At 42.3% G+C, this 71,424-nt stretch overlaps 2 protein-coding genes across 7 annotated transcripts; one reads left to right on the forward strand and one right to left on the reverse strand.

The window, feature by feature from the left end:
- The first annotated feature begins 2,202 nt into the window (after window positions 1-2,202).
- On the forward strand, window positions 2,203-18,621 carry PPT1 (palmitoyl-protein thioesterase 1). 2 transcript variants are annotated; one of them, XM_061186737.1, is made up of 9 exons: window positions 2,203-2,332; window positions 5,876-5,985; window positions 6,211-6,338; window positions 6,662-6,732; window positions 8,658-8,760; window positions 12,517-12,607; window positions 13,451-13,549; window positions 15,468-15,539; window positions 17,145-18,621. In XM_061186737.1, exons 1-9 carry the CDS (start codon window positions 2,209-2,211, stop codon window positions 17,265-17,267), a joined length of 921 nt encoding a protein of 306 aa, XP_061042720.1. In that variant the 5' UTR covers window positions 2,203-2,208; the 3' UTR covers window positions 17,268-18,621. The 2 variants fall into 2 exon arrangements, with proteins under 2 accessions (XP_061042720.1, XP_061042721.1); XM_061186738.1 differs by lacking the exons at window positions 5,876-5,985; window positions 6,211-6,338; window positions 6,662-6,732.
- Window positions 18,622-18,688: 67 nt separating this feature from the next.
- Window positions 18,689-43,567, reverse strand: CAP1 (cyclase associated actin cytoskeleton regulatory protein 1). 5 transcript variants are annotated; one of them, XM_061184433.1, is made up of 13 exons: window positions 43,467-43,567; window positions 31,479-31,600; window positions 30,751-30,854; window positions 29,002-29,079; window positions 26,773-26,916; window positions 26,586-26,671; window positions 24,757-24,862; window positions 23,403-23,580; window positions 21,488-21,672; window positions 21,183-21,306; window positions 20,942-21,024; window positions 20,481-20,624; window positions 18,689-19,860 (listed from the first exon to the last, which is right to left on the reverse strand). In XM_061184433.1, exons 2-13 carry the CDS (start codon window positions 31,588-31,590, stop codon window positions 19,777-19,779), a joined length of 1,428 nt encoding a protein of 475 aa, XP_061040416.1. In that variant the 5' UTR covers window positions 31,591-31,600; window positions 43,467-43,567; the 3' UTR covers window positions 18,689-19,776. The 5 variants fall into 5 exon arrangements, with proteins under 5 accessions (XP_061040416.1, XP_061040418.1, XP_061040414.1 ...); XM_061184435.1 differs by having other exon boundaries at window positions 30,751-30,851; window positions 43,449-43,560; XM_061184431.1 differs by having other exon boundaries at window positions 43,449-43,560.
- Window positions 43,568-71,424: the final 27,857 nt, after the last annotated feature.

Below are 71,424 nucleotides of genomic sequence, written 5' to 3' on the forward strand. Positions count from 1 at the left end.
ATATATGCTCATATGTATGTGTTATTTTCCAGGATTTTGTGGACCTAACAGTATGAGTTTTGATGGAATGGAGGCAGGATTGGAAGTCGTGACATGCTTGCTCCAGACCAGAATCTTCTATTTCTTTCCTTGACTGCCACTTATTGACATTTAAGATACTGAGCTGTAACCCTTTGCTTGCTGTGGATGAAATTTTAACTTTTAAAACTTTCTTGGGTATTGGTGGAAACAGAGTCTATGAGAAAGCTTTATTCCATTATCTTAACTGAGAAATACAATAATTTTTAATGTATATATATATCCTTTTTTCTGATTATAAAATTTATGTATCTGTACATATATCATTCATCATGTTGTATACCTTAAACTAATACAATGTTTTAATTATATCTCAATAAAACTGGGGGGAAAACCTGGGAAAAATAAAAGTTATGTATCCTTCCTATAAAAATTCAAACTATACAGAAGCATATAAAGTAAAACATGAAAGTTCCTTATAATTGTCAGCTGAAAATTGTTGCTCATCATGTCACACTACAAGAATGAAGTCACTAGCCACTGCAGTCTTTGACCTTCAACACCCCCTGAAAGGAGTTCAGGGTGGAGATCAGGAATGAGGCACTCTGTGCTTGAACAAACTGGCAGAACAGGCCTCCAGATAGTTAGATATTTTCAGGAGAAGATTTTTGGAGCCCAATTTCTTGCATCTTCTCATATCCAGGAAAGCACTGAAATCATTAACAGAAACATCTGTTCCTCCTGACTAGCAGCTACCTTCTTGTCACTAGCAGCAACCCTCTACCAAAATGTGTGTTTGACTGCATGCATCCCCCTTCACCTAAATCACATATATACTGACCTCCCCCTTACCTCTTCGGAGCAGTTCCTCAGAGCTATCTGAGAGGCTGCATCAGGGGCTATAGGGCTCACTTTGCCCCAAATAAAACTTAACTCACAACTCTCATGTTGTGCATTTTTTTTCAGTCAACATAATACAGCCCCAAGAATATCACTCTTAACAGTTCCCTGATCTTTTCGTATATTTATTTTCTTTCTTTTTGCTTGTCAGTTCTTCGGTCTTTCAGTCAAAATCACTAGAAACACGTGAATATATAGATTAAAAAACAGCTGTTTTAATGTAGGTTTTACATACCATAAAAATTCACCGATTTCACGTATACAACCCAATGATTTTTGGTAACTATAGAGTGGTACAACCATCACCACAACACATGTACTTCTTGCAAAAATACAGTTACTAGCTCTTCCTTTACAATATATCGAAAACATTTTTCGTGTCACTATATACAAATTTACCTTATCCTTTATAAAATCTGCTTCACAATATTCCATTGTATAGTGGATACACTTTAATTCACTTAACGTATTCTCCATTTAAACAATTTCAATGTTTTTCCGAAAAAAAAATTTTTGAGCAGGGAACTAAAATGGTGAAAGTGGATTGAGATCATGAATCTGGAGGCAAATGAAAAAGGGTAAAATGGTGGATGAGAGTTTCCTGCAATAACCCAGCTCTAAGATTAGACCAGGAAGTGGCAGTGGCTTTTTCCATCACTCTTGCATCCATCAGATGCTCTTGTCAGTCTGCAAGCTCTGCCATTTCTAAAAAACAGGTAGCTTTCCTGTCTACCTTAGCTCATAACAGTCCTTCTCCCGCATTTCATCTTTGCCTGTTGAAGTCCTATCTTTCCTTCATGATAGAGAATACCACACTGCCATGATTAGCCCTGGAAATTATCCCTCCTCTTCAAATTCTGATAGAGAGCTGAGTCCTTCCTTCTTTTCCTCCTTCCACAAAGTACTTTTCTTCCAAAGGCAGTGCAATGCAGAGGTTAAGAGCAAAGACTTTGGATCCACCAATTTACTCTCTGTGAACTTGGTTCCTAACCCAAATGCTCAGTGCCTCAGTGTCCTGACCCATAAAATGGGGAGAAGTGTATTCGGCGTTGTTACGAGGATTAAATCAGATACCAGATGTAAAGCGCTTAGAATAGTGTTTGATGCGTAGGAAGCGCTGAATAAACGTTGGCTTGCATTTGATTCCTGCTGGCGGTCTGTTCGCTAGGGTAACACTCCAGGACAGACACCCGTCCGCGCAGCTGCCCACGCGGAGCTGTGGAGGCTGCGACCCAGCCCCTCCCGCGCCAGGTCCAGGAGAGGGGAGGGCGGTCATGTGATTGAGTCAAGATGGCGTCGTCCAGCTTCTTGTGGCTCTTGGCTCTCGCTTTCCTGCCGGCGTCCTGCGCTTCCCTGGCACTGGGGCATCTTGACCCGCCGGCCCCTCTGCCTCTGGTGATCTGGCATGGGATGGGTAAGTGAAGGAAGGAGTGAGAAGAGAGTCAAAAGGTTTTGGCGACTCTTTCCCTCTCCAAACCTGTGTTCGCGTCTGCAAAGTGCAAGTGTGGAGGGCGAGGACCGTGGTCACACAGCACCCGGCTGTCCCCACGGTTTAGGATTTGGGGGTTACTCTGCATTGGAAAAGGAGATGCGGAAGGAGCTGTCTTTTGGTGAGCGCTCACAGAGGGCTGTGCACTGCGGTAGGGTTTTACGTGGTGTCCTGGTTTAATCCCCATGGCAGTGGCGTCAGGGTGCAGCATCAGACACTTGCTCGGGGAAGGCTGGGCTGTGGCTGCATGACCGGGGCATCCATCCTTTTGTTCATTCACACATTGAAGAGATTTGTTAGGCACCAGTAGTTCATTTCTACATTTGACACATAGTTATTGAATACCTACTGGATGGTGAGGATACAGCAGTGAACGAAATAGACTAAATTCTTTGCTCTTTTAGAACTTTTCAGTGGGAGAGACAGACTATAATATAACATAATAATATGATGTAATATAATATGTCAAATGGTGATACGTGCAATGGAGAAAAATAAAACAGAGAGGGGGATAGAGACTGCAAGTGGGGACTTGCAGTTTTATAGAGCAAGGTCAGGAAAGGATTCACTGAGAAAGTGACACCTGAGCAAAGACCTGAAGTCGATGAGGGAAGATGCTATGTGAATACCTAGTGGAAGGAACAGCAAATGCAAAGGCCATGAGGCAGAAGTATGTCAGGTATGCTGGTATGTTCAAGGAACAGCATTCAGGTCATTGTAGCTGGAAGAAAATAGGTGTTTAGTGAGCAAGAAGAAAATAGGTGTTTAGTTCAGGGATGGGAGGGGGATGGGGGTGGCCTGCTGATGTTGTTGGGCCTACTAAGGCTACTGTAGGAACTTTGGCTAGAATGAGATGGGAAGTTCTTGTGGGTTTTGAGCAGATGAGTGACATGATCTGATTTGCACTTTAAAAGCACTCTAGTTGCTATATGGAGAATAGATTGTAGGGGGTCGTGGACCTTTGCAAGGAGAAAAGTTAGGAAGCTTTTGCAGTAATCTAAACAAGAGGTGATGGTGACTTGAAACAGTTTAGTAATAGAGGAGATGTTGAGAAGTGGTCAAAGTTTGGAAATAGTTTGAAGATGGAACCAATGGGATTTGCTAACAGGTTAGATGTGGGATGAGAAAGGAGTCAAGGATGATTCCACGGGTTTTGGCCTGGACAGTGAGAAGGATGACGTTGTCATTTTACCAAAATGGGGAAGCCTGTAGGGTGAGCAAATTTGGGATGAAAACCAAGAGTCTGCTTTTGGGACTCTTGAGATGTTTGTTACACATCCAGGAGATGTAGAGGCATTTGGAGTGTGGAGTCCAAGACAGATACAGGCTGGAGATTAAAGTTGGGAGCCTTTGGCATATGGCTGGTATTTAAAGCCATGGAACTGGGCGAGATCACCTAGGGAGTGAGTGTACACAGAGGAGGGAAGAGGTCTAAAGACCGAGACCTGAGGCAGTCCCAGCATTTGGAGGTTGAGGAGATGAGGAGGAATTAGCAAAGGAGACAGTGATGGAATGACTAGGGAGGCAGTAGAGTCAGGAGAAGGCAGAGTCCTGGAAGCCACATGAAAATGTTTCAAGAGGAAGGGAGTAAAAAACTGTGAGATGTTGATGACAGGTCAAATAAGATGAGGGCTGAGAATTGGTTATTGGATTTAGGAATAGGAAGATCACTAATGACCTTGACAAAAGCACTTTTAGGGGAGTGGTGAGAGTGAGAGCCTTTTTGAAATGGCTTAAGGAAAAATGTTCAGAGAGGAATTAGAGTCAGTAAATAGAGACAGTTCTTTCAAGGCTCTGTGCCAGGGCCTGGGGCTACTACTGTGGAGTTAAAGGAGAACAGGGGAGCTCCGTGCCCTCCCAGAGCACAGTCACTCTGTATGGGAGGCAGTTAAGTAACCCACGATTATAGTTCAGTGCAAGAAATCAAAGATGCTTGAGGCCTTTTCCTTCTTTAAAAACAAATTCTTAAGCTTATTCTCAGGTTGAAAATGGGATGATTAAGTTCAAAATGGAAAATGATCTCAGCCCAGTTCTCCCACTCAGCGGCCACTTTGCTTCCTATTCTTAGTTCTGGTTCCTTGAAACAGGAAAAAAAAAAAGCAAAATGTAAGTTCAAGGCCAGCACTTACATGAACGCAAGAGTTAGCACCTCCTTAAATTTTGTGTCCTAGGCACTTTACTTGTCTTACTGTAGTCCTGGCCCTGAAGAGAAATCAGATTCCAAAGTGCTTTTGAGTCTATTAACCCCAAATGTTCTAGATGATAAGGGAATCTGCACCCCTGCTTATTTTCAGTTGTGAATTTGGTGTCCCCATTATATTGTGTGGGCTTTTGAAGTTTGTTATTACCTGATAAACATGAGCTGAGCAAAAAATGTTGTTCTCTCTTTTTGTTGTTGCTGAGGTGAAATTCATATAACATACAATTAACCATGTTAAAGTATAAAATTCAGTGACATTTAGTGTATTCACGTTGTGCAATCACCACTTCTCTCTAGTTTCAAAACTTTTTCATCATCCCAGAAAATACCTGTACCCATTAAGGAATCACTCTTCAGCCCCCACTTCCCATCACCCCCAGGAAATGTTCAGTCTGCTTTCTGTTTCAATGGGTTTGCCTATTCTGGATGTATCATATAAAAGGAATTATACAATATGTTACCTTTTGTCTCTGGCTTATTTCACTTATAATAATGTTTTCGAGGTTCATCCACATTGTAGCATGTGTCAATACTTTGTTCCTTTTTATGGTGGAATAATATTTTATTGTGTATATGTACCACAATTGTTTATCCAGTCATCCATTGATGGACATTTGGGTGTTTTCCACCTTTTAGCTATTACAAATAATGCTGCTTTAAATATTCTTCTACAAATCTCTGTAGGGACATACGTTTTCACTTCTCTTGGGTATGTATCCAGAAGTGAAATTGATGTGTCATATGGTCATTGTATGTTTAAATTTTTGAGGAACCATCAAATTGTTTTCATGGTGGCTGCACCATATTACATTTTCACCAGCAATGTAAAGGGTTCCTATTTCTCCCTATCTTTGCCAACACTTGTTATTTTCCATGTTTAAATGAATTAATTTTTTTAAAAATTAAAGCCATCCTAGTAGTTGTGCAGTGGTATCTCATTGTCATTTTGATTTGCATTTCCTTAATGACCACTGATGTTGAACATATTTTCATGTGCTTGTTGGCCATTTGTATATCTTCTTTGGAGAGATGTCTGTTCATGTCCTTTTCCCATTTCAAATAGATTGTCTTCTTGTTGTGGAGTTGTAGAGTTCTTTGTATATTCCAGATATTAAACCCTTATCAAGTATATGTTTTGCAAATATTTTCTCCCATTCTGTATGTTGTCTTTTCACATTTTCATTAATGCTTTTAAAGCACAGAAGTTTTTTTAAAAAAAATAATGTTTTTTTTACTCATGAGTTTCCACGATTGCCTTTGTTGTCTAGGAGACAGCTGTTGTAATCCCTTAAGCATGGGCGCTATTAAAAAAATGGTCGAGAAGAAAATACCTGGAATTTACGTCTTGTCTTTAGAGATTGGGAAGACCCTGGTAGAGGTGAGGCCCCTCACGGCTCTGTTCCTTTGAAGGTTTGCTGACTGATTTCATAGAATATACTATTAAGATGCTTAACCTTGTATTTTTAGCAGCAGATCATACACTGATACTTTAGTTCTTGAGTGGCTTCTGTGAGGGTACCAACCTAAACAAGTTTGCTCTTAGAGAAGGTGCCAGTGATAGTTTTCAGCCCCATCCTTTCACTTCTCGTGGCTCTTCTTTTAGGATGTGGAGAACAGCTTCTTTTTGAATGTCAACTCCCAAGTAACAACGGTGTGTCAGATTCTTGCTAAGGATCCTAAATTGCAGCAAGGCTACAATGCTATGGGATTCTCCCAGGGAGGCCAATTTCTGTAAGTCCCTTTTTGTTATATCACTTACATGGAACTGATTTTTTTTCCTTTGATTCAGATAGATCTACCAATTCAGTTCTTTTGGAATCTTCACCTATTTTGGAAGGGAAACTCTTCTAAAATATCCCCATGGAAGAAGTTCTATGGAGCTTAATTTATTTTCTGTGAAGGAGTAAAGATTTGTTTGGCGGTATCAGAGGAAAGTCCTGAAACTTTGTGGCTTTGGGGAGCCACAGAGATTAAGTAGCTTAATCTAGGAAGTTAATTGTTGATGATACATTTCCATCTGACAGTTGGAACTGATAATCCTTTTTTTTCTCCAGGAGGGCAGTGGTTCAGAGATGCCCATCACCTCCTATGATCAATCTCATATCAGTTGGGGGACAACATCAAGGTAACTTTGTCCCCTGTGCCTAAAAAATTCTAGCAGCTCTATTTGTACAAGAAGTCAGCCATCCTTGCAAAAATCCTGTTTTTCTAATTTATAACAAATTAGCCAGGAGAGATGACGAAATAGGATTCCAGAGGCCTGGAACACAGGTGAATCATTAGGTTACCACCTACTTCTCTCTAATTTAATTGACATGATTTCATGGAGGTGAGATGGTTGCAGCCACGTAGCAGGTGGTGGTTTAGGAGTTAGGAAAGTCCAGCAACCTTTCCTTTTTTTTCTTTAAAAAATTTATTTATTTATTTATTTGTTTGTTTTTGGCTGCGTTGGGTCTTCGTTGCTGCGCGCAGGCTTTCTCTAGTTGCGGCGAACAGGGGCTACTCTTCGTTGTGGTGCGCGGGCTCCTCATTGCGGTGGCTTCTCTTGTTGTGGAGCATGGCCTCTAGGTGCGTGGGCTTCAGTAGTTGCGGCACGCAGTCTCAGTACTTGTGGCCTGTGGGCTCAGTAGTTGTGGCTCGCAGGCTCAGTAGTTGTGGCGCACGGGCTTAGTTGCTCCACGGCATGTGGGACCCTCCCGGACCAGGGCTCTAACCCGTGTCCCCTGCGCTGGCAGGCGGATTCTTAACTACCGCGCCACCAGGGAAGTCCCCCAACAACCTTTCCTGTTTTCTGACATGGGTGATGTCCTACTAAATTTAGACTTAGGCAAAGAATAGTGTCTAGGCTTTTTGTTAATTTTATAATTAACAGTAGAGATTAAATCTTGCAAAAAACAACAGGTTTGCTATTTAGACAGAATTATTTACTTTTGGGGGAAGATGTGTCTTTGGGATAGAACGTTATCTCTGTTCTGATGGATATAGCTGTTAGCTGGTAGGGTGTAGGGACAGACGGATTCTCCTTATAATCAGGAAACTGGCTTCACCCAATTAACAGTTACTGATGGGCAAGTAATTTGGTATCGTAGGTCCGTTTCACAGATGAGGGAAACTAAAATAAGACCCTGCCCATCTTGTGGGAATTTTTCAGAGGATGAAATGAAATAATAGGTAGGAAAATACTTTTTTAAAGTACACGTATTATGTAAATGCAAGTTGGTAGGAACAGCTTTATCATTCATTCATTGATTCTACAAATATTTATTAAAAACCTAGAAACAAGACAGACAAGGTTTCTGCCTTCATGAAACTTCCATTCTAGTGGGGGGGAGAATAGACATGAAATAGGTAAACAAATAAATACAAATAGTGGTAACTATGATAAAGAAAAAAAAATAGGATAATAGGAAGAATGGTGGTTGTATTGGTGAAAGGTGTGGGCTCTGGAGCCAAACTGCCTGTGTTCATATCCTGGCTCCATCACTTACTGTCTAACCTTAGACAAGGTATCTGACCTCTCTGTTTGAAAGTTTCCTTAAAAAAAGAAAAAAAGTTTCCTATCTGTAATATGGTGCAAATGATTTCTACTCTACAGGGTGGTTGTGAGGATTAAATTAATTATTGCCAATATATGCTTAGAACTGGTATGTCTGGTACCCCTCAAAATGTTATTAATGAGGATGATGAGGATGCAAGTATAATTGGGCGAGGGGAAGGAACTGGGGTTGGGCACTGCTTGCGTTAGGGCACTCAGATATGACTTCTCTAAACCAAGACCCAAGAGATGAGAATGAGGCCAGCCATTGAAGCAGTAAGAGAAGTACATACTCCAGAGAGAAGCAGATGCAAAGGTCCTGAGGCAGAAAAGAGTGTGGGAACACCAGGAGGAAGCTGGTTATAGTATTAATTCTCAAAACATTATTTTCTTGAGGAATAAATGAACAAGATCAGGGTCTAGTTCTGGTTTTTGTTTCTTGCAATGCCCTTCACATAGTAGGTATTCAGTACATGACTACTGAAGGCATGGATGTTTGTCTTCTACTACTATAGGTGTTTTTGGACTCCCTCGGTGCCCAGGAGAGAGCTCTCACATCTGTGACTTGATCAGAAAAACACTGAATGCTGGAGCTTACAACAAAGCTATACAAGAACGGTATGTATGGTTAGCTGAAAAGGATACAGAACTGTCACTAATGAAAATATCATGCTGACTTTCATGCTAACCGTGATGCTAGGAGTAGTTGCTAGTGATTTTCAAATGAGATATTTATTGTAAATATGTCTATACTACCTGCTTCATTTTATTGTAAACCTAAAACTGCTCTAATATTAATTTAAAGGAAGGGAAGACATTTTTCTATGAAAGAAGAATGTAATTATAACAATATATATATTTTTTTTACTTTTTGGCCATGCCACGAGGCATGTGGGATCTTAGTTCCCCAACCAGGGATTGAACCCTGGTCCCCAGTAGTGGAAGTGCAGAGTCTTAACTGCTGGACCACTAGGGAAGTCCCCACAACAATACATTTTCATCTGTAAAACAAAAAACAAAAAAGCCTTTAGAAAGTAGTAAGCCCAAGGAATTGATGTTAATATTTGGAGGACAGATTCTTTCTGTTGTCAGCAGTGAGGGGTTAGCCTCCTACGTCAGTGTCCTTAGCTACCTGTGTTTGGGTATTTAACAATATACAAAATCGCTTTCAGAGTGTGTTCTCCTTCAGTTGTTTCCAAACTTAAATTATACATCAGACCCCCTGGGAAATTCATTAAAAATGAATTCCAGGGCTCCATCCCTAGAAATTTGAATTCAGTAGGTCTGGAGTATTCTGGGTGATAACTGAGATTTGGAATCAACTAGTATGGTTTTGGTATCTATCCTATGGGTCTTCCAAGTGTATGATTCTTGTTTGATAGCAGCTCTTCAATACAACACTTCCTTGAAGGCCTGTCCAAGGTACAGCCTTGTGAATAACTGGCCTGTAGAAGAGACCTGCAGCTACCTCTCTTTTCCTTTCCTACCCATTGGCTGGCTACACGTGTAGCCACAAAGCTGTCTTGGGTCAACAGTGCCACCTGATGGTCAGTGAAGGAAACTAAGAGACTTTATATCTCCACCTCCTACCCACTCAGGCAACTCAAACCACTGCTAAGCTTTACCCCTTCCCTGGTTTGACTAGTCACAGCTTGGTTATTTATGTCCAAATATTCTCTGTTCTCATGGGTATGTATGATCTGTTTAAACTACATTGTTCTTTATTCTTTACTCTTTATTCTTCTAACTATTGCTCAGATGCCTCAGAAAGAATCCACCCTTTTCTTTCTTTGTGTTTCCTTCTTTGGTGAACCAAACACAATTGGAATTATTATTGACTGTAGAGGAGCAGTCAGCTGGGGGGTGGGGGGACAGTGACACCTAAGTACTGATTAAAAGTGGTACATGGATGTGTTTATCTTCACTTCCTTCTTAACCTTTAATAAACTGGTAGCAAAAGAATAAAAAGTGATAAACCCACAAGGGCAAAGAGAACAGGAGAGGAGAGAAGAGATAATAAAAGACGTCATTTTTTTTGAAAGACAGAAAGCAAATTAATGAGTGATAACTGTTTTAGCAGAGCAGAAAATTCTGAAACCTTTATGTCTGTGGAGGGATACACTGACAAGAAGGAACTAGCTTCACTTTTTACAGTCCCAGAAAGACTCAGGAATTAGATGCCTAAGATACCTTGGAAGGTAGAGTAAGTGCATGGGACTTTTTGTTGAAAATCTATATAAACAATGATCAAACTCCTTAGTTCCCTGAAATGCACGTCCAAGTGACTGCTCCTCCCCCACCCTGACAAGAGAAGCCAAATTTATTTTCTGGAGCAGTTTGACTGAAGAAGTACCAGGGGAATTCCCTGGCGGTCCAGTGGTTAGGACTCCATGCTTCCACTGCAGGGGGCATGGGTTTGATCCCTGGTCGGAGAACTAAGACCCAGCATGCCGTGTCATGTGGCCAAAAAAGAAAAAAAATTAAAAAAAAAAAAAAAAGTAGTACCAGACTTCGAGATAACAAGCACCTGACAGTGGTAAGACACCATATTGAAAACACACCCCGTCCCATTCTGCTCCTAGAATGATAGCAGCCAGGCTTATTACCTGCTAGGCAGAAGTTTGACAGATCCCTCTCTGAAAAAACTGATTGGTCCCAGAGAAAAGACCTACAGGTTCATGTTTTGGAATCCTTCAACAAGTAAGGACTCCTCCTGACTACCACGTAGTCAAGCCACCAGTAGATAAGCTCTGTTCTTGCGTGAAGAACTTTCAGTCAGCTTCTTTAAATATGAACAGTGAGCCAAGGACCCCCAGTCAGACATCTGAGGAAAGCTTCCAAAATGAAAGACCAAAACAAGCAAAAAGTAAAAAGGAACTTGGAAGAAACAGATGGCAATTCAAGGAGCTGAAGAAAACCTTAAAAAAAAAAAAAAAAAAGCCTGTATTATTATCTTCAGAGATAAGAGATCATCCATGACGCTAGAAGAGAATGCAAATAGAACCAATCATCAGAGAGAAAGAGATCCTGGAAGTTAAAAATAAGATAACCAAAACAAAAATGTGTTAGCGGTATGGGAATATAAAGTTGAGGAAATTTCTTGGAAATTAGAACAAAATCTCAATGAGGTAGAAAAAAAGGGGGGGAACAGGTAAAATTAGAGAAGCCATTCAAGAAGTTCAATACCTGCCTGATTGGAGTTTCAAAAAGAGAACAGAGGAAAGAGTGGATTGGAATTATCAAAGAAGTAATATGAGAACACTTCTCAGAACTATGGGACATGAGTTTCCAGATCGAAAGGGCTCACCAAGTAGTCAGGGGTGAAAAAAGACCCACATCCAGGTATATTCCCGTGAAGTGTCAGAACACTGTGGGTAAAGAGCAGACAGACCCCAGTGAGGCCGCCCACTGACTCCCTGACAGCAAAACTACTAGCTAGAAGGCAGTGGTGCAGTACCTTTGTCTTCTGAGAAAAAATGATTTCCAACGTAGAATTCTCTATTGAACCTGGAAGTAGCAATCAGATGTGAAGGGAAAATAAAGACATCTTCAGACATGTAAAAAGAAAAGACATGGCCTTCCATATTCTCTCTCTAGGGGGTTGTTGGAGAGGCTCAGTGCTACACTGTCCAGCTGTGTGGCCTTGGATGTCCTTGAGCCTGCTTCTCCTCACCTCCAGCATGAGGCTAATGGTGCTTTCCCGCAGGGTTGCTGTGAGGATTAGACCAGTGGAGTGTGAAGCTATCAGTGCAGTGCTCAGCTCATAGTGAGGAGGCGGCGTTGGGCTGGTACCACTAGTGGTGCTGTGTTGAAAATATTTATTCAACTTTAGCTTTCTCTTTCCTTTATTTATAAGTATTGCGGTGGTTGTGTTGTCTCTAAGTTTTAGTTGCACTTAAAATATTTTGTTCATAATTTAATCAAGTACTGAACTATTACTGTTTGCCAGGCCCCATTGTAAGTCTTGCAGATACAGTGGAGAATAAGACAATTAGGGTAACATGCTCTTGTAAATAAGACATTTAGGGTAACATACTCTGTTTACTTGGAGAAAGGGGGTCTCCAAGTAAACAGATGCACTAGATAACAGTGCTAAGCCCGTGGCAGAAAGAAACAGGGTGCAGCAATGGACAGTAATGGAGGAGGTGCCTAGTTTGGACAGAACGGTCTTTGAAGAAAAGATATTTAAGCTGGGATCTCAACGACGAGAAGGAGCATAGGGAGATGCTAAGAAAAAAGGGATCAGGCAGAGGGAACAGAAGGCTCTGGTCCTTTGTCCCTTTGAAGTCTCTTGGTGGCCTGTGCACCGGGGCATGCCCCGGGAGTGCTGACCGAAGTGCAGCTTGGTCACCTTTCTTTCTTTTTCTCCCACAGCCTGGTGCAAGCAGAATACTGGCACGACCCCATAAAGGAGGACATATACCGCAACCACAGCATCTTCTTGGCAGATATTAATCAGGAGAGAGTAAGCACCCAACCCAGGCTACCATAGATGTGCATTCATTTTCCTGTTTGGGGCATTATAAACAGATTAGCAGTGACCGTTTATTCATAATATCCTAGGCAGAATCCAGGAAACAGGAAGTTCTGTTTTTTGGGAGGCGGTGCTTATGAGATTCCGTTCCTTTTAGGGAGGCTGAAATTCATGTGGCTTTCTTCCTGTAGGTTCTTCCTCTTTCCTAGTGTTGAAGCAGCAGGGTGAGCTCAGTAGGTGCTGGCTGGCTTACATGGAACTTCAGCTGCTGCCTTACTGAGGGAAGCCTTTCTAGTGGATCCTTTTTGGGTCATATTTTCTCAGAAGAGTAATTTACTTAGAAGAGAGACTGCGGAGGGGACTGAGCGTGTCCCAAAGTTGAGCATGCTTTGGGAGGTTCTGGTAGACTAGATGGCTCCATTTATATTGGGCTTATCTGGAGGTTTAAAGCAAACAAAAACAGAATTTGAAGGGGGGTGGTGGGAATAGAATAGTATAGCAGAACCACTCAGAGTTTGTAGTTTCTTATTTTGCCTTGGTTTTCTCTGGCTAGAAGCCTTTAACCTATGTGATGGAGGCCTTTGGAGTGCAGTGACGGATTCATGGTGGCACCAGTATGCCATGGTTGGTGGGAGCATTGTCAGTCAGATACGATGGTAAGAAAAGGCTGTACCTGGTATATTCTGGGAAGGAAGCTAGAAAAGCAGCCCATACCATGGAGAAGAAACATGGTGGTCCAGGGTCAGGGAGACCAGAGCACTGAAAGGTTTTAATTCCCCAGCTATAACCTGATGGTGGTGTCCCTGAGGTACTTACTGTTCGCCTTTTCTCCAGGGTGTCAATGAGTCCTACAAGAAAAACCTGATGGCCTTGAAGAAGTTTGTGATGGTGAAATTCCTCAATGATTCCATTGTGGACCCCGTGGATTCTGAGGTGAGATGCTGCTTAGGCCACAGCATGCCAGGAGACCATCAGTAAATGGCATTAAAACACAGCTGCATGACTTCCCTGGTGGTCCAGTGGTTAAGAATCCGCCTTGCAATGCAAGGGACGCGGGTTTGATCCCTGGTCGGGGAACTAAGATCCCACATGCCGCGGGGCGACTAAACCCGCACACCGCAACTACTGAGCCCATGCGCCCTGGAGCCCACATGCCACAACTAGAGAAACCTGCACACCGCAACTAGAGAGAAGCCCGCAATGAAGAGCCCACGCGCCACAACAAAGACCGAGTGCAGCTGAACTAAAAAAAGACAAGAAACAAACAAATGAAAAAAAGCCCACAGCTGCCTGCTGGGAAAAACTGTCAGTCCCTTTCACCCACCTTTGTGTAGAGCAGGGGTTCTGAGGTCTATAAATGGGACACTGAGGGTTGTAGCCCCCCAACCACCCAAAATTGTGTGCAAACTTAGTTGACCCTTGAAAAACGTGGGGGTTAGGGACACTGACCCTTCGCACAGTCACAAATCTACATATAACTTATAGTCGGCCCTCAGCATCCACAGTATTGGAAAAAAATCCACGTATAAGTGGACCGGAGCAGTTGAAACCCATGTTGTTCAAGGGTCAACTGTAGTTGCATCCTCTGAGGAAGGGTCTATAATTTTTATCAGATTTTCAGAGATCCGTGATCCAAAAAAGGTTCAGAACTATGAGTCCAAAGTCTATAAATTCCTGAGGTTCACATTCAAGGTCTGCCTTGACCTGGCTTCGATCTGTCTTTCCAACCTAATCTTAACTTCATGACCATTTCATATCCTCTCTGATCAAGCCATACTGTACTACTTGAAACGCCCCGGGCCTGGCATGTGCTTTTTCTTTTGTGTGTCTTTGTTCCTTTGTTCATGCTTTTCAGTCTCTAAAACGCCCTTCTGTGGGCTTCTCCGCCTGACATGCTCCTTATTCAGCTGTCACGGCCAATCTCAAGTGTCACTTCCTCCATCCAGGATGCCACCCCTCTTCCAAGCAGAATTTGCTACCACCCACCTGCTTTTTTTTTTGGTCGCGCCTCACAGCATGCGTGATCTTAGTTCTCAGACTAGGGATCGAACCCACACCCCCTGCAGTGGAAGCGCAGAGTCCTAACCACTGCACCGCCAGGGAATTGCCTTTGCTCCCTCTTTTAAAGAATCATCAGCCTCTGTTCTATCAGCATTCATCACATTGTGTCAGAGCACTAGAGACTAGCAAACTACACCTGTGGGCCAAATCCAGCCTGCCACATGCATTTGTATGGCGCACAAACTAAAAATGGTTTTTATATTTGTAAATGGTAGAAAAAAGTCAAAAGAATATTTGATGATGTGAAAATTACATGAAATTCAAATGTCAATGTCTATAAATAAAGTTTCATTAGAATGCAGCCATATTCATTTCAGAAACATTGCCTGTGGCAGCTTTTGCATTACAATGGCAGCATTTAGTAGCTGCAACCACGTGGCCCTTAAAGCCTAAAATATTTTGTATCTGGTCTTTATGGAAGTTTGCTGACCCCCATGCTGAACAATTAGTTGTTTCTGTGCATTGGACTAAAGCTTCTTGAAAACAGCGACTGTATACATATTCATCTTTGAATGTTTAGACTTCAGCACAAGGATTTTCACAGAGTAGGTGCTCAATAATTGTAGGAAGCAGCAATTCTGGGGAGTTGGAAAGCTCTTTGGAATGATTAACTCATAGCTCAGGACCCACCCTTAAGAAGAGATGACTCGAGACACGCTGTTTTCCCTCCTTGCTGCAGTGTTAGGGTGTTCAGTTTGTTGGTAGTCTTAGCTACTCGCCAGTCTTAAACCAGTTTGGCAGCACGCGCCATGTGTCTGATCTGACCTCATTTCTTCCTTCTCTCCTGCAGTGGTTTGGATTTTACAGAAGCGGCCAAGCCAAGGAAACCATTCCCTTACAGGAGAGCACCCTGTACACACAGGTAACTGGGGAAGAGAGGCGCAGTCCTTTTCAGCTCCTGCTTCCGGAAGCTGCTAGGTGCTTTGGTGACAGACCTTGTCTTTTTTTTTTTTTTTTTAATATTTATTGATTGATTGATTGCTGTGTTGGGTCTTCGTTTCTGTGCGAGGGCTTTCTCCAGTTGCGGCAAGCGGGGGCCACTCTTCATCGCGGTGCGCGGGCCTCTCACTATCACGGCCTCTCTTGTTGCGGAGCACAGGCTCCAGACGCGCAGGCTCAGTAATTGTGGCTCACGGGCCTAGTTGCTCCGTGGCATGTGGGATCTTCCCAGACCAGGGCTCGAACCCGTGTCCCCTGCATTGGCAGGCAGATTCTCAACCACTGCGCTGCCAGGGAAGCCCAGACCTTGTCTTGTACACCCCAGCACAGCAGGTGCTCGAGGCGTCTGACTCGTGTCTGATGTGGGCGAGGCTTGTTAGGCTGTTGATTGTTGCACTAGTTTATCAGGCATTGGTTTACCGAAGCCTACATCCTGAAGGTTGAAGGACCTGTACGTCATATGTTTTCAGGCATGTACAAGGGACACATCATCTCTGACTCCTTCCTTCTGATAACAAGGTTTAGAACCGGCTTCCTTTTCTGAGGCGTAGTCCACTACAAATCCAAGAAGCCCCCACGCGTGACAGAAACACTTCCAAACTAATCCTTACTTTAAAACAATAGATGCGCAAGTCCTGTTTTTAAATCAGGCACTGACACGGGGAACTCCTGCAGGAGACTGAGAGGAACAGAGCTGTGAATTTTGTTCAGCAGTAGGTCCTGTTTCTCAAGCAGAGGTGGCAGCATTTCACCACCTCCAGTTCTGAGGCCTTCCGTACTCTAAGGCTTTTATCTTGGGAGATACTCTCCCCAAAATGCAGAAGTGTTACATCTGAACCACTTGCCTTCTTTCTATTCAGATTCCTCCAAGTAATTTCAGAGGCCAATTGTCATCTCTTGGCTTTTCTCCTGCATCTGGTGCCCCATCTTGGGTGAGGTAAAAGGACAGGGAAGCTAGGATCTGTTAAGAGTTTTGGATATTACAACTAAGAACTTGTCATGAAACTCAAACTGATGGTAGCTACAGCAGAAGCAGCATTCTGGCACCATCATAACTGCTCATCTTCCCACCCATACTTGTTCTTCAGCACCCCAGCCGTGGGTCATGACATGTTCAGCTGCAGGATATGAAAGTGAGTTTTGTTACCTAAGGGTTGGATCTGTTTTAAGTTATCTAGCTAATGTTCTCCTGTCTTTGGCTCAGTCCCACTTAACTTGACATTTTGAGGCAGTTTTGTCCATGGCTTGCTCACTCATAGGTGGTCCTCCAGAAGCTTTGGGAAACTTTTCAGAAAGCAGAATATAAAACTGTATAGAATAACCTCAACTGCACATACATTTTTAATGCTTAGGGGAAAAACTGGAGGCAAGTATCCTTTTTGGCATTTTCAACAATACACCTAAATTTTAATACTCAAAAGAGAAAAGACTGCATTTTGAGAATATATCTCAAGTTAACTTTCTTTACGATTTCACTGTGAAGCTTTTCATTAAGCCTCTTGATTAATTATGGCCTTTCTCTCTGCAGGACCGCCTGGGGCTAAAGGCAATGGACAACGAAGGACAGCTGGTGTTCCTGGCTCTCGAAGGGGACCATCTTCAACTGTCTGAAGCATGGTTTTATGCCCACATCATACCCTTCCTTGAGTGAAACCCTTGTAGTTTGCACCAGAGCTCAGGGAACCCCTCACACTTCCAAACCAGTTCCCTCCATGCCCAAGCCTGAGCTCAGATCCAGCTAGAAACTAATCCTTCTCTTGTCACCGTCTAACATGCCCTGCTTGGAAAGATCCAAGATAGGAATCTTATCCTTTGCCTCATCCTATCAGCATATGGTGTTGAATGCAAGTTTAATTAGCTAATAACCACGGAGATTGTTTTACAACCCTTTGATGTGGTCAGACTGTTTTAGGAATCAGGAGTTTGCTGCAGGTCAGTGGCAGAACTGTGCCCAGGCCCGGAAGAGACTAAACACACTAAACCAATGAGATAGATAGAGTCTAAGGCAGATGCCTTTCTCAGGAAGATCTAGCCACATCTCAAACCAAGAGGCCAGTACCCAGGCCTAAGGTATTCACATAAATGCTTTCTCAGTTGTGCTGGTGGAGATTTGACCGGTGCTTGGAGAAGTATTGCTTGGTTGACGCGTCCACATAATTTCTTGAGGCTGTCCTCCTCTCTTTGAGTGTGTTGCTTTCTGTGGTGTCTTAGCTATTATTAGACAAATTCGGGCAGCCCACCATCTCGCCTTGGTAGCACTTTTTTTTGTCTCCTCAGGTAGTGATGAATTTGTTGCTCTGTCACAAAAGGAGGGAAATAGCACCCAATTGGATTGCTTAAGGGAGGAAGTGTACATATTGCTTAACTTAGATGGGGCGGGGGAGGTTTAAAGAAAAACAGGAGGAGGTAGTTGGTTCTTTCCATTCCATCCTTGATGAACCTGCGCTTTCTAAATATGACTAGTGGTGTGGATTCTAGAGTCACTCTATTGCTGGCATTAGCAAAGAATGGGAGGAAAAATGCGAAGAGATCAGGCTTTCTAACTTCCATCTCAAAAATTTGAGATTACCGCACACTTCAAACTGCTTCTGATGTGTTCTGTGAAAAAAAGAGTGCTCAAAAAGCTTAGGGAGTATTCCATATCCCTTTTCTCCTCTTGAAGATCAACCCACCTTAGAATATTAAGGACTCTGAGAATTCCTGTTACAGTAAAGAAAACTAACCGTAATCTACCGTTTCCCACGCTATTTGAGCATGGACGTCTTAACCCCCAATCCCTCATCCCATGAAAACCGAGCAACACTTTTTGGAAGATTGTTCTGCAGAATGCCAGTTTGCGGAAATGGGTAGCTATACTTGAGGGAAGCACTTTGTTAGTGCTGCAAAGTTTACCCTCTGTGATTTTTCTTTCACCTCTCTCAAGACTTTTCAACTAAGAGGATGAAAGGCAAGAAGTGGGGACGTGTGAAAATTTTATGTTGTTTACAATAAAGAGTAGTTTCTTATCCTTGGTGTCATTTTTCTTTTCAAAGTTCTTACATCTCTGTACAGCAAATATACATAAATACTAAGCAAGTTTGGTATTAATTTTATTCTATTTTCTGTATAACTTTAGGTACATAAAGGTTCATTTCCGCAGGCCTCAGGAAATGGGTAGAAATCACAGGACAATCTCTCTTCCCACCAAAAAAAGTTGCATATTTTGGTAAAGTGTTTGTCCTAGAGGAAGAACTGAAATTTACATTAGCAATGCTGTGCAAGATTTTTACACAAGACCTAAAACCAGCCTGCAGTGGAGATTTTAGTCCTCTGTTCAGGTGCCCAGACAGAAGCCAAAAGCTGTTGAGCATGACAGGGCAAAGGAAGCAATGAAGACGGATGATGGGCACCCAGCATGGAAGGAGAAAGAGAAGCCAGATTCCTGGGAATGGTGTGGTTTCCCTTTTTTTAAGTCATCTCTGTAGGAAGGTGCTGGGCAGGGGCCCCAGAGAGAGGAAGGGTCCAAGACTCCTTTAGCTGGCCTGGGTGCAGGGCACCACCACAGCAGCTAACACAGGACAACCTACTATCTCAGGTTCGGGCAGATGCAGGATGGAATGCAGAAGAAAAGGAATGCTTACAGGAAATCATTTTGCTTGGAATGCTAGATGGCCAAGCTTCAGCCTTTGGTCCTGTGCAAACCCTTGCCTCACTTGTCAATAGTGAAAATTAGTTTAAGTTAGAAGAACCAACTAGGATCACACCAGCTTCTGCTACCTTCACGCTCATTGTTAGAAAAAGATTAACTTGTGTGAACATTGTGATCTGTTAATTCCTGGGGACTACTTTATCCTTCCCCAAAGACTACTTGTTGGTCAAATAACCCCAAAGGCTGAAAGCTAAAACACACCTGTCCCGATGTGCAGTTCCTTAAGAATGGACTGGCTGTATGGTTGAGCTGATACGGAAAAGCTGCGCCTTCCTGCCGAAGATCAGAGACCTGCTATCCCACCCCAAATCTCAGCCTGAGGTATATTTCAGTGAAGGCAGGTAGCTGTGCTTCTCAAAGCAGAGAAGCAGTTTAAGAGCAGAAAGGTAGAGGAAATCTAAAAAAGAACCATCTTGATACAGATTTATCCCACGGTGTGAGGGAGAGGGCAAAGAACCCAGTGGCACTTCGCTTATCCAGCAATTTCTGTCACTGTGGTGACCAACTTCCGCCCATTCCATACGGTCTTGAACTGCTCAGGGACTGGGAACTCATTCTGCAAATAAAGAAACAACAGGTTTAAACCCAAGCTAGGCAATACACTGGGGTTAATTAAATCTTAACTTTCAATGCTTGCTTGCACTAAACTGAGAGCAAGTAGGATGTCATGAGAGAGAAACTGAATCCACCTGAGAGAGCAAGGCTGTGGAACTGGCAGCGCCACATCTGCTAGACCACCTCCCCCACCGCTGACAGTGAAGGAGCAGCGCAGTGTAGGAACGAGAACTAAGGCTCCAAAGCTAGACAGGTGTAGGTTTGAGTCTGTTTCTTACTGTTCACTGATCAGTGACCTTGCAGACTGTTAAACCGCCGAGGCGTAGATGGGAATGCGCATGGCTTCGTGGCACCAGCTCAACAGGGTGCTGTGATTCAATCCCATTCCTTTTTGACTACCCTGAGCATCTGCTCTGCCTAAGAAAGGCAGAAACCACCCTCCTTCGGGGGTCTACTTCGTGGGACTACCTCACGCGTCTGTGTGCCTGAGGTGCGCACCGCTGGGCTGCACCCGCTTGGTGCAGAGTGCCCATCAGCTGCGTTGGAAGACTTCTCCTCCAACGCAAGTCTTCAGTCCCTTCTGATTTCAGATCATACTACTAAAGAGATCAAGGAACTTACGAAGTCATCGCCCTCTGTAGGAATGAGGACATTCATCTCAGAAGATTTGGCACTGACTATCTCACAATCCAGCGAATTCTTGCTCAGGTAAACGTGGCAGCCATCTGTTTTGTTGATGGAAATGGTTGGCACTTTACCCATTACCTGCAGGGGAAACCAAGAGCACTGAGTCCCAGCAGCCAGGAGAACGAGTTAGCTGTGGGAAAAGCTTTCACTGTTTCACGGGATTACATGAAAAACTCACAGGTGTACAACAGATACTGGATACTAGGGGCGGGTGAGAATGGGTACTGGAAAGAGCTCGTGATAAGGGCCAACTTCTTTTCCTGCCACATCCAAAGCAGCTCAGCTTACAGACACTGTAGAGTCAGATTCCCACCACAGCAACATCTGTGAGTCGGCTGTGTCTCTTTCAATTAATTCCTCAGGGACTAAAGGAAGGAGCCAAGATATCAAGTTACCTGAACTTTGACATCCCTACTATTGATTATCTCCACAATGCCCACCACGTCATCGAACACCAGACCGAGTTTCTTACAGTTATCTAGGAGAAGAAAGGGAGCGGGTCAACAGTGTAACTTCAAAGGAAAGTACTCGATTTAAGAATTAAGAATTTAAGAATCTCTAGAAATAGGGTAGGTATGGTTCCAGCCCTCTCAAGCTCTAGGACAGAGCCTGCCTAGGTCAACAACAAGAACTCACCTACTGTAATGGAGTTAATTTTGCCCTTGATTTGCAATGTTGAGTTGACACACTTGAATATGTAAGCCACCTGTTTCAGCTCTGTGTCATCTATCACCAGGTTGGAAACATTCTCCTGATTTTCCTGTTAAAGAGATACCCCTTTTAGGAATCTCATCATTAAGCACATGCCACCCCAAAACACAGACTATGCCAAACTTTCATTCTTGCAATCTAAGCCAGAACCCTGTACTCATTTGGCTGTGCTCCGTTTAACCGCTTTGTCCCCACTCCTTGTTCCCCCAGTCCTGGCATTTTTAACTCACCACTCTCCACTTCTTGCCCTCCAGTTCAAGTAGAGCTGGCTCCTTCTTTGTGACTGGTTTGGGGGAAGGACTGACTACTGGTTTAGATGCTGAGAATGGTTTGGGGCCACTTCGTACTGGAGCACTCTGAGTCTTCAAGGCAGGGTTCTTGTGAGTCTTCAAGTCATCAGATACATGTTTCAGGGCTGTAAGAACAACAGCTGCCTTGTTCCTGTCCTTCATACCAGGGCTTTGGGCTGAGGCAATAACCAACTTCTGCTATCAGAAGTTAAACTGACCCTTAAGAAAAAATTCAAAGCCCAAAACCAGCGCCTTTGAGATGTTCTCTCACACACAGCTTTGGAGAAGCACTTTTATAATTTTTCTTCTACCCCAAGATTAAATTATAAAGTTCCACTAAAAAAAAAAAAAAAAAAGTGGAATGTGTGTGTATGGGGGGATGGGTCTGTAAAAAGATCTAGAAAGACACATACTAAGTATCAGTATATACTCACAAAATACGTATGTAGTTTTTAAAGCAACAGAGGAAGAAAAAGTAGTATGTGATAATAAAGAAAATTTGGTAAAAGGAAAAAAAACCTCACCCACAGCTAACCTACGATCCCCAATCAGTGTTAGCATTTGAAACTCCCCTTCCAATAATTTTTCTATTCATAGTTGTTTTTTATTTAGATATAAGCATGCACACTGCTAAGAAATTTGGTTTAACCAATTAACACAATAAAAATTTTCTCAAGTTAACCTATAGTTTCTAACAATATCTTTTTTGGGGGCTTCTCTGGTGGCTCAGTGGTTAAGATCCGCCTGCCAATGCAGGGGACATGGTTTCGAGCCCTGGTCTGGGAAGATCCCACATGCTGCGGAGCAACTAAGCCCATGCGCCACAACTACTGAGTCTGCACTCTAGAGCCCGTGAGCCACAACTACTGAGCCCACATGCCACAACTACTGAAGCCCACGCGTCTAGATCCCGTGCTCCGCAACAAGAGAAGCCACCGCAATGAGAAGCCTGTGCACCGCAACGAAGAGTAGCCCCCGCTCTCCCCAACTAGAGAAAGCCTGAGTGCAGCAACAAAGACTCAACACAGCCAAAAATAAGTAAATAAATAAATTTAATAAATAAATAAAAATATCTTTTTTTTTTAAGGAAAAACATTCCATAATCACCCTCAACAGGCTGACACATGCCTTGCTTATGGACACGGCCCAATCTATATAACCAATACTGGCGTTTTAGCTCCACCACTCCTAAACACTGCATGGTTCACTGCAGAAAAAGATTTAATGGCTGCATAGTATTGCGTCAAGAGGAACACGCCACAGTTAACCACTTCTCTTACAGTGGGATATACAGGTTGTTACACCATTTTTAGCTACTGTGAATAACAATGTATAAAACTTGTTCTTTCAGTGTTTTTATAGGTAGATTCCTAGGAGAGTGCTGTATAATTTAGACTTCCACCTACTGTGTATAAGGGTGTCTACTTTCTCTACACCAACATCAGGTCATTCTTACGCAAATTTTCCATATGACTAATATACACCCTCTGAGGATGTGAACCACCCCCTCCACGATGACCTCCTAAAGAGACCGCATGGTAACCTGGAAAAAGCTCTGGGGAAAACTGCCGGCACCATGTCTTGGCACAACAGGGTAGCTACTCTGTATATGCCCCTTAATATTAAATCACTTTCCTCTGGGAAGAGAGATTCCCCCAACTATAATGATCCATTTTCAATTTCCATTTGAGCCAGCTCTGCTATCCCTTCAGGCAACCTGAAGGAATGTGACACCCCAAATGAATCTCCCATATACAAACCACGGTTCTGGTTTACAGACTGTCAGGTCTCTAGTTGGTAAGTTCTTGCCAAAACAACTTATTTACCAACTCTTCTTGCCAAAGCATTCACTTACCATGTGTGATGCTCTCCCCCTGATTAATCTGTGCAAACAGTGCTGAGCGTGAAGCAGACTCATCTGAGCCTGAACTGGTGGGGACTTGGGGGGGAGGTGGGCCTGGTGGGGGGGGAGGAGGACCCGATCCAGCAGAGGGTCCCGATGGCAATCCACTCAGTTCTTTTGCCACAGGCCCCTGGAACAGTAAGTGCAGGTAACACAATCAGCCTCTCTTCCCCTCTGTACCATCCCCAATAGGGCCCTGCATGTGTCCAAGATACATGGGGTACCCACTGTGGCCCTTGATGCAATGATTAATGCTCCCTACCCACACCCAACTTGGCTTTATTCCTTCTCACCCTTTCCCAAGGATCCAACTCAACTCCATTTTTCAACCTTCACATTTTTCCATTGGCCTCTACCTAATTCCAGCTCTGAACCTATAGTTCTAAATACATACTTAGCGTGTCACTGGTACCTCAGACTCACAAAGTCCAAGACTGATTTCACCATCACACCCATGTCTCTATTTCAGTGAGAGATATTATCATCCAAGCTTGACCGTTCAACCTTCTTTGAGTCTTCCAACCCCCTCAATCTCATTAAATCAGTTTATTACCTTGGTTATATCTCATTCTTTTTTGTACCAGCCCCTAGCACCATGAGCACTTCCATAGTCTGAGCATAAGCCCTTACCCCTAACCTATATACTAAGACTCTTTTAAGGACAAATAGGATCATTATCACTCTCTTGCTCAAATACCTCTGATAGTTACTTATCACCTATTACAAAGTCTAAAAGTCTCAACTACCTTCCTTTCCAGCCTTTCCTCCTAAATAGGTGACTCTCTCTCCTTATTGAAGCCAGATGACCAATCTCTACATTTACTCTGCATTTACTTTAAGCTTTGCTGTTTACTAGTATTCCCATTTCCCCCACTTCTGTCCTATACCTGAAAAGTCTCAGAGTACACCTCTTCAAAGTACAGTCTCTCCCAGTGAGAATCATTCTTCTCGTCTTCATACTCTGTAGTGTGTACCTTTATTATAGCACTTAGCTTGGTGATTTGTAGTGGGGTTTCGTATCTGTATTTTTAAGCTTCTTGAGGGTTGGCACAGTGTAACTCATTCATCTATCTCTCCTCCAGCCCAATCACTGTCCCTGACCCATGTTTACTGACGCTGAATAGAACTGACTATTCCTTCTCTGACCTTTGCTTTCTTTACTCTTTTTTCCCCTTTCCTTCTCTCCTTTTTCTTTCTACCCTCCACTGAGAAGACTAACATTCCTTCTTAGACCTTGGTAGTGCTAAAGTCTAAGAAACCTGTAGATCCAGTTCTGGAGGGATGAAGGGAGGGGAGGAGCACTCACCGTTTTGCTCCAGGCCAGTCCAGTGCTATGGAACTCCTTAATGTAAGCCTGCAGCTCTGTCCATATACTCAAGTAAGCTCTGACCCAGTCCACATGCTTCTTGTCCCTGGGAGAATTAAAGAAGAACTCATCACAGACAGGCAGGGTACACTACAACAGTGATTCCAGATCCCCTCCTATCTGTGAACTCACATCCTCTTGCCTGTGGCGTTTCTTAGGCTCTGCTCAACGGCAGCTTTTCTATCGTAACTGAGCTTTCCTTCTTTTTTTGAACCTATTCTCTTACCCTAATTAGACCAAAGTCCATACGGATAGGGACTCCAGATTATATCTTTCTATCTCTTAGAGCAGTATTCCTCAAACTTTTTTTAAAAGTAGCAACACCACTATTTCAATGTAGACCTTAGGCAGAACCTAATATACAAAACTGATAAAAGCAAACATTCCGTGCATGAAGCCATGCTACAGAGGTCTCTCGAGCATCACTGTGGATCTCTAGGACTCCAAGAAACTCAACTGCCTTATAGCATAATGCCTTATGTCAAAAATATGCCCTCCTCCTAAGAAATTAAAAATAAAAACTTCCCGTTAGGAGGAAATAATCAGTATTAAATTATAGAAACAGCACTGTACTATAGTTCAAGTATCCTCTCTCTCTCTTTTTTTAATTTAAAAAAAAAAATTAAAAAAAATTTTTTTTGGCTGCGTTTGGGTCTTCGCTGCTGTGCATGGGCTATCTCTAGTAGCAGCGAGTGGGAGGCTACTCTTCGTTGCAGTGCGTGGGCTTCTCATTGCGGTGGCTTCTCTTGTTGCAGAGCACCAGCTCTAGGCGCATGGGCTTCAGTAGTTGTGGCATGCGGGCTCAGTAGTTGTGGCTCGTGGGCTCTAGAGAGCAGGCTCAGTAGTTGTGGCACATGGGCTTAGCTGCTCTGCGGCATGTGGGATCTTCCCCGACCAGGGATCAAACCTGTGTCCCCTGCATTGGCAGGTGGATTCTTAACCACTGCGCCACTACGGAAGTCATCCTCTCTTCTTATACATTATTAGCTGGAAGAGTTTATGATTGTTTAGCATAAAGCCTAATTTCCTCAACTGTAAATTGCAGAGTATATGGTGGAGTATAATGAAAACACTGTGATGCTTAATCCCAGGTTACTGGAAGGATCAAGGAGCGGCCTGGTGTTCTGGGACATTTTTCACCCACATGAAGGCTTAATCCTTCACAGATGTTGGTTAACTGATGATGGACGGAAGAAAGGAAGGGTTTGGAGAGTTATGCAGCTAAGTAACAGCTGCCTGCGGTCACTCCAGCTCAAAACCAGCAATGGAGAAGTAGGCACTGGTGTACATGTGTGGTTGGACGTACAACAATGACTCCCCTTATGCAATACCTGCAGTGGTCAGGCAGCCTTCATCTCACTTTATCTGACCACGTGAATAGTCAGGGTCATTTTCTAGTAAATCTTACTGAATCTTTTGTAACTGGGCCAGTTAGAAGTTTTCAACAAAGGAACAAAATCTTGACCACATAGGCAAATAAAAGGGCATTAGTCCATTTTACCTCCTAAACCTGGAAGGGTAAGGATGAGAAGACTCAAAAGTCCTCTACAAACCCTGGAGAAAAAGCAGAAGAGGAAACAGAAACACTTCCTGCTTGCTTGCAAATACAGCTGCTATGAGCCAATATCTATCAAACTTTCCAAAAAGCAGCCCTGAGATAAGAGAACCAACACAGCAGCCAAAGGCAGTCTTAACTTAACCCAAAGCACTACTCCAGCAAGTAACCAGCTGGGTTTGTCCTTTACCCCTTGAGGACAGGCTGGACTTACACATCTTTGTACTCCTTGAGGACTCGGTTTGTATAAAACATGGCAGCATCATTCATTTCCTTCACATAGGGACCAGGCTTGGGAGACTAGAAAAAGAGAAGCTGTCAGTGACTTGGGGCCTCTCCAGCCATATCTCCTGGCCTCTTTCAATCTGTCCCTTCCCTCCCATGGAAGCTGTGCCGCTCACCATAGCCACCCAGCCCAGGGCCTGGATACTTTCGCTGACACCTGACAGGTGATTGAACAACTTGCTGCCTCGGTTCTTCTCCCGAAAGGTTATCACTTCTTGGATCTGCTCGGAGATGGGTGCCAACAAATCGGAAAGCTTATTCTAGAAAAAGATGCAAGAAAAGACTGAGGTTAGTTTATTTTTATAAAAGCCTTTATGTTGCTCAACTCTGATCCTCAAGGCAAGAATTCTTCACGAACTACAACAAGCATGCAAATAAACTCTGTATTTATCTTGCAAAGATTCAAATGGCTACAATACTGCTCATCATCTCACTCTCCTTAGACAGTTCTAACTCCCCAGGCTGGATTTTGTGGTTCTTCATGATCAGGACCCATACTCCAGCTGTACCACAAAATTCTACCATTTCTGCCACTTGCCTCTTTTCTGTCCCACTGACAGGAGACACTAGTTCATTTCTGGGCTCCTCTTTTTCCATCTATCCATGTGCTCCTCTGCGTCATGAGGGACAGCACTCCACCAACCACACCGGCCTCCTACAGCATCTACCGTCAGCATAACCAATTCTGGCACCTTATCACACACCAGCACAATTTATTAATGGACCCATGTAAACATGCTTTTCTTTGTCATTGATTCTTCAAGGACAAGGGCTTTGTCTTAGCCCTCTTTTATAATCCGTATAGCCCTCAACACGTTGCTAGCCATACAGCAGCTGCTGAGAAGAGATCTGTTGAATCAAATGCAATTAGAGGGCTTGGCACTTGAGCAGACAGCTTAGCAAAATGGATGAATCTTGTGTTCCTGTGTTTTCATCCTTCATCCGAAGCTTGGTTTCCTGAACATCTCATTTCTCAGATCTTAGCATGAGAACAGTCTAAAGCAGGAGTCGGCAAACTTTCTGTAAAGAGCCAGACTGTAAATATTTCAGGCTTTGCAGGCCATACGGTCTCTGTTGCTATTTTTCAACTCTGCCGTTGTAGTGCACAAAGCAGCAACAGACAATATTTAAAAGAATGGACATGGCTGTGTTCCAAAAAAAACTTCATTTAAAATAGGTGGGGCTTCCCTGGTGGCGCAGTGGTTGAGAATCTGCCTGCCAATGCGGGGGACACGGGTTCGAGCCCTGGTCTGGGAAGATCCCACATGCCGCGGAGCAACTAAGCCCGTGAGCCACAATTACTGAGCCTGCGCATCTGGAGCCTGTGCTCCGCAACAAGAGAGGCCGCGATAGTGAGAGGCCCGCGCACCGCGATGAAGAGTGGCCCCCACTTGCCGCAACTGGAGAAAGTCCTCGCACAGAAACGAAGACCCAACACAGCCATAAATAAATAAATAAATAAATAATATTAAAAAAAAAAAAAAAAAAAAAATAGGTGGCAGGCCAGATTTGGCCTGCAGACTACAGTCTGCCAATCCTCGATCTAAAGCAAGGGAAAGATAATAATGTCTCAGCTGCCTGATTTGTTGTGGAAAGTGTGGGCTTGGAAAAAAGGTCTAAACCTTTTTTAGAAACAAATAGTTAAAACAAAATGCTTTAACTATTCGAGACAGATTAAAAATTAGAGTCTAACATATTTAACATTATCTTACGCTATTTTTACATTATTTAGGCATGCCAAGGGTTCACAGGTTTTAATACAGCATTAGTAGGAAGACTTATTTTATTAGCCTTCTGCCTAGGAAAGCCAAATGCAAAAAGAAGAAATGAAACAAAACTAAAATGTTTGGCTCTGAGAAAAATCTAAATTTTCTCTAATTTATTTTCATACTTGTGGCAGCATAAAATCTTGAGGTAGGAATAAAGTTAAAGAGAGATGCCTAACCACTGAAGGGTGAGGGGAGAAGCAGTACTTTAGGAGTTTTAGGATCTCCCCAGCAGCCTTACTAAGCCCACCCATAGTGGAGCAAGAGAACCACTCTCTAGGTCCCAAAGGGCATAAGGGACAATATGATGAATTTGGGCTAAGAATGTCTATTGAGAGAACCAGCAAAGTCCCAGGGATAACTACAGTCTTAAGTAAAATGACAGAAAAAAAGCCATTAGAGCCCAATAAATATATACTCAATGGCACAGTCCCATAGTGGCGCTTAAAATCTGACTCTCCCTCTGGGACTTGGTGTGAACATACATGAGCCTAGTAGGTCTATCTTAGCATGTTGTGATAGCTTAGCAGAAAGCTCTCAACCTGTCCTGTGCATCAAACCAACTAGTAATGAACTTACGCCTGCTGGCTTCTGGCATTGAGAGGCTGTAACCAAGAGCGCTCGTTCCAACTTCAGACCCGTGTGGACCATCTCCGCCTGAAAAGGAGAGGAAAGGAGAAGAACCAGCTATCAATGACACTTTACAACTGGAGAGGTCCTGGTAAGAATAACCTGAAACCTCCACTTCCATGTACTCTGGTAGCAACCCAGGCACTTCACGTTGATTTCTTCAAGTACTCCTGATTCTTGGGACTGATGGCAGACTAATATATCATTGTTCCTGCTGGAACTAATCAGGGATATAATCCAGAGTTGGAAATGAAGATAATTGGGGCTAGCTTTCGATGAAGTCAAGTCAGCAACTGAACATGCAGTGCGATATGAAGTGCACTGAAAATCCCTCTTACTTCCCATCACCTCCCCTGCCCTCCCAAATCTGTTCTCAAGAACTAGAGGTAAGAGTTAAAGCAAAAGCCTAAATTTATGCCTCAAATTCTCAAGGTATTTACTCCTCTGTGTTAAAGCTATTTTTCAAATGCTGGACCATGACCTATCACAGATAATTAAATCAACTTTGTGACCCCATAACCAGCACTTTATTAAGTGAAGGAGAATAGAATGAGTGCAATACATCAACTGGAAATTATTTCCAAAAAAAAAGTGCAACACAAGTAGCATAATGTGAAACTTATATCTTAGTTACAAATATGCATTTCTTTCTTTCTTTCTTTCTTTTTTTGGCTGCGCCATGTGGCATGCGGGATCTTAGTTCCCCAACCAGGGATCGAACTCATGCCCCCTGCAGTGGAAGTGCAGAGTCTTAACCACTGGACCACCAGGGAAGTCCCACAAATATGTATTTCTTACTGAAGGTCATGACCAAGAGTTTAAGAAACATGAGGCTATAAGCACTACAAATACAAAAATTCAAATCGAAGTCATATATTTTTTCTGGATTTGTATTTTTAAAATATAAAAGTAAAAAATATATATATAAAAGTGATACGTTTTAAAACCTTTTCAAATGTGACCTACTGTATAAAGTAAAAATGCAAGCCTCACACTCCTATCTAAGTCCCAGTCCCACTCTCTAGAGTTAACACCATTGCCAACAGATGGTATATAAGAGGCTCCAAATAGCTCTTCCAAAGATCAAGCAACCAGTTTTGCTGACGGGTCAGGAAGATCCTAAACATGGTTCTTGCTGACAAAGGATCACTTAGAAGACTAGCAGGAGGATTCTGGGTCTCAGAGAGAGAGACAGAGTAGGGGCGGGGGTGACAACGTGGGTAGCAGCACATGAAGGGAGGTTGGTGGAGAGGCACCTGTCATTGCCTACTTCACATTCTTACTGTGGGCTAAGTGTGAAAATAACTCACATTAGCATAGCTTTAGCATAAGTACCATGCTTAGTTTTATAAATGCTAAGTCATGATGATGACTCCTTTGAATAAGTCACCCCAGGCTTGGTTATATAACACACTGGGATCAGACTGGTAGCATGTTCTCACTACAAAGATGAACCAAGCCACGTTTTATGCACCAAGCAAACTATCTGTATAAAAGAAGCCCATGCGGAATATGTGATAAAAGCAGGGAGCCTGGAAAAACCTGAGGAAATGTTCCAGTGCGTGGACTGAGTTCCTCAGTGCAGGTAGAAGAGAAGGAGCCAGGAGCCTCTCAAGGGGCTCTTCAACCAAGGATGAGTAGGATCTGAAGAAAGCCACCAGTCCTTAAAAGAGGGAAAAAAGGGCCAAACCTCCTTACATGCTTCTGCACATCTCCCCCAATCTCTTTACTGATCTTGAGGTACTCTGCCACAGGACCGGCCAAGAGTGAGTCAAATGCTTGCACATATGGAGTCGTTCCTGCTGAAGACAGACACACCACGAAGAATTGGTCACACATCAGAAAGAGGATTTGTTAAAGGCACTTCCATATGAAAGCAGAGAGGCAAGGTAACACGTAAACAGAAGGCTGGAGCATGAGTCAGGAGCCTGTGTTCTAGCTCCAGAACCACCATTAACTTCTTGTGCGACCCTGGCTAAGTCCCCTTTTCTTGCTGAGCTTAATTTTCTTTATCAATAGAATGAAAATAAACAAAATGATCCCTCTCAAGGTTCCTTTTAGCTCTAACAATCTGATTCAATTGGGCATGTGCAAAATGGCCAATTTGCCAATCGTCTGGAGAGAGGAAATTTAATATCACTTGTCATTTGACTTATACTAGAGTCATTTTGCTAAAGAAAGAACAGGAAATATCACACAAGCAGGAAGTTCTCGTGTTAAAATAACTTAACCACAGGCCTTCCTGCACAAGTCACTTCCTCCCTTATCTGTTCACAGCAATACGAATTATAGGCAATGAATTTTCTAGATTAAACGTTTTAGGGAGTTAGCTCCAAAGGAAGGAATATACTGTGACAGAAGAATTTCCGGCCAGGACACCAAGTATTCACCACTCAAGGTATTCTGCTGGCTTGTATGCTGCTTACCTTTTGCAGCACCGTCTGCATACCCACAGTGCGTGCCAGAGGCCTGGGAGACTGCCTCCAGGCGGCCCACCGCTCTCTCCAACCTTTCTACCAGATTTTGCATGTCAGCCATAATGTAGCACCTGCTGAAACAGATCAAATGTCATTTGTTGTTTTAATATTACATAGAACCTAGGGAGAAAAGAAAAAAAGAATGCCCTGGGAGTGAAGAGGATGCCAATTCTGAGGAACAGAATCATTTTACAGTAAAATAAGATGGAAGATAGTCTAGCATATTTGCAAAATCATACAGACTTCATTAAGCAAAAGAACTACCCAGGAAACAGTGTTAACTGAAAGCAAATGCTTACTCATTCAAATACTTACTGAATATTTACTATGATATCATCAAATAAATATTTGTGTAAGAATTTAGAATTTACAAAGTACAGTCTCATATATTATCTCAGTTTAAGCCTCTCAACAACTATTTAGGAATGGAAAGATAACTACTATCCTCTCAGAGATAGGAAACAATTTCAGTGAAGTTAAATGACTTGCCTATAGTCTCACAGTTAGCTGGTAGGGAAGCCAGTCCTCAAATTCAAGCCTTCTGGCTCTAAGTTCTGTGTTTTTTCCTACAACATCCCACTGCCTACATATGGAATGCCCAAAACCAAGATGAATAGGGTATTTATCCTGCCCCCAATAACTTACAGTCTAATAGAGGAGACTTTACATGTGCACTAACAAGTAAAACAAATAGAAAAAAAAAATTAAGGTGACATAAGTTGTAGAGAGAATAACACAGGATTTCAGAGAGGGGAAGAATATATCAGCTGGAAGGATCAGATAAGGCTATTATGGCAAAGCTTCCAATTGAGCTGGGCTTCAAATGAGGGTGGGCAGGATCTGGATATGCAGCAGGGAAGGAGAACAGACACACCCAGAGAGCTTGTTACAGATCTTTCACAAGTGCCAACTTATCTGAACTAGCCTCATTCAATGTCTAATATCCTAAAGAAAGTAAGCTCCAAAAGAGAAGGGACATTCTCTGGTTTGTTTCCTAAACAAGTTTACCCTCTACCATCTAGACCACTACCTGGCAGGTAGAAGGTGTTCAATAAATATTTTAGAAGTTAATGAACCTGAAGTATAGTATCCCAGAACGCCTGAGAGACAAGGGTTCTGAAAGTTACCCACAAATATACATAAATGAGTGTTAATGTTATCAATATACATCGACATAAAGTGCTTTAGACTATAGGTGATCTCATAAAAATCAGTCAGTGTAATCACAATCAAAGACTTGACTTGGAGAGATTCCATTTCAAAGCGTTAATTTATTCAGGCAACTGAAGCCGAATGAACTCAACTCCCTTGAAGCCACCTAAAATGACCATAGCAATTAAAATTCCCTCAAAGACAGCGACATGACAGAATATCTCATTTAACACACATTGTCTTCCTTGTGGAAGACAGAAGCAATTCAAAAGATAAACTAAGGAAGACAATATCATCCCTGTCCATTCTTTTCCGTGTACAGGCTCTGATCTCTCAGAGCCCAGTGATTTGCCAGAGAATGTTGTTTAAAAAAGAATCAAGGAAAAAAATAAGAATGCGAACCAAATAAACCTTTCCATTCGCCGGCCTGAAGAGGTAGCAGAAGCCTCCAAATCTGTACTCTACTCAAAATGGAACAGACTATGGAGCAGACTAGAAGCATCCAATATACTCTCCCTTATGTTATGGCACAATCACCCAGATATCCAAACTGCTGCCCTGTTCATTCTGGGTACTATCCAGGGACAGACACATATAATCCACCGCACTCTGTAAATCCCAGGGGAAAAGGCAGTGACTGCAATAAACTCCCAAGCTACCTTGCATTAATAAATACCACCCATTCTGTTATAAAACATGTTCCTTCGGACATAATGGATGCTATAAGCTGCGGCCAATGTGAACATGGTAACACAGTACAAGCATCTCTGAAGGCTGCCAGGGTTCGTGAATACTTACCAATCTGAAAAGCTTAATAATACAGCTTCATGGATTTTGCTTCCTTCTTTTCCATCTTTTACTTGTACTTGTAAGCTTTCAATGCTAAACAAGCTATGGCTCTGCTGTTTAACTTAAGCAGAATGAGAAAAGACAAAACAGCTATCATTATAGCTAATCTCATTCCACCACTAATCAAATATAGGAGAACAGTTCCTAGTTTTTTGTTTTTGATGGGGGTGGAGTGAAATTTGAGATGTTATGGGAAAGAATGTCTAGAATTGAAGGACCAAAAGACACACCTTGTCTTATTCTTTATGTACGCATATTCGTTCTTTAGGTGGTCATGTCCACTCCAAAGCCGTCAACTACCATTATCGCGTTACTATCCAGTCCACTTGCTGAGGGATACCACCACAACCACCTATAGACTAACAACTCCCAGAGCAGTGTATCCAGCTCAGGCTATCCTTCTGGGATTCAGAATTTTAGATCCAGCTTCCACCTAGACATCTCTACCTGGATGTCCCAAAGGACATCTGAAATGTCCGAAACAGAACTCATCATCTTCCCTAGCACTGCTCCCACAGACTCACTGTCTCAGTAATCCAGCACTACCAGCAATCAAGATACTAACCTGGAAACTGTTAAGCAGTACAGTATAGTGGTTAAGAGCGTTGTTCTTTAGAGAAGTCAGAGAGACTGGGAGTTTGAATAGTGGTACTCACTGGCTCTGTGTCTGAGTGTTACCAAACTTTCTCAACCTCAGCTTCCTTATTTGTAAAACAGGAACAACAACAATATAAAATCCAAAGGGCTGTAGTGAGAATAAATGAGGAAATACATGTGGAAGTGACTGGCTCGCTCAGTCCTGAAAAATGATTAGGATTCCATAAACATTAACTAAATGATCTTCTTACTAATCTCATCAGTCATCAAAATCCATAGGCTCTATCTTGCATATCATAAATAGATGCCCCTTGTCTTCATCCTGATTGATAAAAATTCGGTCATCATGACTTTGCCTAGATTACTGCAATAACCTCTTCACTAGTCTCCTCTAATGCCAGTTACAAACCCTCTTTATCCATTCTCCTTATTACCACAGTGATTCAGAGTAAAGTCCAAGCAAGGGTTTCCATAATCTGGCCCTGCTTTATTTCCTACCACTCTGCCAGTTTTATCTCCTGCCACACCTTTCCTCAACATTCTACAGCAACCCAGAACTACTTGCATTTTCCAGAAAGAGTTATGCTTTCTCTCACTTTTGAGCCTTTACAGTGCTATCCACTCTGCTTGGTTGCTTTCCCTTCCCAACCTGTTCCTTTTCTCATAACTCCTACTGCCTTTTTCGGATTCAGCTAAGGTGTCACCTCCTCTAGGAAGCTTTTCCAGTTTGGTATGTTTTCCCTTCTCAATCTGCCCCCTCTCCAGAATTCCTACTGTCCATTCAGTCTCAGCCAAGGTATCACCTCCCCAAGAAGCATTTCCAATATGTGCTCCCACATATCATTGTGTACTTATCTCTACCACACATTTAACACACTGGTTTAAAATCATTTAATAGTCAACAGGCAATTAGTCACCCTACAGAAGAGACCATGTCTTGCCATTGTAATTCCAGTACTATAAACATGGTAGGCACTATAAATACAATAGGTTAATAAAGGTCCTTGGGAAAAATAAATACATAAGTGCCTTTACCCCCTCTCCCCTCAACGCAAGTCTGGCTATCTCCTCTCTGTGTCAAATCTGGGGAGAAGTGCGGGGGGCATTTCCCTTTCTTTAAAAAAACATTTTTTTTTTGCCTGTTTGTAGGCTCTAACAAACATTCCCATCTTTCAAATAAACGCTGCCTTCTTGGGCACAAATTAAATTGATATAGAGATCTTCAAACCAAGTGCCATAAGGCAGATAACCTTGTTTATTAGACGATATAATATTAATTAAAAACAGAACTCCTTTAGAGTTGTAGGTGCTTTATATCATCAAACTGCTGCTTCTTTTGAGACTTAAAATAATTCTGTGACGTATGTTATAAAGACACTGATCCCCATCTTTAGAATGAATAAACTGACAGAAGTTAAAAAGCTTGCTAGATATCAAACAACCGGTGGGGAGAGAACCTAGCCTTGAGCACAAATTTTCTGAGGCTCTTTTAAGCAATTAAGTGACTAACGGGTTCTTCACAGCATCCAGCCCCAGCTGTTTGCTGAGCACAGCACTGTGGGTTCAAGGTCTCTTTATGGTGTCTTTAGGCACATTATTAGCAGCTTTCAATTCCTCTGCTCTCAATTTCCTCTATGGAGGCCAATATTTTTTCACATTCAGTACAGATGACACATGTTTGGAAAGCAAATATTTAAAATAAGGTTTTTCCCAAGAATACAGAATTGCCAGAGCAGAAAACTATAGCTTTGCCTAATCTTGCTCCCTGCCATTTCTGACTGACAGTATCCAAGAACTATATGTAAGCCTCCGTAAATGAAGGTACAGATTCCCAACTATTTAAGCATTCATCATAAAAGCTTCAGAAGGAGAGGCCGTCCTAATTACCCAAGTCTAAATAAAACTTGGATTCAGGAGACCAAGGTTTGAGTCCCAATTCTGCCACATATCAACTGTGTAAGTTTAGGATAGTCATTTAATGGACCCTCACCTAGCACACAGAGATGTAAGGATCAAAGGAGTTGGTTTTACAGATGAGTAGTTACTTTGGGAGCCTTAAAATGCAGTTCAAATGTAAAATGTTATCGCTGCATACCATGTACTAGAATACAGGCTCCAGAAACATGGCAATTTATCCATTCTCCCCACCCCTGCTCCCCCAGCTGCCCCCACCCCCCAAATCTGCAGCACCTAGAACAACCTGGCACACAGAAGACACTCATAACATGAAAGTGCTTAGCATTGTGACAGCTACTGAAGAAACAGAAGACTCGCGGTCTCTGCCCTCTAGAAGCTTTCATTCTTATTGGGAAGGGCAATGCAAATGAAATGCCAATCGACTAAATACTGAAGACTATATTTTTTAAAGTTCTGTTAGAGATTAACTAATTTCATTTGGATTGGGAAAAGTTAAAGTTATCAGCTAATACAGTGGAGCTTTTTCTTTGCAGAATGTTGTATGATCCTGAATTATATAGTATAGATGACTACATGCTTGGAGAAGAAATCAATGAGGACTAAAGGTAGTCTCAGGAGGTTTCAGGAAGGAAGTGGGGCATTTTGAAGACATAGGGAAGACATTCCAGAGCAATCAAAAGCAAAGAGAGACCAAGAAGGCTATGTACAGAAAGTGTGAGAAGGTTAGCCCACATAGTCTCATGGGAAATAAGCAAGCTGGGCTAGGTTATGGAGGGCACTGAAACCTGGGCAATATTTGAATTTGATGTTGTGATAAATGTGAAGCCATTCAAGGGTTTTGAGAAAAGGAATAACGTGATGAAAGCAAAATTTTTACAAGTACTGTCTGATAGAATGGGTTTTCGGGAAAAAAATGGAAGATATTAGGGTCTAGGTTAGGTTGAAAGCTGTTCAACTAGCTGCAAAATAAAAAAGTGGTACTGTAAAAAATATTTTTGGTATTGCAAAGGAAAAAAATAATCACTTTTAGGCCGCTAAGTGACCAGCACCTGAATTAACAGTAAAATAGTTTTTCTACCCTGAGGGAGTCTAGCAGGAGCGACAAGGCTACCTTCCACTGAATCACTGGCTCTCAGGATCAGGAGGGAGTCTAGAAAGCACCATCTGATGACAGAACAGACCTTTCAACATTCTCAGCAATTAGTCAGGTAGCCTCTATTCAAACACCTTCAGTGTGGAGAACCCAAGACTTCTGGAGGCAGCCCATTCCATTCACACAGCTCAAAGTATTTAAAAGTTCTTCCTTATATGGAGGCAAAACCAGTCTCCCTGCAACTTCCACCCACTGATCTTGGTTCTGCCCTTGGAGGTCACACAAAACAACTGAGCATTAAACACAGAACAAGTATTAACTGTGTGGTACTGACTACTGAGTTACAGTAGCATTCAGAGAAGGGAGTCAAAGATGACTCCAGAGTTGCAAATCCAGGGGAGTAAGAGAATGATGACACTATAGGAAAAAACAGGTTTCTGGCACGTTCTAGCTAAGGCAAAAAGATGAGGTCAGTTTTGGATACACAGTTTGAACAGAAGATGAAGCTTCCAAGTGGGAATGTCCAGTAAATAGTTAGAAATGAGCTTGGGGAAGGATCAAGGCTAGAGATCAATGTTTACAAAATCATCAGCAAGGAAACGTCATAAAGTCATGAGACTGCATAGGCTTTTGGAGGGATATCATGCAGAGTGAAAAGAAACTAGGAGCTTGATTCTCCAGCAATTTCTTCTGTGGTCCGAAACCAAGCAAAATCAGAAATGGTCAGTGATTCCTGCCAAAGCTGCTTCATATTCTCATCATTCTAACAATTCAAGCAACCCAGTTCCTTCTGCCTGTCACTCAGAAGCAAATGGAACCAGGTTACTCCTGCAGTTCTTGCCTCTTCTCACCAGGCAATTAAGGCAGTGGAATGAATTTCTACTCATAAGAAGTTGCTATGCTTAAAATGTTTTCTACTTTGTCAGGTAGTTGTTCCTCTAAGTCATACCCTTAAGTAAAATCGAAAAGAAAGCAACTATACAAGTCACCCTGTATGCTACGGTAGCCCAACTGATCTGCTTCAAAATGCTTCTGTTGGCCTTTGCTTTGTAATTCTGTTCGCTAGATGTTATCCTAAGAAAATAATACTAACATGGGAAAACTGATAGGCATGAAGATGTTCAATGCCGTGTTAGCTTAGACTTCTAATTACAGGGGAAGAGCTAAATGCACTGTGGAAAAAGACCTGAAAAAGAACACAAAATTTACAGTATTTGTCATATTCGAGTGATGGAGTTTTAGACAATTTCCCTGTTTTCCAAAATTTTTTTAACATAGTAATATAATTTCTTTATAATAGAAGACAACAAAACAAAACAGCTCCACTTGGATATCTCTCCTAAGCTACCACTAAACTATAAGGCATTAGTTAGTTCTACTCCTAACAATATAGAAATTCTCATCACTAGGCTCTAACATGTTACAGAGCAAAATCTACACATGCTAATAGGATACTTACAAGTTGGCTGATTTAACCCAGAAACCAAAGAACAGACACCACTTTGCCCCAGTAAGATGCCATCTAAATCTAACCCAAATCAGGAGCCACTGTTCTTCCCCAAGCATTTGGTTTCTCTGATGAAACCAATGACATTTAGTGCCTGAGTCACTGCCACCTGAGGTTTAGATTAAAACAGAAAGAAAGGCCTGTATCCTGCGGAGGGAAAGAATTCTACCCAATATCAGCACTTGTCTCCTGACCATTAAACATGGTCCTCTATCTAAAATTCCAGGAGTGAGCAAAGCTAGTAATAGTGTACAAGCTGAAGTCAGACTTGAGAACTAGCTGTTTCAATGCTCTGGGGCAAATAGATAACTTTGTGTGGTCAAGGGTTCCCCTCTCTCTCACATTCAAGGAATATTACGAAAACTAACACCATAAAAGCATTCAGCAGGCATCTTTTATATTGTATAAGGAAAAACTGCATTGGTTGATTTCAACTGGTAGTTGCTGTAAACAGAACAGCATTTCCCATTCTCATGCATAAAGATAGATTCAAGGATGCCATTTGTCCCTAGCCATGATTCAGCTACAGCTAGAGATACGAAAAGATCTGCGACTGTAAGTCTATAATTAACTTAAGTGGAGGAATTTTAATGACCTCTGGAGGGAAAAAAATTAAAAAATAAACAAAAAAGCAAGCTCACTTCTTCCATTAAACATTTCAAATATAACTACTTTCCAGTAGAATAGAAAAATTTGATACAACAGGTCTGGTAATACAAGGCAAACAAAGCTGCACTGTAGCTGAGGAGTATTTTTAGAGTTGATGGTTTTTATTAGGTTTACATGATGGTATATCAAGAATAAATAGTTTCATGGTGAATGCAAGAGCTGCATTAATTTAAGGATGATGAAACTACAGTCGACCCTTGAACAACATGGGGGTACGGGCACTGGCCCTCACTGCAGTGGGAAATCCTCCAATAACTTTACAGCCAGCCCTCCATATCTGCCCGTACAAGTGGACCTGCGCAGTTCAAATCCATGTTGTTCAAGGGTCAACTGTACAACAATTTTATCAGTCAAAATAAATCCTGAGTAGCAACATCATAAAATACATCCAATGTAAAATAAATGATAATCCCTGTCCACTAAACCAAGCTGTCTAAATGCAGGCAAAGAAAACAGGAATTTATATAGCCCCAGTATAGGGGAAATATAAATCTGCTGACTTGCGCTGTCAACTAACACCAACCTCATTTCTAGTGAGGGCCTAAACAATGGCCTTTCTCTATTAAGATCATATCCTCTGAGGGAAAAAAAACACAAAAAGGCAAGTTCTTCAAGGCCCACCCAGAAATTCCTGGAATGAACAATAATTCTTGATGCCTCAGTGAAACCCATGATTTATTCCTTGCAAGGTACCCAGCGTTTATCATGTGCCATACACTGTACTAACCACGGCCATGGAGCCTGCCCTCAGAGAACTGAGTTGGAGAGATAAGACACCGCACAATCAGAGCTATGATACTTTCTCATGCACTGTTCTCAATCAGGGGCAATTTTGTCCTCCAGGAGACATTTGGCAATGTCTGAAGACATTTCTGGTTGTCACAGTTGAGGGAGTGCCCCTGGCATCTAACGGGTAGAGGCCAGGGATACTGCTGAAATCCTACAATGCACAGGACAACCCCACGAAATGAAGAATCACCTGGCCCAAAATGTCAATTATGCTGAGGTTGAGAAACCCTGTTCTAATGTAATAATGAGCAAAAGGTAAGTGCAAGAGGTACAAATAAAATGCTGATGTAATAGTTTAGGACTTTCTAAATTAGAATGTCACTCTGTACCACCCAATGAAAACTAAGATGAGGGTCTGACTGTGGAGAACTCTGTAAACTGGACAATAGAGTTTAGACTTGATGCTTTGGGAAAATGAAGCCAGTGAAGGGTTAACAAGATGAAAATGGTTCTTTTTAAAAGAGTAGTCTGGTTATGGTAGAGAAGCTGAAGTATAGATACAAAAGCCAGTTTAGTAGAAAGTAAAGAAAGAAACTGATGAGGACAAGTCAAAGGAATAATCACTAGGACTGGCTAAGATATAGCTTGAGGATACTCAGATTTCAAATCTCAGGATTAAATTTCAAACCAGAGGGTTCAACTTTCAATGACACTGCATTTGCTTGTTTAAGTAAAATGAATCTTTGACTCACCATACTTCACAGAAAACTGAAAGGAGGAAGTCACTTTTTAAAGGCTCAGTCCCTAGTTAAAAAAATAACTGCAACTAAACAAAGGTATATATAAGCAAGAAAAGGGGTGGAAAAAAAGTTCATCCTTCAGGTTGGAAACAAAACATTTTACAAACTGAACAGCTAACCTCCTCAAAGCAAAAATACACTCACTGAATCTTAACAATACCACCACTTTTGGTTTGCATGACAGGTTGTACTTGAGAAAGTACTTTCACAGTTACCATTTTATTTAAACTCCTCTGAAACATAAATTATGTCCATCTGATTGATGAAGTATTTCTGGGGAAGAAAAAGGGGGGAAATTCCAACAGAAATTTCTATATACTGGACAGCAGCAAGTCAAACAATTAGCAAAATACCAACCACAGAATAAATCCAAACGCATTCATACAAGGCATCAAAAGCCCTTCACAACCTGGCAGCACCTACCTTTTTTTTCTGGTCTTATCTTCTCCTACAAACCCCAGGCTCCAGTACTTCCCTGAACAATATAAACCCTCTCCTGCCTCCACATCTTTCTCTTGCTCTTTCTTCTAGTTGAGATACCTTATTAGACATCTTTGCTTAGATGTGCTGCAAACACCTCAAACTAAATATGTCCAAAATTCATTTTCTTTCCATGTCACCTCTCCAACTTAACCCTCCTCTCACAGTACCTATAACGGTGAATGGTGCTACCCAGTTCCCTAAACCAGAAAACCAGACAATCACCCTAGGCTACTGCTATATTTTCATTTCCATAAACAATCAGCCTTCAACTCTATGGATTCCATCTTTTTAATATTGCTCAAATTTGATCCCTCCTCTCCTTCCCATTCTCATTGTCTTCATGGTTCAAGCCATGTTCAAGCTTCCAAACACTGGTCTACTTCCCCATTATGTTCCTTCCCCCGTGCCAGGCTGAACTAAAACATCAATCTGACCACATCATTTTCCTAAATAAGAGCTGCAAAGCCTCCCCACAGCTTTCAGGGTAAGCTCCAAATTCCTTAGCATGGTTTACAAGGGCCTTCATATGTGATCCACCCCCACCCCACCCACTTCCTCCACTTCTCTGAGCATTACTGGAATTCCAGTCATGGTCTTTCACATGTCCAGATTCCATGTCCTTGCACTGGACCCTTTGGCTGGAAATCCCTTTTCCAGATTCACCATACGGCTAAACAAATCCTGCAGGACTTAGCCTCCCACTTCCTCCCCAAAGCCTGGAAAGCTGGCTCAGGTATTCCTCCTCTCGGAGCCCCGTGCTCACACACTATGACACTGTAAGCCACCCCTGATTTACTTGTCTGCCTCCTCCTCCACTCCATGAGAGCTACTGTATCCTTAGTCACCAGGGCTAGGTGCCTCATAGAACATGTGCCTCACAGGTATCAAGGGCTCAATAAATGGCTGGTGAATGATTAATGTGCTGGGCTGCCCCGGTTTTCACTTGAACAGGGATCCCTATAAAGAGCTTCAACTGACAGTTGTGATACTAACTTCTGCCCTAAGTTTCTCATGCTCTCTTCATTGAGCTCTTCATGCTTCGAAACTCATCTTAAACCCTGCTTCTGCAGAAGGGATTTTCCTGAGCCCCTCGTTACATACTGCCAAAGCACCCTGCTCTTCTTTCCTAACACTAATCACATTTATAATTATTTGTTAAATTCCCTGCAAACACTGTCAGCTCCGTGAGGGCAGGGTCTACCTTGTTTTGTTTCTGCCTTCCCTGGATATGGCAGAGTGCCTAACAAAGAATAAACACAATTTGTTACACTGAATTTAATCCTGTGAGGTGAGCAGAGATCTCCACTTAAAAGATGAGAAAAATCAGGCTCAAACAAGTTAAACAAAGCGCCTATGGCTACCGATGCTTGGCAGTGGGACCAGACCAAAACTGAGCCAACTGGTTTCACGTCCAGAAGTATGCAACACCTTCAACAAAGTTAACTCGGCTTTTCAGGATCAGAGCTATAGACTAGGAGAAAGGGGAGGCTCTCTGATTGCAAACACAAAAACCCGATCCTCTCTTTTTAAAAAAAATGCCCAGGCTTCCAAACAGGCTGCATTTTTAAAAAGTTCCAAGCAGCATGTAGCCTTTAACCTGCAACTGCCCGCGAGACGATACCTACTGGAAGACCACCGCAAGGTAGAGAGAGGTTCCTGGGAAATGAACGGGGGAAGGATCTGGGGCTGGTAATCTAAGGAACTGAGGTCTAGATTCCGATTGTTTCCCTCGCTCGCTATAAGATCTTGGACCAGCCTCCTCTCTCCGGGGATCAATTTACCCATCCAAGCAATGGGGGCGAGACCAGGGATAGAGAAGATTCTAAGGTCTCGGAGGTTCCTTTCAGTTAGAGCACCTTAGGAATCAGGCCTCCGCTGAGGCTGATGGCCAGAACCGCGAAGTCCAGCGGAAGGAGCCTCCCCAGGAGAGCCTGGCTCAGTTGGTCACCGCGGCCCCACCTTAAGAGACCGCGCCCAGGATCCCGGGTCGGCCTGAGGGCCCCGGAGCCGGCCGCCTCAGGGGGGCTCACCGCACGCGCCTAGGCCAGAAGGGTCATTAACAACGCCAGGGGCCAGTGGGCCGCGGAGGGGACCATAGTCCCTACCCCGCCGCGCACACTCACCTCAGAGATCTGCCTCACCTCGGGACTGAGATCAGCCCAACCGCTCTCCACTTCCGGCAAGAACCGCCCAGCAATCTTCGCGCGACCCACTTCCGGGCCCTCACTGGGCGCGGCACCCCCACCGGAAATGAACCGCCGGCCGAAACGCCGGCCCAGAGGAGGGACCGGGGAGGAAGTCTGGCAGCTCCGCTCTTGACTCCGCCCCCTATTCGCCACGCCCGGGAGAGAGTCCCCGCTAGCCTGGGAAAAGAGTCCCGCCCCCAAGGCGGGATCGACGGAGGGCGTGCCTAAGGCTAGGCCACGCCCTTCTATCAACTGCTGCTGCCGGAATCACCCGGACCAATGAAGGGCCGAAGTTACTGGCTAAGCTCCACCCCCGGAGAAGGAGGACAGATGAGTGGTTAATTCTCCTGTCAGTTTGGCCTCATTGGCAAAGGCCGGTTCCTTTTCACAGTAGTCAGGAAGGGGTTCAACCCTTCAGTCCCTATTAGGGTCTAGCCGGAGGATTCTCTGAGGGCGGGTATCACGGGCGGCCGTCTACTCTCCGAGGGGGATCAAGGCTAAGCTCCGCCTCCCTCTGGGCGTTCAAACCTCGGTTTCCCCGTTTGTGACGTGGGGAGGCCATTGCTCTGGACAGTGTTTCGGGAGGACCGGCGGAGGCTTGGTGTGGGGAGGGGTCGGCGGTGGCGCTCGGGCTCAACCCCGCGTTTCTGGGCATGCCCGCCGCCGCCCCGCTCGCTCTGCCCCGGGCCGAGAAGGTGGAAGCTCGCCCCACTTCCTGTTTGTTCGGTGCGCTCTGTGACCATAGATGGTCAGGTCTGGGGCCGCGCGGAAGCCTCCGTCTGGCGGTTTGGCAGTCCTTCCTCTCCGCGCGCAGGGTGTTGTCCCCGAGAATAAGATGAGCGGGGGAAAAAAAGAGAAAAAAGATGAGCGGAATTAGAAGGGATCCGGCTCCACTCGGCTAAAACCCGGCTTCTGAGGCACCTTGCCCGGGCTGGGCGTGGCCAGCCGGCTGCCACTCAGACCGGGGGAGGCTCTGCACGGTGGCCGCGGCGCGCGGGGAAGACTTCTCTTCGGTGCTTCTTGGGCCTGGGGATCAGAGCTTTGTTCCCTCAAGGCTCACACTTTCCAACCAGTGATTATCCTCCTACAAAGATTTTATTTACAGAAAAAAGTGGCAAGTTCCCACCCCTTCAGTTGAACGGCTGTGACGGCTGCAAGCTTCAAGCTGAATGCAAGCGTTATATGCCAGAGTCACTCATTCAACAAATACAATTCTTATAATAACAGCTACCATTTACTGCGCGCTGAGTACACGCCAGGCCTGTGCTGAGTGCTTCAAGCGCATTTTCATTTAATTCTAACGAACTCTCTGCGGTAGGTACCATTACGGCCTACAGTTTTCATATGAGGAGGCTGAATTACTTGCCAAGTTCATAAAGTGTCGGAATTTTGAAGGGGACACATCTATCTAACTAAATCCCAGAACTTAACTCCTATGATAGACCGTACTGGAATCATTTGCTGCAATTTGGAGGCAGTGATGCCCCTGGTGGGGAGACATCCTGGGTTCCAGTCATGGCTTAGGCGCTTACCAGGGGTCAGACTTGGGTCAGGTTACCTGACTTCTCTGAACCTGGGCCTCTTCTCAATTTTATGACTCGCAGAATATTTACAAGTAAATGACCACATGACAAAATATGGAACAAAAACTGCAGTACCTTTTAAATATTTACATTTAACAAAGACACTGTCACACATGCACACCAACTCTATTCAGACATAAAATTAAAAGGTTATATTTGAGTGATTCATGTGTGTGTAACCTAGAGCAAATAGCCTCCCTAGCCCTTATCGTAATCAGCTCTACATTTAGCCCTTCTAAATCTCTTTCCGGATTAGAGACAGGAAATACCAAAACCATACATGCATCCTAGAGGAAGGGGAGAGAAAGTGGGAAACAGGAAGAAAGTTTCCCCATGCATAAATTGGGGTTAATAATTCATGGGGTTGTAATGAGAAACAGAAGCAATGTTCACAATGCCTGCCCTTCAGGAACTTCTAATCTTTTAAGAAGTCTGAACACAGGTACTTGTAACTCCAATGGGAGGCAGTTTAAGAACAGTATCTGTGACTTTTTTTTTAATAAATTTATTTTATTTTATTTTTGGCTGCATTGTGTCTTCATTGCTGCGCGCGGGCTTTCTCTAGTTGCAGCGAGTGGGTGCTACTCTTCGTTGCGATGCGCAGGCTTCTTATTGCGGTGGCTTCTCTTGTTGCGGAGCACGGGTTCTTGGCACGCGGGCTTCAGTAGTTGCGGCACGTGGGCTCAGTAGTTGTGGCTCACGGGCTTAGTTGCTCCGCGGCATGTGGGATCTTCCCAGACCAGGGCTCGAACCCGTGTCCCCTGCATTGGCAGGCAGATTCTTAACCCCTGCGCCACCAGGGAAGTCCATGACTTTTATTTATTCATTTATTTATACACGGAAAAAAAATTACTGAGTTCGTCTGTGCTAAGCACGATGCTACTTTGTACCAGGCACAACTAGGAGTATAGCAGTAGACAAGTCAGACCGTGTCACTGCCCTCGTAGACCTTCCACAGTCTATTGTAGAAACCAGTATCACCATCTGGGGAGGTCATCAGTAGATGTGCTGACTACTGGCTTCCAGTTTTTTTCCTCCGCACTGATCTTGCCCAGTGCCCAGTACTCAGTGCCTCATCCGTGGTGGGCTCTCATCAGGCTCATGTTCGGTGAGCCCCTTGAATTCAGAACAGTCATTTCCTGGACTGAGATGGATGGGTGGAACATTGCAGGGCAAACGTGAGTAAACAGTAGTGGAGATGGGAATCTGTGTCTAGATGAGGTGAGAGGTTCCTGTAGGAGAGGAATAGGAGATAAGGCTGAAAAAACAAAAAGAGGTTGAGCAAGCTGTGCCAGGCAGGAGAGGTGAAACCCTAGTGTGAAAGCGAGAGGGAGCTGGTCAGATCGCATTTTAGAAATACAATTCTAGCTGTGGTGTAGAGCATGGTCTTGAGTGAGTAAGAAAAGAGGCAGGGAGACCCGTCAGAAAACAGATGCAAAGATGTAGTGATGTCTGAATCAAAGCTATGGTATCGGGGATGCAGCAAAGGGGACAATGCAGGAGATAGCATTCTTATAAAGGGGCTAGGGAGGAGGAGGAAGACAGATGGAAAGGGGATGATTTGAATATGAACCAGACTAGATCTAGTTCCCCAGGGATACGCTCCCATTGAATATTACTTTTCCTTCTTGGCAGATATCACAATCTTAATTAAATAATTATTTGTGCAATTATTTTTTAATATCTTCTTTCTCTCTAAGTACCTTGAAGTTAGAGTCCTTGCCTCTCTAGCACAAAAATCTGTCTCAATGGATAGTTATGGAAAGTTGTGACTAAGTGAAAAGGGTGGGAAGGGCCTGGGTGGCTCTGAGACTTGGAGATGGGTGAATGAGAGATGGGTGGAAGACTGGATTTTGGGGTTTTCAGCCTCAGACCTTCAAAATCCAGCCTGGGGAGGGAAAGGGGGAAAAGAGTGCAGTTAATCATTTTTCAAACGAGAATTGTCAGCAGAGAGTTGATTGATTCTCACACATGCCCCCTCTTCATGTATTTTGCCTGGATTTCAGCAACATTCTAAACCTGCAGAATTGCATTGTCTCTGAGGGTGCCACCCAAGATTCTTCCTTATCGCTCAGAGTTTCAGACACAGAAGTCTGGTGGTTCATCTGGAGTGTTTCCCAGCCTGGCTCAGAGGAGCGCCTGCATCTGTGCTGCCTGGCCCAGAGCCTCTCTGCATTTGGGCAGATCCTGTATCCCCCTGCCAGAAGGGGCTGATGACAGACAACGATCTATGTGAGCCCATCTTTCTTTTCCTCCCAGGATAGAGTCCCTGGCTCCAGCCTGAGTTAAGGTCTCAGGTCCAAAAATTACAAGTAGGCAAAAGAGATATTGGCAATATAATAATGTAGTGGTTAAGATCTGGCTTTGGCATCACTCTGACCTGAACCTGAACCCCAGCTCTTCCACTTAATGTGTGATCTTGGTCAAGTCAGTTAACCTTAGAAAAAGATATTAAAATCCATCTTGAGGGACTTCCCTGGTGGCACAGTGGTTAAGAATCCGCCTGCCAATGCAGGGGACATGGGTTCGAGCCCTGGTCCGGGAAGATCCCACATGCTGCAGAGCAACTAAGCCCGTGCGCCACAACTACTGAAGCCCATGCACCTAGAGCCTGTGCTCCGCAGCAAGAGAAGCCACCACAATGAGAAGCCTACGCACTGCAATTAAGAGTAGCCCACAACTACTGAAGCCCATGCACCTAGAGCCTGTGCTCCGCAGCAAGAGAAGCCACCACAATGAGAAGCCTACGCACTGCAATGAAGAGTAGCCCCCGCTCGCCGCAACTAGAGAAAGCCCACGCGCAGCAACGAAGACCGAATACAGCCAAAAAATAAATAAAATAAATAAATAATAAATAAATTTTTTAAAAATCCATCTTGAATGGTTGAGATGACAATTAGGAGAGAAAATTTATAAAACATTTGGCTCACAGTAAATATGCAATGAGTAGTAACAATTATTATTCGATACAGAGAGTCTATTGTCTGTGTCCCTGGTAAAGGCCACCAGGAAGCAAAATAAGGTCTGAAGGGTCAACACACTGGATGGTGCCACCAGAGGCACTGCCACTACTGCCCCATCTCCAAAAATATCTGCTTCTTTATATCTTTAACTTTTTTTTTTTGGCCACTCGGCTTGTGGGATCTTAGTTCCCCAACCAGGGATTGAACCCGGGCCCTCGGCAGTGAAAGCGCCAAGTCCTAACCACTGGACCAGGGAATTCCCTTTATATCACTAACTTTTTTTTTTTTTTGACTGCGTCAGGTCTTCATTGCTGCGCTCAGGCTTTCTCTAGTTGCAGCAAGCAGGGGCTACTCTTTGTTGCAGTGCACAGGCTTCTCATTGCGGTGCTGAGTTGACATGACACGAAACCTTTCTGTAACTGACCACAAGGCTTTAGTTGATAGTTGTGACTTCACATATCCACTACCCATTCCATATTCTCTTTGTCTTCAACCAACACCTAGGTTCATTAGGGTCATAGCGATGGGAAAAGAAAGAGGACATGAAGGAAGCATGCTACTGTCTTAAAGTTCCTGACCCAGAAGTGGCATGTATCACTTCCACTTATACTTCATTAACTAGAACTTAATCACATAACTTAGTTGGGGCTACAACTGATTTTCTATAGGTCACCCAAACCTTTTTTCTTGAGGGATTGAAGACCTTGGTGGTCCTGCCTGTATAATATTTCCATAATTTTTTGCACTAAGCATGGCAGAACTAGGAAGTGCCCTAGGTATCCTCTGGATTATATCATAATCCTCCCTCCCTCTATTGCATAGTGACAATTCTCTTTTGCCTTAATAATGGCTCATTCACCTAACCAACCATCATAATCAGAGGTATGCAGGTAAACTTTAACAATATGCCCTCCATGGGTAAAATACCAGATTTGTAGCATTTGCCGATTTCTGTATTGTAAATACTCCCACCATGGCCAGCTTTAAGCTACCAATGTTATATTACTGAAGAAAAATGCACTGTGGTATGTGGAATAGTGGCCCTCCAAAGATGTCCACGTCCTAATCTTTGGAACCTGTGAATGTGGTACCTTACATGGCAAAAGGGATTTTGAAGATGTGATTAAATTAAGGATCTTCAGATGGGGGGATTATCCTGGATTATCCAGGTAGGCCAAATACAATCACATGGACCCTTATAAGAGAAGGAAGGAAGCAGGAGAGTCAATCAGAAAAAGAGATGTGACAATGAAAGCAGAAGTCCTAGTGATATGACCAAGGAATGTATGTGGCCTCTAGGGGCTGGAAAAAGCAAGAAACAGATTTTCTCTTAGAGCCTCTTGAAGGAACACAGCTGGGCTGACACCTTGATTTCAGCCCTGTAAGCTGCATTTTGGATTTCTGATCTCCAGATATGTAAGATAATAAATTTGTTTCTTTTGGGTTTTTTTTTTTGAATTTTTGAATTTTATTTTATTTATTTTTTATACAGCAGGTTCTTATTAGTTATCTATTTTATACGTATTAGTGTATATATGTCAATCCCAATCTCCCAATTCATCCCACCACCACTCCCCACCTCCCGCTTTCCCCCCTTGGTGTCCATACGTTTGTTCTCTACATCTGGGTCTCTATTTCTGCCCTGCAAACCAGTTCATCTGTACCATTTTTCTAGGTTCCACATATATGTGTTAATATACGATATGTGTTTTTCTCTTTCTGACTTACTTCACTCTGTATGACAGTCTCTAGATCTATCCACATCTCTACAAATGACCCAGTTTCATTCCTTTTTATGGCTGAGTAATATTCCATTGTATATATGTACCACATCTTCTTTATCCATTCGTCTGTCAATGGGCATTTACATTGCTTCCATGACCTGGCTATTGTAAATAGTGCTGCAATGAACATAGGGGTGCATGTGTCTTTTTGAATTATGGTTTTCTCTGGGTATATGCCCAGTAGTGGGATTGCTGAGTAATATGGTAATTCTATTTTTAGTTTTTTAAGGAACCTCCATACTGTTCTCCATAGTGGCTGTATCAATTTACATTCCCACCAACAGTGCAAGAGGGTTCCCTTTTCTCCACACGCTCTCCAGCATTTGTTGTTTGTAGATTTTCTGATGATGCCCATTCTAACTGGTGTGAGGTGATACCTCATTGTAGTTAATTTTTTTAAATTAATTAATTAATTAATTAATTTTTATTTTTGGCTGCGTTGGGTCTTCGTTGCTGTGTGCGGGCTTTCTCTGGTTGTGGCGAGCGGGGGCTACTCTTCGTTGAGGTGTGCGGGCTTCTCATTGCAGTGGCTTCTCTTGTTGTGGAACATGGGCTCTAGGCACGTGGGCTTCAGTAGTTGTGGTACACGGGCTCAGTAGTTGTGGCACGTGAGCTCTAGAGCACAGGCTCAGTAGTTATGGCACACGGGCTTAGTTGCTCCGCGGCATGTGGGATCTTCCCGGGCCAGGGCTTGAACCCGGGTCCCCTGCAATGGCAGGCAAATTCTTAACCACTGCGCCACCAGGGAAGCCCCTCATTGTAGTTTTGATTTGCATTTCCCTAATAATTAGTGATGTTGAACAGCTTTTCATGTGCTTCTTGGCCATCTGTACCTCTTCTTTGGAGAAATGTCTGTTTAGGTCTTCTGCCCATTTTTTGATTGGGTTGTTTGTTCTTTTAATATTGAGCTGCATGAGCTGTTTATATATTTTGGAGATTAATCCTTTGTGCATTGATTCCTTTGCAAATATTTTTTCCCATTCTGAGGGTTGTCTTTTCATCTTGGCTGTAGTTTCCTTTGCTTTGCAAAAGCTTTTAAGTTTCATTAGGTCCCATTTGTTTATTTTTGTTTTTATTTCCCTTACTCTAGGAGACGGATCAAAAAAGATCTTGCCGTGATTTATGTCAAAGAGTGTTCTTCCTATGTTTTCCTCTAAGAGTTTTATAGTGTCCGGTCTTACATTTATGTCTCTAATCCATTTTGAGTTTATTTTTGTGTATGGTGTTAGGAAGTGTTCTAATTTCATTCTTTTACATGCAGCTGTCCAGTTTTCCCAGCACCACTTAATGAAGAGACTGTCTTTTCTCCATTGTATATCTTTGCCTCCTTTGTCATAGATTAGTTGACCATAGGTGCGTGGGTTTATCTCTGGGCTTTCTATCCTGTTCCACTGATCTATATTTCTGTTTTTGTGCCAGTACCATATTGTCTTGATTACTGTAGCTTTCTAGTATAGTCTGAAGTCAGGGAGCCTGATTCCTCCAGCTCCGTTTTCTTCCCTCAAGAATGCTTTGGCTATTTGGAGTCTTTTGTGTCTCCATACAAATTTTAAGATTTTTTGTTCTAGTTCTGTAAAAAAAAAATGCCACTGGTAATTTGATAGGGATTGCATTGAATCTGTAGATTGCTTTGGGTACTATAGTCATTTTCACAATATTGATTCTTCCAATCCAAGAACATGGTATATCTCTTCATCTGTTTGTGTCATCTTTGATTTCTTTCATCAGTGTCTTATAGTTTTCTGAGGACAGGTCTTTTACCTCCTTAGGTAGATTTATTCCTAGGTATTTTATTCTTTTTGTTACAATGGTGAATGGGATTGTTTCCTTAATTTCTCTTTCTGATCTTTTGTTGTTAGAGTATAGGAATGCAAGAGATTTCTGTGCATTAATTTTGTATCCTGCAACTTTACCAAATTCATTGATTATCTCTAATAGTTTCCTGGTGGCATCTTTAGGATTCTCTCTACATAGTATCATGTCATCTGCAAACAGTGACAGTTTTACTTCTTCTTTACCAATTTGTATTTCTTTTATTTCTTTTACTTCTCTGATTGCTGTGGCTAAGACTTCCAAAACTATGTTGAATAATAGTGGCGAGAGTGGACATCCTTGTCTTCTTCCTGATCTTAGAGGAAATGCTTTCAGTTTTCACCATTGAGAATGATGTTTGCTGTGGGTTTGTTGTATATGACCTTTATTATGTTGAGGTAGGTTCCCTCTCTGCCCACTTTCCGGAGAGTTTTATCATAAATTGGTGTTGAATTTTGTCAAAAGCTTTTTCTGCATCTATTGAGATGATCATATGGTTTTTATTCTTCAATTTGTTAATATGGTGTTTCACATTGATTGATTTGCATATATTGAAGAATCCTTGCATCTCTGGGATAAATCCCACTTGACATGGTGTATGATCCTTTTAATGTGTTGTTGGATTCTGTTTGCTAGTATTTTGTTGAGGATTTTTGCATCTATATTCATCCGTGATATTGGTCTGTAATTTTCTTTTTTTGTAGTATCTTTGTCTGGTTTTGGTATCAGGGTGATGGTGGCCTCCTAGAATGAATTTGGGAGTGTTCCTTCCTCTGCAATTTTTTGGAAGAGTTTGAGAAGGATGGGTGTTAGCTCTTCTCTAAATGTTTGATAGAATTCACCTGTGAAGCCATCTGGTCCTGGACTTTTGTTTGTTGGAAGATTTTTAATCACAGTTTCAATTTCAGTGCTTGTGATTGGTCTGTTCATATTTTCTATCTCTTCTGGTTCAGTCTTTGAAGGTTATACCTTTCTAAGAATTCATCCATTTCTTCCAGGTTGTCCATTTTATTGGCATAGAGTTGCTTGTAGTAGTCTCTTATGATGCTTTGTATTTCTGCGGTGTCCGTTGTAACTTCTCCTTTTTTATTTCTAATTTTACTGATTTGAGTCCTCTCCCTCTTTTTCTTGATGAGTCTGGCTAAAGGTTTATCAATTTTGTTTATCTTCTCAAAGAACCAGCTTTTAGTTTTATTGATCTTTGCTATTGTTTTCTTTGTTTCTATTTCATTTATTTCTGCTCTGATCTTTATGATTTCTTTCCTTCTGCTAACTTTGGGTTTTGTTTGTTCTTCTTTCTCTAGTTCCTTTAGGTGTACGGTTAGATGGTTTATTTGAGATTTTTCTTGTTTCTTGAGGTAGGCTTGTATTGCTATAAACTTCCCTCTTAGAACTGCTTTTGCTGCATCCCATAGGCTTTGGATAGTCGTGTTTTCGTTGTAATTTGTCTCTAGGTATTTTTTGATTTCCTCTTTGATTTCTTCAGTGATCTCTTCATTATTTAGTAACGTATTATTTAGCCTCCATGTGTTCGTGTTTTTTACATTTTTTCCCCCTGTAATTGATTTCTAATGTCATAGCATTGTGGTTGGAAAAGATGCTTGACATGATTTCAATTTTCTTAAATTTACCGAGGCTTGATTTGTGACCCAAGATGTGATCTATCCTGGAGAATGTTCTGTGTGCACTTGAGAAGAAAGTGTAATCTGCTGTTTTTGGATAGAATGTCCTATAAATATCAATTAAATCTATCTGGTCTATTGTGTCATTTAAAGCTTGTGTTTCTTTATTAATTTTCTGTCTGGATGATCTGTCCATCAGTTTAAGTGAGGTGTTGAAGTCCCCCACTATTATTGTGTTACTGTTGATTTCCTCTTTTATAGCTGTTAGCAGTTGCCTTATGTATTGAGGTGCTCCTATGCTGGGTGCATATATATTTATAATTGTTATATCTTCTTCTTGGATTGATCCCTTAATCATTATCTAGTGTCCTTCCTTGTCCCTTGTAACATTCTTTATTTTAAAGTCTATTTTATCTGATATGAATATTGCTACTCCAGCTTTCTTTTGATTTCCATTTGCATGGAATATCTTTTTCCATCCCCTCACTTTCAGTCTGTATGTGTCCCTAGGTCTGAAGTGGGTCTCTTGTAGACAGCATATATATGGGTCTTGTTTTTGTATCCATTCAGCGAGCCTGTGTCTTTTGGTTGGAGCATTTAATCCATTCATATTTAAGGTAATTATCGATATGTATGTTCCTATTACCATTTTCTTAATTGTTATGGGTTTGTTTGTGTAGGTCCTTTTCTTCTCTTGTGTTTCCCACTTAGAGAAGTTCCTTTAGCATTTGTTGTAGAGCTGGTTTGGTGGTGCTGAATTCTCTTAGCTTTTGCTTGTCTGTAAAGCTTTTGATTTCTCCGTCAAATCTGAATGAGATCCTTGCTGGGTAGAGTAATCTCGGTTGTAGGGTCTTCCCTTTCATCACTTTAAATATATTGTGCCACTCCGTTCTGGCTTGTAGAGTTGCTGCTGAGAAATCAGCTGTTAACCTTATGGGAGTTCCCTTGTATGTTATTTGTCTTTTTTCCCTGGTTGCTTTCAATAATTTTTCTTGGTCTTTAATTTCTGTCAACTCTATTACCATGTGTCTCAGTATGTTTCTCCTTGGGTTTATCCTGCCTGGGACTCTCTGCGCTTTCTGGACTTGGGTGGCTAGTTCCTTTCCTGTGTTCAGGAAGTTTTCGACTATAATCTCTTCCAATATATTCTCTGGTCCTTTCTCTCTCACTTCTCCTTCTGGGACCCCTATAATGTGAATGTTGCTGCGTTTAATGTTGTCCCAGAGGTCTCTTGGGCTGTCTTCATTTCTTTTCATTCTTTTTTCTTTATTCTGTTCCATGGCAGTGAATTCCACCATTCTGTCTTCCAGGTCACTTATCCGTTCTTCTGCCTCAGTTATTCTGCTGTTGATTTCTTCTAGTGTATTTTTCATTTCAGTTATTGTATTGTTAATCTCTGTTTGTTTGTTCTTTAATTCTTCTAGGTGTTTGTTCTTTAATTCTTCTAGGTCTTTGTTAAACATTTCTTGCATCTTCTTGATCTTTGCCTCCATTCTTTTTCCGAGGTCCTGGATCATCTTCACTATCATTATTCTGAATTCTGTTTCTGGAAGGTTGCCTATCTCCACTTCATTTAGTTGTTTTTCTGGGGTTTTAACTTGTTCCTTCATCTGGTGCATAGTCCTCTGCCTTTTCATTTTGTCTGTCTTTCTGTGAATACGGTTTTCATTCCACAGGCTGTAGAATTGTAGTTCTTCTTGCTTCTGCTGTCTGTCCTCTCAAATTTGTTTTGTTTTAGTCCAGTAAATCTGTGGTCATTTGTTATAGCAACAATAGGAAACTAATACATATACACAGTCAACTCATGTAAGTCTGTATGAGCTGGCTCTAGCAGACCACTGAATTAATCTTTTCTTTTTTTTTTTGGTCTGTTCACCTAGTGGCATGACAAATTTGCCCAAAATTGGCAAATGGCAGCCTTAGCTTCCAATCCAGTGGAACTATTTTCATGTCCTCTGGTAGAGGCATTCTTCCCTTGGGTAATAAAACTTGTCAATAGCCATAGTCAGACTCACAGAGACATGAAGATAAACATTTAAACGTAATCATTTAGGTATAATAGAAGTGTCACTCCACATATACCCTTTTCTTCTGGGATCCATCTATTTTGGCTATGAGTGAAGCGCTACCACACATTGGTTACTGGTTCAGAACAAATAGTGCATCCTATGTAGGCTAGAACTTCAATCTGGCAAGATGTTGTCTCTTACTTATGGCCATGTATTGGGCACTTTTTTGCCTCTGGGCGCACCTTCTACTCCAGCTATTGCTAGGGCAACCAGGTGGGTGCAGGTGTGACCTGACAGTCCAAATCTTCATCTGCTTTCTCCAAATATCTCGCTTTCTGCCCTTGGGCTTCTCTCATGGAACTCATCTCAGGGGTTGCCTGGGAGAACTTGCACAGTCATTTTGACTCATGTGTCAGTCTGAAAGTGCCAACTTGAGAGAGTACAAGGGAGTTTACCAGCATTCAGGAAACCCTTGACCAGTAAAGAACAGGAGCTGGTGAATAAATACTCACCTCTTCCTTCCCTTGGTTGGTCAAATGAGAGTCACATTCTACACTGCCTCTTCAGGGAAATCGAGCCCTACGTGCCCAAAGCAGTGACCTTCTGGAGCACTCCTCCTTGGATTGGCTTTCCTGGTTTGCCCATTTTATTCTTCCTAGTCAATCTCTGACTCTTGTCCCTTGGGATCACTTCTGAGAATAAACTACGTACCTGTTTGCAAGCCCTTGTTCAGGCTCTGCTTTAAATCAAGTCTAAAAGTTTTGGTGGTAGAAGTGACCCTAGAAAGCAGATTCTCAGAATGGGATTCTGGAACAAGATCAGACCCTAATGAGTACCCCATTCCTGGTGCAGTGGTGATAACCCTTGATATGCAGTATCCTCATAATTACTAAAATCCTTACCAGTGGTATCTTGTAATAAGGTGTAAAAGGAGGGTGAAGCGTTGATTTAAGAGACAAAGGTAGCATTTGAATGGCCCGGAGCAATGGTATTATAAGGATTATGGTGTCAGCTGGCTTTTCTTTTTTTTTTTTTTAATTTATTTTATTTATTTATTTTTGTCTGCGTTGGGTCTTCTTTGCTGCGCGCGGGCTTTCTCTAGTTGTGGCAAGCGGGGGCTACTCTTGATTGCGGTGCACAGGCTTCACACTGTGGTGGCTTCTCTCGTTGCAGAGCACAGACTCTAGGCGTGCAGGCTTCAGTAGTTGTGGCACACGGGCTCAGTAATTGTGGCTCGCGGGCTCTAGAGCACAGACTCAGTAGTTGTGGCGCACAGACTTAGTTGCTCCATGGCATGTGGGATCTTCCCGGACCAGGGCTCGAACCCATGTGCCCTGCATTGGCAGGCGGATTCTTAACCACTGCGCCACCAGGGAAACCCCAGCTGGCTTTTCTTTTTTTCTTTTTTTAATTTTTTAAATTAATTATTTTTTTGGCCGCGTTGCACAGCATGTGGGATCTTAGTTCCCCGACCAGGGATCGAACCCGTGCACCCTGTGGTGGAAGCATAGGGTCTTAACCACTGGACCGCCAGGGAAGTCCCCAGCTGGCTTTTCTTAATGCCTTTTGAGATCTTGGGAAAAAAACAAGATAGGATCAGGTTAGCTATCATTGAAGATAGGTATGTCAACCCTGGCTTGAGTGTTACACAAGGCTATACTTGTGCACTTGTCCTCCTCCCTCAGTCACTCCTTTCTGCCCCTTCCGCTGACTTCTCTGCTGCATGTGACAGTTCCTGAAAGTTCAGTCCTAGGTTCTTCATTCCCTGCTCTTTCCAATGGTGAATTACCCTTGTCTCATGTCTTTTATTATCAGCTTCATTCCAATGTCTCTCTGGTGTGTTTGCCATCCTTTTAGGTAGCTCTAGATTCTTGAACATTTTACTTCAAACGTGCTTAGTGACATTGGACAGTGTGTCAGTAAATCTCCACAAGATGGCAACCTTGCTAACTTTGGCCACACTGTATGCACTCCTTCCAGTTGGAGGGGGTAGGAGGGACTTCGAATAAGACTTTAATCTTATTTATTTAACATTTGTTGAGAGCCTGCTCAATACCGATCCTTTTAATATATTAGTATTATTTGTTTTTAATATTTGCAAAAGTATAGTCCCGTTTGCAGATGAGAAAAGTGAGTTGAAAATGATTAATTTGCCTGAAGTCAGGACCTAGATTTGAAGCCAGTTTTCTGACTCCAAACCCAATTCTCTTTTCATTACATAAATGAATCTCAAGCTGCAACAGTATTATTTAAGGGTTTTTGTTTTTGTTTTTTAAAAATTACAAGTAACAGAAAACCAACTTGAGCCAGCATAACAACAACACAACAAAGCATTTGGGAGTGTCTCATGGAAACCCAAACAGAAATGATGTCCTGGCTTTAAAAGAGCGAATAGAGCCAGGAACTGGAAAGTCTTCAAGACCTGGGAGAGAAAGGATGAAAAGTGAGAGAAGGGAAAAAGAAAGGGAAAGCGAGGGAGGCCTAAGAGATGAAGCTCTGCCCCATCCCACATTCAACCAGAATAGCCCCATTTTAGTGCATCTTACATTGGGGTCCTATTCCAGGTTCTATTTGAAAAATAGGGATTAGATCTATTAGACAATTATTTTAAACCACTGGTGTAATATATGAAGACATTCCCACATTGTTGGATATTTAGGGGCTATTGGCTTTTTCCAATTTTTCACTCTAATAAGTAAAATTGTGATGAATATTCTTTCATATTGTACTAGACAGTGCATGAAGTCATGCAGTACTTCCATTTCCCCTGGCCCTTATAACTGCCCTTAAGGGAGGAAAGGGTGGGGGGGTTATAGCCTCAGGCAATTCTAGCTTGTGCCCAAAGGACAGTGCGACTTGGGCCCTCCCCAATTGTCAGCCAGCCCAGAAATACTTAGTGAGCATCTAACTATATGCTCTTCTACAATGGTGAGTAAAATAAGCATGGTCTGTCATAATGGAGCTAACACTCTGGTGGGGAAAATGGACATGAAACAGATACTCTACAATGATTACAAGAATCACAAGCAAAGTGCTGCCCAGCAGAAGTTCAGAAGGTTAAGAAAGCACACAACAGAGTGAGCTGAGTTAATCTGGGGTGTTAGGGTAGGCCTCCCTGAGGAAGTGCTATTTAATCTGAAACTTGAAGGATGAGTGAGAGCCAGACAAAGAGAATGGAGAAGAGCTGTTTAAGCAGAGGGAAAGTGTGAAGGCCCAAAGGTGAGAAAACCTTGGCAGGTTCAAGAGACTGAGATCAGATCGGTGTGACTGGCCACAGAAAAAAAGGGCAGTGATATGAGACTGAGGTGGAAGAGACAGCAAGGTCCAGATCATGCAAAGTCTTATGAACTATATTAAGCAATTTGTAGTAAATTCCAAGGACATAGGAGATCATTGAAAGACTTTAAACCGAGGGAGTGCACGGTCCTATTTGTGTTTGAACAAGAACATAGCATGGAGGGCCAAAGTGGATACAAGGAGGCCAGTGGATAGAGGTATGGGGCTGATGCAAAAGTCCAGGCAAGGGATAATGGCTTGGACTACAGTGGCAGCAGTAGATGAAAAGAAATGGACAGATTTGAGAGTGAGTGATAGAAGAGGTAGAAATTACAGGAGCTCTTGATTGATTATCTATGGGGGTACGTGTAAGAGAGGGTGAGTAGCCAAGACTATTAGCTTTCTGGCTTGAGTGGTTGGGTAGATGGTATTTCCTTACAGAGACTGGGGACCTGGAGGAAGAGTAAGTTTGTTGGGGAAAGTGATGACTTCTGTTTTGACAAGTTCAGATCGAGATACCTGTGGGATATCCCGAATATGCAAGTAGACATATAGAACTGGAGCTCAGAAGACAAGTCTGGCCAGGAGGTGTTGGTTTAGGAATCCTAGGATTGATGGAGTATCGAGTGAGACCAGAAAAGGGTCATTCAGAGCTACTGATCTACGTTAATAGTGAATTAGAAGAGAAGCCAGAAAAGGAGAATCAGAAGGGGCAACCAGAGGGGTAGCAGAAAATCAGAAAAATACATGGTTCAAGAAAGCCAAGAGAAGAAAATGTTTCAAAAAGGCAGTGGATACCTGTACTAAAAGCAATAGAGTGATCAAATAAAAAGAGGATGGGAAAGTGTCCATTGGATCTAGAAACACGGTGGTCATTGATGATATTGTCAATAGCAATTTTACAGAGGTAGTAGGCAGAGCCTAGCTAGGAGTGGGATGACAAGTGGGAGGTGAGAAAATGGAGACAACAGTGTAGGTCATTCTGGAAAATTCTGCTCTGAAAAGAGGCAGACAAAAGAGGTTGAAGGGGGACATTCATTCACCCTGTTCTTCCAGATAGAGATTATGAAGCCATGTTCAACTTTTCTTTTTTTCTCATGTCCTAATCCAATATATCAACAAAGCCTGTTGGCTCTAATTTCAAAATACATTCTGAATCTCACCACTTATCATTTTTTCCACTGTTGCCTACTCAAAACCACCACTATCTCTTGCCTGGGCTATCTTATGAGCTTCTGAATTTATCTCCTAATTGGTCTCTCCCTCGCACCCCTTCCCTATATAGCAGATCTGTAAACTAAAGGGGCAAGTTATCTCTCCCCTACACACATCATACATACCATAGTGCGAAAGGCAAAGGATAACCTCAAAAAGAGGGAAAGCGGGAGGTACACAACAGAGCCAACTCTGAAATGCTTGTTGGATTAGAGCTTTGCCCGATTGCTTGAAGAGTCATTCTTGTTCCCTGTGGTTTTTGGCTCCAGTGTCTGGGCTCTTGGTTCCACCCTCTGAATCATCCTTACTTTTCCAAAAGAAAATTGAGTTTGCAACTGAGTAGCCTTCTCAGTCTCCTTCTTGCCTACAAAAAGGATGCAAAGGCCTCTTTTCATTCTGTACAATGTCCCTGTTAGTCTGAGCTGATGATGCTTCTGCCAGGACAATTCCCTTAAAGGAGTTGTGGGGTTTTTATGCATCGATTTTTAACCCACTCCATTCAACAAAAGCCACACCCACAACTGTCTTTGAGATCAGCTCATCTCTGCCCTGGGCTCCCTGAGAGACTGCTGTGAGTGAACATCCTTAAGATCTTCAGAGAGACTTCTCTCTGACAGGTTCTATGGGGCCCCTCCTTAGATCTTTTTGAAGTCTTAACCTTTAACTTCATTTTTAGATAATCTTTTCCGAACTGTGTCTTGGATTTTATTTCTACCAAGGGACACTTTTTTTGGGGGGGTGGCGGGCATGCTGCATGGCTTGCCGGATCTTTGTTCAAGCCCAGTAAGTCCTGGTCCTGGATATACAGGGAGGCTTTACATAGCATACAATTCACCCATTTAAAACACACAGTTTGGTGGTTTTTAGTATATTCACAGAGCTGTACAACCATCACCACAATCAATTTTACTTATTTTTTATTTTATTTTTTTGGCTGCGTTGGGTCTTCGTTGCTGCGCAGGGGCTTTCTCTAGTTGCGGCGAGTGGGGGCTACTCTTTGTTGCGGTGCGCGGGCTTCTCACTGCGGTGGAGTCTCTTGTTGTGGAGCACGGGCTCTAGGCGTGTGGGCTTCAGTAGTTATGTCATGCGGGCTCAGTAGTTGTGGCTCATGGGCTCTAGAGCGCAGGCTCAGTAGTTGTGGCGCACGGGCTTAGTTGCTCTGCAGCATGTGAGATCTTCCCGGACCAGGACTCGAACCTGTGTCCCCTGCATTGGCAGGCGGATTCTTAACCACTGTGCTACCAGAGAAGTCCCACCACAATCAATTTTAGAACATATTCATCACCCACAAAGGAACCCGGTACCCATTAGCAGTCACTCCCCATTTCCCCCAGTCTCACTGCCCAGCTGTAGCAACCATTAATATGCTTTCTGTTTCTATAATTTGCTTATTCTGGGCATTTCATATAAATGGAATCATACAATATGTGGTCTGCTTTATAGCTAAGTTTATTTTTTTAGTTTATCTCTCTCCTTTCATGTTAAAACATAGGCAACATGTAGAAGGCAGGTAGCACCTTCAGTATTCTGCCTAGAAATCTCCTTGATTGACTCCTTGAGTTCAACAGGGACATTTCTTATTTTCTGTATTACTGCATGTGACAGTATTGCCAGACTTTCTGGGAAAGGACCCCCTTTCCTCTCTTTCCTTTGTGTCCCCCAACAACCCCCTTCAGGCCCTTTAGGTTTCAGCTCACACTCTTACTGAAGCTCTTTGAAAGCCTTTTCCCTCAAGGCCCTTCCAGCCTCTCTGCCGGGCAGTTCCAAAGCTAGTATTTTAGGCTTTTGTTATGGCAGCACCCACACCAAGCTGTTTCATTATCTATTGTTGTACAATGAATCACCCCAAACTAAATCTGAGTCCTCTAGCAAGCAGATGCCGAAGATGGAATTAGAAGTTCAAGGGTAAATGCCAGTGAAAGATAAAAATGAGAGGAGGCAGGAGTAGACAGGGAGAATCCGCAGACCGTGACACAGGACTGGTACCCATGAAGGGAGGAATGAGTAAGAAGAGCCTCAGAAGGCCGTGCAGACAGCTCTGAGAAAGCCTTGGCCAGGCTGATTTCCCATTAGAGGAACCCTACATGAGGCGCAAATGGCCCAGCTCCAGGCCCACTGGACTCAGTCATGGCCTGGGACAAATCCAGGGAGAGTGTACCTTGGCATGAGCGTTGTGGCACATCCCAGCAGTATATGAGCTGGAAGCCGTCAGCCGCCTACACTCTTCACTGCACTTCTCTTTCTGAATGTAGATCTGAGAGGTCAGGCATACAGTCCACCCCTTACTGACATAGTCCATTCCTTGCACGGTTCGGGGATCCACTCTTCCACACAGCTTTGGAAAGCAGCTCCATGTCTGCGGTTCTCACAGGCCCCTCTTCCTGAGGGCAGACTTAGAAGAGGGAGGTTAATGGGATGAAATGTAGCCCCCATTGCTGCAGAGGGTTGACTTGCCTTTTTTAAAAAAAATTAATTTATAGACGCTCATTGTATATTGCAGGTATTCATCCCTTTTCAATTCCATGCATTGCAAACATTTTTCCAATCTATCTTTTTGGCTTTGTTATCTTTTCCCATTAAAAAAAAAAAGAATTTTTATGAGTTCAAATAAACCTAATTTTTTCTTGATCTTCTGAATTTTTCTCTTGTTTGAAAGGTCTTGCTACTCACAGACATAGAGAACAGACCTTGGTTGCCAAAGAGGTGGAGGGAGGGAAGGATTGGGAGTTTGGGATTAGCAGATGCAAACTCTTACATATAGGATGGATAAACAACAAGGTCCTACTGTATAGGACAGGGAACTATATTCCATATCCTGTGATAAACCATAATGGAAAAGAATATGAAAAAGAATATATATATGTATAACTGAATCACTTTGCTGTACAGCAGAAATTAACACATTTTAAATCAACTATACTTCAATAAAATAAAAAATAAATAAAAGGTCTTTCTAAATCTTAAATTATATGTTTAGACTCCAAAATATTATTAAAAAAATTTTTTTCTTACCTTTGTTTCATGTATCCAGAATTTATTTCTGAATGTAGTGAGTTTGAGAGTCCGATTATATTTTTTTTCTGATAGATGCCTAATTGTGCCAGTGCCATTTATTAAATAAACTATACCTTCCTTCCTGAGGAAGGATGACCATTTTGTGATTCCTAAAATTCCCATGTACACTGAAATATATATCTGAATTCAGTCTATTTCTATGCTACCGTATACTTTTTTATAACAAATTTTTTATTATTTTTGGTTGATGATCAGAACATAGACACTATGACCGGTTTGCACATAATTCTTTTTTTTAAAAATAAATTTATTTATTTATTTTTGGCTGCGTTGGGTCCTCGTTGCTGCGTGCAGGCTTTCCTCTAGTTGCAGCGAGCGGGGACTACTCTTCGTTGCGGTGCACCGGCTTCTCATTGCAGTGGCTTCTCTTGTTGCAGAGCACGGGCTCTAGGCATGCGGGCTTCAGTAGTTGTGGCTCACGGGCTCTAGAGCGCCGGCTCAGTAGTTGTAGCGCATGGGCTTAGTTGCTCCGCGGCATGTGGGATCTTCCGCGACCAGGGCTCAAACCCATGACCCCTGCATTGGCAGGCGGACTCTCACCCACTGCACCACCAGGGAAGCCCCTGCACATAACTCTTAATCTAAGTATTGAAAAGCGCTATAAGTTACCTGGTTGTAATATTCTTTTGTACAATTTTGCAATGACTTTCCAGCTTAAAATTTGGAGTCAATTTTTTCATATAAAGGGGATATCAGGGGAATACCCTGGTGGTCAGTGGTTAGGACTCCAGGCTTCCACAGCAGGGGACCCAGGTTTGATCCCTAGTCGGGAAAAGAAGATCCTGCAAGCCGTGCAGTGCAGCCAAAAAAAAAAAAAAAAAAAAAAAAAAGATGTCAAATACCAGTATCTTAAAATATTAACAAACTATTAAGTGTAAAACTCCATAAATTCATAACTTAATATCAAGCATACTGCCTACACCATAAAATTTTGAAATTTTTATATCACATTAACAAAAAAGGAAAACTGGATTACCCCCTGCAAAAAGATGTCACAAACGGCATACAATTATGACAGGGGACCCAAGACTAAGACACAGTTTTTTTTTTAAGGTGTGATTTAATAGATTTTATTTAGAAAACTTACCCAATATTAGAGAGTATATATTTTCATCGATCATTTCCATGGAGCTTCTGTAAATATTGACCATACTCTAGGCCATGCTCTAGCCTTGTTGAAAAACAAATCTCAAATACCAAAGAATAAGTATTATACTTACCACATTGTGTGTCTAAATCATAATTAGAGGAAAATAACAGCAGCTACTAAAATTGCCCTGTATGTTTGGAAAATTTTAAACATACTGCCTAACTGATCATGGAAGACATAAGATAGGAAATCAGAAAACACTTAGAATGAAATGACTTTGAAACTTGTAGGATGTACTTCATGCAAAGCCTTGAGTGCTTATATCAGAAAAGAAGATAAGCTAAAATTTAAAGAGCTAAATGTTAAAGTCAAGAAGTTAGACAAAGAGGGAGTTCCCTGGTGCCCTAGTGGTTAGGATTCGGGGCTTTCACTGATGTGGCCCCGGTTCCATCCATGGTGGGGGAACTGAGGTCCTGCAAGCCTCAGGGCGTGGCCGAGAGAGAGAGAGAGAGAGAGAGAGAGAGAGAGAGAGAGAGAGAAAGAGAGAAAAGTTAGGCAAAGAACAACAGAACTAACCCAAAGAAAATGGAAGTAATGAGTTAATAAAAGTAAGAGGAGAAACTAAATAAGCAAGAAACAAATACATGTGAATTTTAAAAGATTGACATAACTGAAAGTTGATTCTTTGAGAAGAATAACGAAATAGATAAATCTCTGGTGAAATGATGAAGAGAAGTCAGACAAAATTTTTGGAGTAAAAAAGAAGCTACAGGAGAGACAGATGGTGTAACATATGTAAAGACTACCTACCACAGCCCACCCTCTGGACAACACAATTCACGTCCGTTGAATGTGCAAAATACACTCACCCTTCTCCCACAACTCCCAAAATCTCATTTGATTATAGCATCAGCTCAAAGTTCAGGATCTCATCATCTAAATGAGGTCAAGGTGTAGATGAGGCTCTTTAGATGTGGCTCTTTGGGTGTGGTTCCTCTTGATCTGAAGATCTATGAAAAAAGAATCAAGTTGTCTGCAACACAAACACAACATACAATGATGTTATAGGGATAAGATAACTGCAATAAATACTTCTGTTCAAAAGGGAGAAACAGGGCACACATAACAGTCAGTGTTCCACAGCAATTCTGAAATCCCAGCCAGGTACATGTTTCCATTTCTTTGATTGGGACTCAGTCCTGCTCCCAGCGAGTGATTCGCTGTGGCTTTGAGCTCTGCCTTCTGGACTCTTGGTTCTTCACATTGAGTCATCCTTCCTTTTCCATAAAAAGTGGCTTATATTTCCTGCTGTGTAGCTTTCACAGCCTGCTTCCTGCCCATAGGAATTTGGGTGTTCCAAGGGCTCTTTTCATTTTGAACCGTCCTTTTTACTTGAAGCTGGTGGTACTTCTAAAAATGCAGTTCTCCTGAACGTTGTGTTTTCTGGGAATTTTATTTAGGTTCTCAAAAGTCACATCCACAAATATCTTCAAGATAGGCCCTTCTCTACCTTGGTCTGAGATTCAGTATGCTATAGGAAACACCCTTAAGATTCTTAAAAGCTCTCTTGTCTAGTAAAAAAAAAGTCTAAGAGGCATTCTACCATTCTTAGAAGCCACTTCATTTACTTGAGAGAATCTATAAAACATGCACTTAAAACTTTCTAAAGTCTTAACAAAAAGTCTTACAAATGCACTCTTGACCTCTTCTTTATTTGAAGAATATTCTTCCTTTGAGAAACTTTTAATGGCTGGAAAAACTGTCCTGAGCCCTTCATATAGCCTCTAAATTTTTCTAAAAAGCCGACTAGTTCCCTTTTAACGTATCTCTCTCTTTCAGTACTTATCATTGACAGCTAGAAGAAACAAGTTGGCACTTGGAACAGTCTACCTAGCAATCTCCTTAGCCAAATTCACCTATGCATTAACTACATTTTCTATTTTGTGTTTTACCACAGGTGATGTTCTTCTGAACTTTTTGCTACTACCTAACAGGAGTTATCTTTTCTCTGGCCTCCAATAACAATTTCCTTTCTCTCCTTCAAGTCTTCACTAACGGTCTCCCCGAGGCCCTTCCAGCTTCCAAACACTCCTTGGTCCCAAGCCATTGCCACATGTTTTAGGTTTTTGTCATAGCAGGATAACACTTCTGGTATCAATTTCTGTTCCAGTTATCTATTACTGCATAACTAACCACACTAAAACTTAGTAAATTAAAACAATAATTTATTAGCTCTCATGCTCCAGTGAGTTGCCTGGGCCCAGCTGGGCATTCCTCACTTGGGCGGTCTCTCATGTGATTACTGTCAGATGATGGCTGGGGCTGGAGCCATCTGAAGGCTTGACTGGACTGGATATCCAAGATGGCTCATTCACATAACTGGGAATTCATGTTGACTCTCTACTGGGAGCTTAGTTGGGGCTGTTAATCAAAGTGCCTACAAGTGACCTATCCATGTGGCTTGGGATTCTCACACCATGGTGTCTGGGTTCTGAGGGGGAGTGTCTGAAGAGAAAACATTCCAAGAGATCCCCATGGAAGCTGCAGTATTTCTTATGATCTAACCTTGGAAGTCCCAGAATGATACTTTCTCTGCATTCTATTGATTAAGCAAGTCAGCATTCTATTCCGTTGATTAAGTGAGTCGTTAAGTCCAGTCCAGGTTTAAGGGGAGAGATAACTCCGCATCATCAAGGGAAGGAATTAATCACATTCATCTCTGGAGACTGTCTACAAAATCAAGTTAAAAATTATTTTGTCCATTTCAAAAAAAAATATTAAGTTTATAATTATAACTGTATTAAATGTATTAATTTTGGTAGACTGGACATTTCAAGTCTTCCCTTCCAAGAATAGGAGATGTTTTTCTGTTTGTTTAGATTTTGTCTTATAACTCAGTCGTATTTAATTGGTGAGAAAAACTTTCTTTTTTGGAACAAGAATGTAAAAGAAACAAAGCATTGTGTATACTTGGAATACATTATATTCATCCGAGTTCCTATATGAGGCTACATTGTACAGATTTATAATTATTATGTTTAAGAAATTTTTAAAATTATAGAATAAATCTATCAGTATCCTTGTGGGAATAAATGTCTGCATGAATTTAAATTATGGCTGATGGCTAAAGCAGTGGCTTAAAGTCAGAAAAATCCAGTGACTTCTGGATTTTCATTCATTCATAAGTTGATTGAACTGAGAAATAGTCCACTCTCCTCTACTCGACCTGACTCCCTTTTTCCAGCCCATAAAATTAAACCAAAGTCAGATTATTGGTCTTTGAGGGCAAAGATAGGCAGTCTCTACCATAATCAATATCATTTAATGAGTACCTACTATATGATATGTAATGGCTAGATACTTTGCACCTATTTTCTCACTTAAGATTAAATTAGACCAATAGGCCAAATAGAACAAAAGAGAGATCTCAGAGATAGACCTATGTATAAATATGGGAATTTAATATATGATAAAAGTATAGCACAAATAAATGAGAATATGACTGTATCAGTCAGGGTCCAAGCAAGAGACAGACACCATACAGTAATATGAACAGGAAAAGTTTAACATAGAGAACTATTAACTATAGCAGGGGATGAAATAACAGGAGATTGAGTAGTAAGAAATAAAAAGAGCACCTAAAGAATACAAGAATCTCAGATGTAAGGAATAGCTACTACCTCTAGGACAATGCCCACAAAAGAGTGGGCAGCCTGAGACCCAGAATGGGTTGACAAAGGAGTGTCCTCTTCACTGGATGATGAAGTTGCACCAGTGAATTTTTCTGGAAATCTATCCAAGAGGGTGCCAGGGGAAGCTGCTGCATGCTGGACACTGCAGGCCACTGCACAATCTAGGAACCAGGTGCTGGAGAAGTTATGTGCTGCAAGCCCAGTGTCACAGAAACTGCATACTGCAAGAGCCTGATGAGAGAAGGAATCAGGAGAAATCTTTTTCCTCAGCGTTCCTCCAGCATCCTCTACTGACTAGCTTAACATTATGCCAGATGCTAATAGAGAATGGAGAAATATTTAAAAGGATCATCTTAAGTTTTGCTGAGCAGGCAATGAAGGGTAGATTTGGAACTGTGAGGCAGTACATTGAAAACTGGCACAGAGGCTAACTGGATTGTTTAGTAGATAGTTTTTAATAAATTGGCTCACTGTATGGAGAAAAATACTAGATCTCTATTTAATACCATATAAAGGTGAGTTCCAAATGGGTTAAAGACCTAAACATAAAAGGTAAAATTATGAATTTAATAAGAAAAAAAGTAGGAAGATATTTTTGTAACCTAGAGGCAGAACAGAAATGGTTTTTCAAACTTCAAAAAAGTGTAACTTGAGGTAAAAAAGAAAAATCAATGGATTTGATTACATTAAATCAAGATTCTCTTTGGTTCAATAAAGGACTGTATAGACAAAGTCAAAAGAGAGATGACAAAATGGGAAAAGATATTTGCCTTGTCTCACACCAATAAGAGATTATTAACTAGAGCAGGATTTGGCAAACTCTTTTTGTAAAAGACCAAATAGTGAAAATTTAAGCTGGCTTTGTAGTCCAAATGATCTTTGACACAACTATTCACCTCTACTGTTGTAGTAGGAAAGCAGCCATAGACAGTAAGTGAATGGGTGTGACTGTGTTCTAATAAAACTTTATTTACGAAAACCAAAGGTGTGCCACATTTGGTCTATGGGCTATAGTTTACTGGTCCTTAATCTAGAAAAGACAAAGAACTCCTGCATACTAACAAAAAAAATACAGCAATTTTTTTCAGCGTTTAAAATGGAAAGGGGACTTCCCTGGTGTCGCAGTGTTTAAGAATCCGCCTGCCAATCCAGGGGACACAAGTTCGAGCCCTGGTCCTGGAAGATGCCACATGCTGCGGAGCAACTATTCCCGTGCGCTACAACTACTGAGCCTGCATGCCACAACTACTGAAACCCATGCGCCTAGAGCCTGTGCTCCGCAACAAGAGAAGTCACCACAATGAGAAGCCCGCGCACAGCAGGGAAGAGTAGCCCCCGCTCGCCACAACTAGAGAAAGCCCACGCACAGCAACGAAGACCCAACGCGCCAAAAATAAATAAATAATAAAACTTTTATTTTATTAGACTTGAGATGTCAGGATTTGTTAAACTACCACCATACATTAGCTCATAAAATAGGATTTAGGAGACTTTAACTTTCTACATTATGCATTTAGGTATTGTTTATATTTTGTAGAATTTTACATGGCATTTATAATTAGCCTTGTATACAATATAGATTTTTTTAAAATTAATGTTCTGTAGCTTATAATCAATTCTTTCTCCTTATTCCCTGAGTAATTCCTTCTTGCATTTTGGTAGAAAATGCAAAGTTGGATGGTGTTACCAAATGGCTGACTGTCCAAGATCTATAAGTATAGAAGTCAGCTTGCTATCCTTTCTGGTTTTCTTTATAGAGATATAATTCACATAGTATAAAGTTCACCCTTCTAAGTGTACAATTCAGTCATTTTTAGTATATTTAAGAGGGTTTGCAGCCATCACTACTATCTAATTCCAGAACATTTTCATCACTCCAAATAGAAACCCCATACTGGGGCTTCCCTGGCGGTCCAATGGTTAAGACTCCACGCAGGGGGGAACGGGTTCGATCTTGGTTGGGGAACTAGATCCCGCATGCTGTGCGGCCAAAAAAAAGAAAAAGCTCCATACCCCTTAGCAGTTATCCCCCATGTCTCCCACCCAGCATCTGACAACCACTAAGCTACTTCCTGTCTATGAATTTGCTTATTCTGATTTTTTTTTTTTGGCCACACTCAGCGTGGCATGCAGGATCTCATTTTCCTGACCAGGGATCAAACCCGCACCCCCTGCAGTGGAAGCACAGAGTTTTCACCTCTGGATCGCCAGGGAAGTCCCTGAGCATTTCATACAAATGGAATCATACAACATGTGGCCTTTTGCATCTGGCTTCTTTCACTAAGCAGAATGTTTTTGAGGTTTATCCACGTTGCAGCATATATCAGTAGTTCATTCTTTTTTGTAGCTGAATATTATTTCATTTATGGATGTACCATATTTTGTTCATTCATTCATCAGTTGATGGACATTTGTTTTTTTCCCACTTTTTGGCTATTATGAATAATGCTGCTATATCTTTTTAAAAATTTTTTTAAATTATTATTATTATTACTGACTTTTGGCTGTGTTGGGTCTTCGTTGCTACGCACGGGCTTTCTCTAGTTGTGGCAAGTGGGGGCTACTTTTCATTGTAGTGCATGGGCTTCTCATTGCAGTGGCTTGTTGTGGAGCACGGGCTTTAGGCATGTGGGCTTCAGTAGTTGTGGCGCACGGGCTTTGTTGCTCTGTGGCATGTGGGATCTTCCCGGACCAGGGATCGAACCCGTGTTCCCTGCATTGGCAGGCGGATTCTTAACCACTGCCCCACCAGGGAAGTCCCAATAGTGTTGCTATGAACATTTGTGTATAAGTTGCGGCATGAACATATGTTTTCAACTTTCTTGGGTATACCTAGGAGTAAAATTGCTGGATCACTTGGCAACTCTGTGTTTAACTTTTTGAAAAACTGCCAAACTATTTTCCACAGCAGCTTCACCATTTTACATCCCCACCAGCAATGGATCAGTGTTCCAATTTCTCAATATTCTCTCTAAAACTTGTTATTGTCTGTCTTTTTTATTATAACCATCTTAGTGGGTGTGAAGTCATATTTCATTGTTGTTTCAATTTACATTTCCCTGATGATTAATACAATTTCTGTTCTAATGCTTATGTGTGTGTGATTGTGGTGGTGGTCATGGTATAATAATTACTTTGCTCTACTGACAAGGTATTTATGGATTGTATGTTGAAGAAAACATAAAACATAGAAAGAGTTGATTCTATTCTCTCCCACGTTTTCCATTCACCTGTCCTCCCCCACAACAAACAAAAAGACACCCAATCAACTCATTTTATCTTCTTCATGTAGCAAGGTGGCTAGATTGGACACAGTTTGGGAGTCAGTATTTCTGATAAGTGAAAGTCATTAATGCCCTTCTCTCCACCTCCACATACCTATTTAAATTTGTCTTAGTCAGCTTGAGTTGCCATAACAAAATACCACAGACTGGGTGACTTAAAAAACAGGAATTAATTTTCTCACAATTCTAGAGGCTGGAAAGTCTAAGATCAAGGTGCCAGCCAATTCAGTTTCTAGTGAAGATCAAGGTGCCGGCTAATTCACTTTCTGGTGAGGACTCTCTTCCTGGCTTGCAGATGACCACCTTCTTGCTACCTCCTCACATGGCTTTTCCTCAGTGTATGTGTGTGGAGAGAGAGAGAATGAGAGTTCTCTGATATCTCTTCTTAAAAGGACACTAATCCTATTGGATCATGAACCCACTTTCATGATCTCATTTAACTTTAATGACTTCTTTAGAGGCTCCATCATCAAATACAGCCATATCTGAGTTTAGGGCTTCAACATAT

The sequence above is a fragment of the Eubalaena glacialis genome, chromosome 3 (assembly GCF_028564815.1).
Source record: "Eubalaena glacialis isolate mEubGla1 chromosome 3, mEubGla1.1.hap2.+ XY, whole genome shotgun sequence".
Classification (NCBI taxonomy): Eukaryota; Metazoa; Chordata; class Mammalia; order Artiodactyla; family Balaenidae; genus Eubalaena; species Eubalaena glacialis.

Coding starts and splice junctions, on each gene's coding strand:
- PPT1 (XM_061186737.1), top strand. CDS start 2,209: ATGGCGTCGTCCAGCTTCTTGTGGCTCTTGGCTCTCGCTTTCCTGCCG. Junction 8,761..12,516: donor AACAAAGCTATACAAGAACG/GTATGTATGGTT, acceptor TTTCTCCCACAG/CCTGGTGCAAGCAGAATACT. Junction 12,608..13,450: donor CAGATATTAATCAGGAGAGA/GTAAGCACCCAA, acceptor CCTTTTCTCCAG/GGTGTCAATGAGTCCTACAA.
- CAP1 (XM_061184433.1), bottom strand. CDS start 31,590: ATGGCTGACATGCAAAATCTGGTAGAAAGGTTGGAGAGAGCGGTGGGC. Junction 29,080..30,750: donor GGGGAGATGTGCAGAAGCAT/GTAAGGAGGTTT, acceptor TCTCCTTTTCAG/GCGGAGATGGTCCACACGGG. Junction 23,581..24,756: donor GACTGGCCTGGAGCAAAACG/GTGAGTGCTCCT, acceptor TTACTGTTCCAG/GGGCCTGTGGCAAAAGAACT.